The sequence below is a fragment of the Cryptomeria japonica genome, chromosome 6 (genome assembly GCF_030272615.1).
Source record: "Cryptomeria japonica chromosome 6, Sugi_1.0, whole genome shotgun sequence".
NCBI classification, from domain to species: Eukaryota; Viridiplantae; Streptophyta; class Pinopsida; order Cupressales; family Cupressaceae; genus Cryptomeria; species Cryptomeria japonica.
The window spans coordinates 217,011,884-217,083,972 of NC_081410.1; the positions used below are offsets into that span (position 1 = coordinate 217,011,884).

The 72,089-nt window shown below is 35.9% G+C and overlaps 2 protein-coding genes across 2 annotated transcripts; one reads left to right on the plus strand and one right to left on the minus strand.

The window, feature by feature from the left end:
- The first annotated feature begins 8,755 nt into the window (after positions 1-8,755).
- LOC131071401 (cytochrome b6-f complex subunit 4-like) lies at positions 8,756-38,845 on the plus strand. The gene is made up of 3 exons (XM_058007216.2): positions 8,756-8,909; positions 28,301-28,598; positions 38,617-38,845. The coding sequence occupies exons 1-3, from the start codon at positions 8,756-8,758 to the stop codon at positions 38,843-38,845; spliced, it is 681 nt and encodes a 226-aa protein (XP_057863199.2).
- A 198-nt stretch (positions 38,846-39,043) lies between these two features.
- LOC131071402 (DNA-directed RNA polymerase subunit alpha-like) lies at positions 39,044-40,090 on the minus strand. The gene has a single exon (XM_058007218.2). It carries the CDS (start codon positions 40,088-40,090, stop codon positions 39,044-39,046), a length of 1,047 nt encoding a protein of 348 aa, XP_057863201.2.
- Positions 40,091-72,089: the final 31,999 nt, after the last annotated feature.

Below are 72,089 nucleotides of genomic sequence, written 5' to 3' on the forward strand. Positions count from 1 at the left end.
TTCCCCTTACAAGGTTTCCACATACAAATATTGGTGTTATGTGTTGTGGATCTTATTGTCTTTCTATTTCATGCATTAATCTTTACCGGTACTGCAATTAACTGATAAACTGTCTACCGACATAAAGTTTGGTTTACCGGTATTAAGCATTTGGTTTGGATAAGTTATTTTTGGTTTAAATTTATTTAACAACTGATTCACCCTCCCCCCTCTCAGTTGTCTCCGGGACCTAATGAATAGGAGTTCCAACAAGTTTGGAATCATCTAACCCAAACTTCTTCAAAAATTCCTTCACATGCTTAGATTTAGATATGAAAATGTCTTTATTAGTCTGTTAAATTTCCAATCCCAGAAAGAACTTCATCTCACCTATCATGGACGTCTCAATTTTTTTTTGCATATAATTAGATAACCTCTTACTCAAATCATAATCACCTCAAAAAATTATATCATCAACAAAGACTTCAACAATTAAAATATTATCATTAACAACTTTGAAGTACAAATTACTATTAGCAGTACCTTTACAAAATTCCAACTTCATCAAATTCTTGTCCAATATAGCATACCAAGAGCTAGAGGCTTGTTTAAGACCATACAATGCTTTATTCAATCTACAAACCATGTCTTCTTCATTTGTCAATGAAATCCATCTAATTGCTCAATGTAAACTTTCTCTTCCAATTCACCATTCACAAAAGCTGACTTCACATCCATCTGATATACCTTGAATTTATTATGAGCAACATATGCAAGAAACACTCTAATAGCTTCAATTCTAGCTACCAGAGAAAAAGTCTCCTCAAAATCAATACCTTCCATTTGTGAATATCCCTTACATACCAGTCTTGCTTTGTTTCTGATAGTTTCTCCAGCTTCATTCAACTTATTCCGGAACACCCATTTAGTACCAATTACATTCTTGTCCTTAGGTCTCAGAAAAAGTTCCCATGTTTTGTTCTTCTCAATCTGATCTAGCTCTTCTTCCATAGATTTTACCCAATTCTCTTCTTTACAAGCTTCAACAATATCTTTAGGCTCAATTTTAGAAATCAAACATGTCTCTTTATCAACAATTCTTCTCCCAGTCATCACACATTTATTCTTATCACCAATAATTTGATTCTCTGAATGATTTAATCTTACATACCGTGGGGTCTTTTAATTATTCTAATTCTCAGGCTCTTGAACTTCTTCACTAGAAACAACATCAACATTCACTATGTCTACCTCTATCAGATTACTCTTCTTCATGCTCTCAGTCTATACTTTCTTTGTAGTAACATCCTAATCATCAAACTCATATTCGCATGCTTTGATTTGCTTCCCATGATTCTCATCAACCTTCACATTTCAACTCTCCACTATCTTTCTCACTCTCTTGTTGTAATGTCAGTAGGATTTTCTCTTAGTAGAATATCCCAAAAATATTCCTTCATCATATCTTGCATCAAATTTTCCTATACCCTCATCTCTTTTAATATAGCATTTGCTTCAAAAGATTTTGAAATATCCAACTATAGGAACATGACCAAACCATAGATCATAAGGGGTCTTACCGGAATAACCTTTTATATACACCTGATTGAATGTGTATATAGTAGTGCTAACAACTTCTCTCCAGTAGATGCAAAACATTCCCTTCAATCATCATAGTTCTAGCACCATCCAAAACTATTATGTTCTTCCTTTCAACAACTCCATTCTACTAAGGGGTTCTAGTAGTAGATAACTGCCTCTTGATTCCTTGCTCTTCACAAAAGGAATTAAACTCACTGGAGGTGAATTATCCACCTCTGTCAAACCTCAAACACTTCAGCTTCAATCTTGTCTTTGTCTCCACTCTAGCTTTAAATATTTTAAACTTCTCTAATGCTTCAGAATTATACCTTAAAAAGTGACCCACATCATCCTGGAATAGTTATCAATCAGCAACATAAAGTATCTATCTCCCCACAAGCTTGTCACTGTAGACAGTCCACATAAATCAGTATGCACAAGATCTAACAATCCATTAGATGTATACAGTTTGCTCTTGAATAAAAATTTTGTTTGCTTTCCTAATTGACATTCTTTACATATTGGATTAGTAGGCTTCTCTATCTTAGGAAGATCTCTAACAACTTGAGTAGAACTAATCTTAATCATGCAATCAAAGTTAACATGACACATTCTCCTATACCACAACCAACTCTCATCAATCTGTGCAATCAAACAATTTTTCTCACTAGCATTTAGATGAAAGATATTACCTTTAGTTTTAGTACCTAATGCAATCTCTATACCAGAGCTGTTCAAGATCCTACGTTTCCCAATCTTGAATCGCAAATCATATCCCTTATCAACCATCTATCCAACACTCAAAATATTATGCTTCAAACCTTCAACATACAAAACATCATCAGTATTATTATTACTATCAAGGGAAATAGAACCTCTACCATGGATTACACAAGCTTTATTGTCTCCAAATCTTACCAAACCACCATCATACTACTCCATATTCATAAATTTACTTGTATCTCCTATCATATGATGTGAAAAACCATTGACAATCACCCATTCATATTTCTCATCAATCTTAGTAGCCAAAGCTTTCACTTCAACATCACAACTTGTAGAATCAGTAGATACCAGATCATCTTCCTTGATAGAAATAAACACAAATTCATCTTCAGAATTCCCTTTTTCAGACTACTCATCTGTTACACCTTCATCGGTAGCATAATAACACTTATTCTGATATCTATACTTCTGGTTAGGCTTGTAAGTCTTATCATATTTTGACACTTTTTCTTCTCTTTCAGGACAACTAGAAGCAAAATGACCAATCTTATTGCAAGAAAAACATTTCAAAGGTAACTTCCCTTCATACTTATTGGCTCCCTTAGGCAATCTTCTAGCAATAAGTGTTTCAATTTCTTCTATCTCTTTCTCTTGTTTTTCCATCTCTCTGATATCTCTTTCATATATGGACACCCTAGTTGAACTTTCTCTCGAATCATACTTTTGCTTCCTGGATATAGTAGCTTTAAATGCGGTCTCAGTCTTGCCATGTGATTCACCAAGTTTTCTCAATTAAAAAGCAACAAGCTTACCAACCAGCATATCTCTTGTCATAGTTATAATTTAGATCTCATCAATAGATTTATGTTTATAAGCAGGAGGCAAAGATCTCAATAATTTAACCACAATCTAATATTCTTCAAGGACTCCACCAACACATTTGATGTTCGTAAAAAGATCATTTACTTTAGCCATTAAGGATGTAATATTCTCATCTTCTCCCATTCTCAACATCTCCTACTTCCTTTCCAATCTCTACAATTTAGCAACTTTCACATGTTTATCTCCTTCATACAGGGTTTCAAGCTTCTCCCAAATTTCATGTGCAGTTTGCAATCCCATCACATTAGTCATCTCTGCATCAATGAGGGCACTAACAAGGCTTCCTTAGCTCTAATATTATGTTCAATATCTTTGATCTCATCAGCAATAATAGGACCATTCAGAGGAACAATGTATGCATTCTTTTTGATCTTCCAATAGTCTTCTCCAAGGCAATTCAAGTGAACTTCCATCTAGTGCTTCCATATAGAGTAGTTATTTCCATCAAACCTCAGACTCTCTTTGAAAACAAAACCTACCATCCCAAATCTACTCAAGCAGTCAAGCTTCTTCTAGAGGATCTAGCTCTAATACCAATTGTAAGTAGTAGGGAAGCAACAATGCAAGAAAACTAAGAGAGGGGGGGTGAATCTATTTTGACCAAACTCAACACAAATCAATCTTAATTATAGATCTGATCATGAACATCAATAGAAAAGATAATAACCACATAAACAACACACATAACACAAGAATTTTTGACATGGAGAACCCGGTTAAGGAAAAAACCATGATGGGAACCTACCCACAATAATATGATACTCTGCACTAGCATGTGTAAATATAATAGTGGGGAATGCACATGCATTCAAGCACACTACCTAGAGCTCACTGCTCAAAATAACAAAGGGCTACAACAATGGGAAGGTTCATTTCCTTATAAAGATCAAACAACAATCCAAATTACATGAACTAAAATAATAGCATCTCCAAATGCCTGATTACAGTTTTGGTTAAGCGCATTGTCTACACAACAATTCCACTCTGATCTTTCACACTATCAAATGATAAATTCTCTTGTTCTCACATACAATAACCTCTCAAATCATAAACACAACCATAGACACACAACTAACATGATTAAATCACCTATTTATACAATTCATCAACCTTAACCTTACGGTCAGCTCAATGCAAAAGTCCTAATTACAAAATTACACCACATGATGCATAAATCCATAACCGATCCAATACAATGTCATTGTCGACATAGCAAGGACCCAAATAAAATCTTTGAACATGCAAAGCTATCAAATAATTCACCAAGATCATCCGCAACATGCTTCACCACCAAATTGTTAGACAGTTCAAATAATTGGAAGACAACTAAGAGGGGGGGGGAATCAGTTTTCTTAGATTACCAAAACTTTAAGAAATTAAAACTTTAATACCAAAACCCAAAAGATCAATACCGAAATGCATAAACCAAATACTGGAATATCCGATAAACCAATTAAGAATAAACAACAAAAAAAGAATAAATACCATTCACATGACTGGTGCAGGGGCACCTCACCAACACTCAAATCATGACTCTAAGGATGAAGACTAGGAACATGATAGTATCTTAGTATGTCCAATAAACCCCACCATCTAAGCCCATGTCATCAATTAGGCATTTTGATAAGCCAATTGGGACAATGTGGTCCATAGGGGTAGTAGATGGTTTAGTCTTGTGTTTGTTAGGTTTAAGACATTTTTTAGGAGTGTTTGGTTGATCCATGTGTGTGTGGTGCAGGAGCACCCCATAAAACCCTTCAAGATGATAAGTAAAACTTAGAGGAGGGAGGCTAAGGCATCAAATATGTCTTTAGAATGTTTTGTATAGGTTTTCAATCATGCATTGTGTGTTTGTAATAAAGAACCCCATCTTGTGAGCCAAACTCCTATTTTAGCATTTCTATAAGCCAATTAGGACTTTTGGACAATAGGGGATCAAATATGTTGGTTTTAGTGCTTCTAGGATGTTTTAGGAGGGGTTAAACTTGACCCAAGGAATTAGGAGGCGAAAGATGACATTTTGACAACTTTTGCAAAAAATGTCAAAAGTTGTCATGAGCAACTTTTATGCACTTTTTACATTTTTACTTATTTGAAACTCCTCCAAGGGCTCTAACCTCTTGGTTTCAGTTGAGATAAGTTGTGGAGTGGTTTATATACCTTGTGGATCCAATTCCCAAGGAGAGACTGTACAAAGGAGAGTTTTGGAGACAACAAACTAATAGAATTCTGAGTTTTTCCTGCAATTCTGGAGTTTTGGTCCGTGGTACAGTACTGTACGGATTGGGATCCATTCCCAATGACATGAATTGTTTGAAGAGGAGATTTAAATTTTTTTTGTCTTTGGTTTTAATTTATATTTGTGTTTTTTGCTCCTGATATTCAAATTTTACTGTAGGTACCCGGAAAACCAGGGTTTACCTTGGGTTTTTCCCCCTCCATGGCCATATCTTGCACTTTATCAATCTGAGACCCATGGGATTTGGTGAAAGTCAAGTATGGTCAGTTTATTCTAGGATTCCAAAAGAATTTTTTAGGAGGATCAAGGGAGTGGTGTGTTTGGAGCGACCCTAGGTAGACATCTCTATGTGGCTACCTAGGCCTTGAACAACAAAATTACCCTTGTGTGCAAATGGTGATGATTCCAAGTGTGTAACCCTGGAATCCCTTATGGTTTATGGTTCCCCACATTCCCATGGTGTTTTAATTTCTCGGTTCACTCATTTGTATAGAGGTGCTTCACAAATGGAGGCCTAATTAGCCCTTTAGGACAATCAACATCCTACCAGCTCAAACCTTTATTTGTCAAACCCTAAACCTTCCTTTTGGGATTTTGTGTAACTTCCAAAAGGGTACTTGAATCCATAATTTTGTTGCCAGGGTGTTTGGGAAAGTTTGAACTTAAAGTCTCTTTACCCGCTAAAAAGGGCTACAAGCAACTAGGGCTAATTATGTAGGTTTCTTAAGGAGTGCGTATGAATCCTTACAACCGGTGCTTGGTCTGAACTTGGGGAGTCTTGTATGACCCAAAAATGGTATGCAAATGATCAGTAACCCTTGGAGGTATCATAGAGTGTGTTGGAGCAAGGTACCCAAGACTAAGTAGGCATGAGTCTTAAAGATGGTGAGAGGATTGAACTTAAGTTGTAGAGCCTTGTCTTGATAGGATCCCAATCTTGTTTTGAGGGGTCAATGTCATACATTGTGAGGTGTTTCTCAAGTTACAATGAGGGCTCTGCATTAGTCTATATCCCAACCTTAGCAAGTTTGACAACATTTTGTGCAAAATTGAAAAATTGTAACTTTTGTAAAATTCAACTTTTGATTGCAAAAGTGCAACTTTTTGAAATACGGTTGGGGGAAGCCTTTCAAAAGCTCCAACCTACTCCAACTTTAGTTTGAAACCATTGGATAGTTGTATAATACTTGTGGACACGATTCCCAGGGTTGTTGCTATTGTGATTTGAGTTTGTGAAGCAATAAAACACTGAATACTGCAGTTTTCCCTTAAATTTTGAGTTTGCAAGAGTTGTACATGCCTCTATAGATTTATTTGGATAGAGGGGTTAAATAGCTTTGATTTGGTGGTGGTCTGAAGTCCTAATTATTCTAGAGTAGTGAGAACCCTCCATTCTTCTAACTGCACCCTGGAAATTGAGGGTTTGGAGAGGGTTTTGGATAAACATGGCCTTATCTTGCATTCTAGTCCATTATAAGACTCTTCCTTTGGAGGGATGCAGGATAAGAATATATAATTTAAGGTTTTCATGGTTTTTTGTAGGGGAAACTTGGTTGTGTGGAGAAAGGAGCAATATTAGGTAGGCATCTCTATGTGACTACCTAGGACAAGATTTAGGACAGTCATCATAAAATGTCATAGTGGTGGATTTTGGGCATGCAACCCTGTAATTAAAGGTTACTCACCATCCCCCACATGCCCATAGAGTTTGTTTTCTAATTGGAGTTCATTGATTGGTAGTCGCTTTGAAAAATAGCCCTAATTGCCCCTATTAGGTCTCTTGGCCTCTAAAGGGATCAGACCTTGTAATTGAGACCTAATCAAACCATTTTGGGGATAAGTACAACTTCCAAAAGGGTTTTTGAAATGGTAATTTGTTTATATGGGTGTGTGGAACATTTTGGGATTAAGATCCATTTTATCGCCAAATAGGGCTACAAGCTTAGGGGGTAGGTTTCTAAAGGAGGCATAAGGAACTAGAGCCTAATCTCAAAACCAGTGCTTGGACCAGTTTCTAATGGCCATAAATTAACCAATTCCTAAGCCCTTAGGAGAAGGGTGTCATAGGACGATGTAGGGTAGGTATTGAGGCATTTACTCATCTTGAGTAGGCCCAAGCCTAGTGAACTTGTGAGTAGACTCATCTAAGGTGTGGAGTCCTTCTTTGCAGGACCCTTGTGATCATTTAGGGGCTCATAAGTCTAACCTTGTTTGGTCTTGTCTTTAGGTGTTTGGGTAGGGCTCTGCATCAATCAAACCAAGATTCATACGTGGAAAACCACAGTGGGAAACCTACTCACAATCGGATAATACTTCTACAGTAAGTATGTAATTACAATTTAGGATCCTGCACTTGTGGAAAGGCCAACAGCCTAGAGCACACTGCTCATCATAAAAGGAGTCTCACTAACTACATATAAATCCATACTACAATTCGAAAGAAAGAATGAACTGCAAAGATAGCATCTCCTATACCTGAGTACAGTTCTGATTAAGCTCAATACCAAAAGAATAAATCCTCTTACATAAGCCCAACTCGATCACCAATGATCGACCAAATCCTCTGCTTGAATGATTATTACATTGTTCATTCATTACATCCTCACAAATTTCCCCATACGATCTAAAATGAGATCTTACATCATATATATACAAACCCTCGACCATAAACAATAAGGTCGGCCACCAGACAATAAACCAATTACATAATTGCAAAATATGTTGGCCTAATACCAAACAAATAATATCCAACCCATAAGATATCCTAAAAACACATCAAGAATTCCAATCCACATGTTACGTTAAGTCACCATACCGGATCACATAACTCGACCAAATCACCTCATAGAATCATGAAAATCATACTAAATCAACTAGAGATAAGCATTTTAAACCCCAATAAACCACATCAGTACATTTACACTATATTACCAAAACCAACTCTCTACAACATAGGAATATGTTGACATAAATGACAACAACATATCCCAACAACTCTAATATCCAACAGTTGTAATTAATGGAATTATAAAATTTGGACTTTTGAAGAACACAATAAAGCTTTATCTGGGGGTGCATCCCACAAACAAGGCAACCATTGAAAAATATATAATAAAATGCATGCTGAAGTATAATGTGGCACTAAATGAGGTCACTCACAAACTTCTAGAAAACCTTGCTAATGCACTCAATGATAAGAGGAAAGAGACAATAGAAAAGGATGCTAAGTTGAGATAGCAGGCACTCGGCAAGGTCAGATTCTCAATCACACAAGAAGAGAAAGATAAACTATATCAAATACAAGATCAAGAAATTAGAACCAAACAAAGAGTAAATAATTTTATGAGAATGGAGAAGGAGGATAGAGATAAAATAGAAAAGGAATCTGAGGAAAAAATAGCCAAATTTTTGGAGGAACTGAAAAGGGCTAAACTAGTAATTGATGAAGAAACTTCCAAGATCACATCAAAAAATGTTGTACCTGAGAAGAATGATTATCAAGGCAATAAAACTATCCCTCTAAATATCTCTTAGAAAACAAAAATTGAATGCACAAATTGCAAAGGAACAAGAACAACAGAGTCTTCCTCCTATGGTAGACACAATGCAAGTAGGCGATTGCTCCAAGATTGTGTTAGACATTGCTGCTACTAGGATATGTTGTTGTCATTGATGTCAGTATATTCCTGTGTTTTGGTGTTTCAAAGAATTGGTTTCAGTTATCCAAAAGTCTTCTTGATCATATCACTTGATCCAGTGATTGCATTTGAAGTTTTTGTCTTTTTATTCAGTGGTTGGCATGTTGGCAATTTGAAGGAATTGATTATGTGTTGCATTGATGTTTGTCATTGATGACAACACTAGCTTGTTTGGTTGTCTATCGGGTTCCTATAGAGTGGTTGGACTTTGATGATGATCAGGAGATTTGTCTCTGGTATATTCTGATTGGTGGAATTGGATTTGGTCAATCATTCATGTCGTTCAAATGCGTGTCACATTCAGTTGTTTTGGGATTTGGTGATCCAGAAGCTATCATATGTTCTAGTAAGCCTTTTGGTTACCGACAAGGCTTCGACCGGAAGATCTTCATTGAAGATCTTTTGATGGATTTGATAAGTGGTGTTGGTACAGTTTCTAAAATGTTTTCAGGATACCGATGGTTATCATGTTCGTGTTCTAGTTGATCGGTGGTGTTGCATTTGGTTTATGGCAACCTATTTTAGGTGGCTGACCTAATTGTTTAGTTCCCAGGTTGGTATAAATATGATGTAAGATCTCTTTGTAGATCATGGGATGAATAATGATGTGATTATCTATGTGCGAATAAGGTTTTACTCATATGCAGAGGATTTGGTCGATCATAGGTGATCGAATTGGATTTGTGTAAGAGGTTTAAGACCTCCGATATTGAGCTTAAACTGGAACTGTACTCGGGCATAGGAGATGTTATTCTAGCAATTCAATCTTCATTCTGGATTGTAGTCTGAAGTTTTCTGTAGTCAGTGAGACTCCTTTTGTGATGGAAAGTGTGCTCTAGGTTGTTGGTCTTCTTTCATGTATTGGCCCCTTATTGTAATATTTATTCATTGATTAGTTGATAGATATTGTGGGTCTCCAATCCCACTGTGGTGTTATGGCATTCATCTGTGTGGTTGCATTATTACTTATTGTTGTCTGCTTTTATGTATATTGATTGCTGAGTTGTTGTGTTAATAAAGTTAAATTTAATAATTCTAGAAAAACACTTATTTACCCCCCCTCTCAGTGTTCTTAGATCCCAACAATTCCTATCAAATCCTAGTGCCTCGAAGTAAGTCTAACTACTTGAGGAAGATCTTGTATTCGGAATCTATGGAGATGAGTTTGAGGAAGGAAATTCAAGTAGCTCTTCAAGACTATGATGTTGAAAAGTTGAGGAACATGAAGCTACAAGATGAGTTGAGATCTATGAAGGAATTCATTTTTACTCTGCAGGAGAGGTTGTCATCTGCACAAACCAAAAGGAAAGAACTTTGTGATCAATTACAAAATCAAGATGATGAAGAGAAGAATGATTTAAAGGAACTATGTTAGAAGGTGAGTCAGGAAAATGGTGTCATGAAGAATGAAATGCAAGCCCTAACCATGAGGATGTCCAAGGAGATTGAAGACCGGAAGAAGAATGAAGAAAATCTCGCTAAATCTTTGAAAGACAAATCTGATGAATGAATTATGTTAGTGCATGAGAATGATATATTGAGAACTAAATTGGTACAATCCCAGAACAATGAGAAAGAATTGGAAAGAATGATGATAATCCTGAGAGGTGATCTAGATTATGCAAATGAGTACAAAGATAAGTTCAAGTTTAGTTATGCTAAGCTTGATGAATTATTAAAGAAACAAAGGGACAATGGAGACACTAGAGGTCTTGGATTTGAGCATGGAGAAATCTTTGGTATTGCAAATCAAGAGAATTCGCTAGACAGCCAGAATCAGAGGTCATCGGTAAGGCAACCCAATGCATATAAATTTAATGGTAGATGCTTTGTTTACAATAAGTTTGGTCATATGGCAAGTCAATACAGAAATAGAGTCAATTAGAATAATAATTCAGGTATCGGTTAGTGTTTCAATTGCAAAAAGTATGGTCATAGGACAACAGATTGTAGAATGAATGTAAAATGTCATGCATATGGAAAATTTGGGCATATGGCTAATCAATGTAGGTCAAGGAATAATCAAGGTTACAACAAGGCAATTCAAAATAACAATGTCACTTGTTATGCATGCAACAAAGTGGGACATATTGTTAAATTTTGCATAAGAAAGAACCCACTGACATGAAATGACAAATCTAATGAGAAGGGAAAGCAAAAGGTTGATGATATCTGAAAGGAGAATGAGAAGAAATAGTTTAGAAAGTTCGAGGATCAATCGGCTGAAGCAATTACCCCGGTTACTCAACCAGCAGAGCAGAATATTCCTGCACTTGCAGGAAATGCATCTAGTAACTAAGGCATTCACCTTAGGGGGAGGAAAATTGATGATAGATCTTGCATTGCCCCTAGTAGTGGTTTGAAAGCCTATTTCAAATTTTGGAGAAGTCAGTTTGAAGGTTAACCAGCGAAGATTTGTTGGATCTTGGATTTGGTTTACTCGTAAGTCACTTTATGAGTTATGGTTTGGTCATACATCTATAGTTAAGTATTTCAGAATCTTTGGTAGTGAATTGGATAGTTCGATCCTAGATGTGATGAAGGAATATTTCTTGGTTATTCAAATGAAAGCAAAGCATATAGATGTTATAACAAAAGGTTGTAGAGAATTGTGGAGAGTGTTAATGTCAAGGTGGATGAGCAATACATAGGTCTAATCAGAACTTATGTGAGAGAACCGGAAGTGGAAATGATCATAATTGAACCAGTAACACCTGTACTAGAACAAAATGTTGAGCTAGTTACTTCGACAATATCAGAAAATTCAATAGTAACTGAAGATCGGATCATTGGAGATAAGAGAAAAGGAGTGATGACAAGGAGAAGGTTGGCAACTGATGAGGTATGCTTAATATTTCTAATTGAACTGACATCAGTAGTTGAGGCATGTAAGGATAAATATTGGATGAAAGCTATGGAAGAGGAATTGGATCAGATAGAAAAGGACAACACATGTTTTTTTTTGGAATAAATTGAATGAAGATGGAAAAGTTAATGGAACAAGGCTAGATTGGTCTGCAATGAATATTCTCAGAAGGAAGGAATTGATTATGATGAATCCTTGCTCCGGTAGCAAGGATTTTTAGATATTTTCAAGGATTTTTCAGGTATGGTTTATGGTTTATGATGACTTTACACTATGTGTATATTTAGATGCAGATTGGGCTAGAGATATAGGTGACCGGAAAGGCACATCCGATGGAGCTTTTTTTCTTGGAAAGAAACTTGTTTCATGGATCAGCAAGAAACAATCATGTACTTCTTTATCTCTATTGAAGCTAAGTATAATGTTTCTGCTACTAGTTGTACACAAGTTCTATGGATGAAGAAAATGTTGAAGGATATAAGTGTAGATTATAATTGATGCAGGAGCATCCCCAGTTCACAGCAATCTTGCATCAACCAAAAACATTTCCTTTCTGTTTTGTTTGCAGTTTTAGTTTTCCTTTCTGTGTATCCCAGTTTTGGCTCACCCGATCCTATGGAGTTGGATTCTACTTGAAGACTTGATCATCTTTCTTTCTTTCAATCCGCACCTCATTTGGATCACTTACCGGTAGGATATCGCTACTAGTTTCCATTACAGTTTCTTGTTACCAGTTGTTCCTTTGTTACCGGTTGCCTGAGACCTATTCTGGTGATCTGTCAGAACACATTCTGAAGTTTGCAGAGCCTTGGACATTGATCTTGATGTTCCTTGGCATGTGGCCAACCTTCTACATTTCATCCTTTGTATTTTCTGGAGGAATCTCTTGGCGGAGGCCGACCTTGTTCATTTTTCACATTAGGTCTTGTTCTTCGGGTTTTGATCCCTTTTGGGCCAACTAGATCCTTTGGATCGATATATATATTTGTAGTCATGCTTTAGAATGCAATCAAATGGGGAATCAATCAGAGTATCAGATAGATAGACTATGCCTAGAAGATAGATCTTTCGATTCAAGGTGTCGATTGTGACCTATTTTACTAGGTCTATATGCTGGTATGTTGTAACCCAGTTGTTACTGGTTGGATGTAATAAAATTTTATGCAATAAAACTATCTGCTCAACATTTCCTCCATCATATCTATCTGCTTTCGTTGTGTTTACTGTTGCTGACTGATCTAGATTGATCTCTTTTTGGTCCCTCCTCACCAGTGACTGCTCCAAGTTGTATCATGGTGAAGTTTCATTCTAAAGAAGAGGTCGACATATTGAAGATGTAAGCAAAGATGAAGGAGAAGAAGCCTCGGTAGAACAAGTAAACCTACCAGCGGTTGATCTAGATGAAGAAAGGTTTTTGAGGGTTTTAAGTAGGGTGAACACTAAACCTCATTTTACCCCACCAGAATAAGATGGGAAGTTAGATTCAAATGAATTGATGGATTGGATCTCGAAGATGGATAAGTATTTTGATTTTGAAAACACTACAGAAGAGAGGAAGGTGAAATATGTTTGTGCCTAGTTGAAAGGTCATGCATCTCTTTGGTGGGAGAATTTGCAAGTTGATAGACAAAGACGAGGTAAAGAAAAGATTAAGACATGGAATCAGATGATTGTTAAGTTGAAATCAAATTTTGTACCAGCAAATTATCAAGTGGATTTGTTTTGGAAGTTGCAGAACCTGAGACAAAATGAATCTAGTGTGAAGGAGTACACTAAAGCATTTTACAAGTTGAACCAATATAGATTAGAATAAGGATAAGGAAGTGAGCAAAGAAGGTAATTCATACCAAAAGGATGATAGAAATTTATATTGGAGGAAAGAATCAGATGGTTACTAGAATGAGAACTTTGGAAGACAAGAGGACATGTAGAGGAACTTGCTTTAAGTGTGGAGGACAAGGATACTGTGCATTCGAATGTAAGAAGACAAAGGCTACCAAAAGAGCAGCAGTGGTGGAATAAAACCCCACCAAATCAGACAAGAGGACATGTAGAGGAATGAGAACTTTGGAAGACAAGAGGACATGTAGAGGAACTTGCTTTAAGTGTGGAGGACAAGGATACTGTGCATTCGAATGTAAGAAGACAAAGGCTACCAAAAGAGCAGCAGTGGTGGAATAAAACCCCACCAAATCAGACAATAAACTGGAAGATGGATAACTGTTGATGATGAGGAGAACTTTGTGTCATACCAGAGGAGATGAAGAACCCTTACAGAGGAACAATTTGTTCAAGACCAGATATAAGGTATCCGGTAAGTGTTGTAAATTTTTTATTGATAGTGGTAGTTCAGATAATCTTGTTTCAGAAGAGATGGTGAATAAATTGAAATTGGAGAGCTTGAAACACTCTAAGCCTTATCAGATAGCATGGATTCAGGATGAACATAATTTGTTACTAAGTGAACAGTGTTTGGTAAAATTGAAAATTGGGAATTATCATGATGAAGTTTTGTGTGATATTATGCTTATGGATATTTGTCATCTTTTGTTGGGAAGACCTTGGCAGTTTGATAGACAGACAATAGATGATGGGAGGAAGAATACATACACTATTGTCGCCAATGGGATGAAGCAAACCTTGTTACCTTTGGAGGAACCTTTGAAAAATGAAGTTTGTACAAATGTCAGATATTGTTTAGTAGATGGATGAAAATTCATGGATGGACTGAGACATGAGAATGTGTATTATTCCTTAATTCCTAAGAAGACTGAGAGACCAGAACCGGAAGAAGAGCACCCAGAAGAGATAAGAGATTTGCTGACAGAATGTGAGTACATCATTTCAGATAATGTACCTGATGAATTGCCACCTGTTAGAAGTATTAGTCATTGCATGGACTTGGTTTCAGGAGCTAGTTTTCCTAACAAATCTGCACACCAGTTGACACCGGTAGAGAATGAAGAACTAAATAGACAAGTACAGGAGTTGTTCAAGAAAGGTTTGATCAGGGAGAGTCTGAGCCCTTGTGTAGTACTAGTGGTATTAGCACCTAAGCAGAATGGAGAATAGAGGATGTGTACTGATTCAAAAGAAATAAACAAGATCATAGTGAAATATCGGTTTTCTTTGCCTAGTATGGATGACATAATGGACTGCTTGAGTAGAGAAAAATAATTTACAAAGATAGATTTGAAGAGCGAATATCATCAAATTAGGATCATAGATGGTGATGAGTGGAAGACAACATTTTAGACAAATGAAGGACTATATGAATGGTTGGTGTTGTATTTTGGATTGACTAATGCACCGAGTACTTTCATGAGGCTAATGAATGAGGTATTGAAGAAATTCTTGGGTAAGTTTGTTATTGTGTATTTGGATGACATTTTGATTTTCAGTAAAATAAAAGAGGAGCATTTGTTGTAGTTAAGATGAGTATTGCAGAGGTTGAGAGAAGAAATGTTGCTGATCAACATCAACAAGTATACTTTAATGAAGGATGAGTTAGTCTATATAGGATTTGTGATATCTGAGGATGGTTTGAAGATCGACCCTGAGAAAGTGAAAGCCATTATTGAGTGGCCTACACCGAAAAACATTAGAGAGGTAAGATAATTTCATGGATTGGCTAGCTTTTACCGGAAGTTTATCAGAAATTTCAATTCAGTTTGTAACCCTAGGACTAAGACCATGAGGGGAGATCGGAAGGAATTCAAGTGGACCACCGGAGAAAACAAAAGTTTTGAACTGTTTATGCAGAAAGTCACTGATCAGCCTATGTTAGCTTTACCGTATTTCAATAAGGTATTCCAAGTGGATTGTGATGCAAGTGTAACAACAATAGGAGCATTCTTGAGTCAAGAAGGGAGAGCAGTTGCCTATTTCAATGAGAAATTGAATAATGCACAGAAGAGATATTCAGTGTATGATCAGTAATTTTATGCCATAATTCAAGCCTTGAAGAAATGGAAACACTACTTGTTGTCTAAGGAGTTTTTGTTGTATACAGATCATCAAGCTTTGCAATATTTGAATAGTCAGAGTAAGTTGAATCAAAGACATATGAGAAGGGTAGAATTCTTGCAGAGTTACACCTTTGTGTTGAAGCATAGAAGTGGAAAATCTAACAAAGTTGTTGATACATTGAGTAGGAGAAGGAATTTGCTGACAAAGATGAGAGTGATAGTATTAGGTTTTGAATATTTGAAGACCTTAAGACCCAAATTTTGTAGAAACTTTCAAAGCATGTAGAGAACCGGTTATGGTTGATAGGAGCAAATGGTTGGATTATTTCTTTCATGATGGGATGTTATTCAGGGGAGTTCAGTTGTGCATACCTAAGAGTTCCATGAGAGAGAACCTAATAAAAGAGAAGCATACTGGAGATTTAGTTGGACACATTGACATTGGGGAGTGAGCAGTAATTTTGGCCCTAGATTCATAAGGATGTTAAGAGATATGTGTAGAGTTGTAGAGTTTGTCAAGTTGCAAAAGGTAGTAGTCAGAATGTGGGATTGTATAAACCTTTGATAGTAATAGTAAGACCTTGGGAGGATATAAACATGGATTTTGTACTTGGATTGCCTAAGACACCGAGAGGGAATGATTCTATATTTGTGGTAGTGGATAGATTTTCAAAAATGGCACATTTCATACCTTGTAAGAAGACATCATATGCATTACATGTAGTAGACCTATTTTTCAAGGAAGTAGTGAGATTGCATGGATTACCTAAGAGAATAGTTTCAGACAGAGACACTAAGTTTGTTGGCTATTTTTGGAGAACACTTTGGAAGAAGATGAAGGTAGATTTTAAGTTCAGTTCTACTTTTCATCCATAGACTGATGGATAGACAGAAGTTGTTAACTAGAGTTTGGGAAACTTTTTGAGATGTTTAGTGGGAGATAAAACTGGAAGTTGGGATTTTATCCTTGCACAAGTAGAGTTTTCCTACAACAATTTAGTGAATAGAAGTACCAGAAAAACACCTTTTGAGATTGTTACCAAAGTGCATCCTAGAGGAATATCAAAATTGATAGACATTAGTAGTGAAGACTGGAAGAGTTTAGAAGCAGAAGATTTTATAGATCACATGGCAGCATTGCACATTCAGGTTAAACAACATTTGGAAGACATGAACAACAAATATAAGGAGAAGGCAGATGAGAAGAGGAGACATAAGTAATTTGAAGTTGGGGATGAAGTGATGGTATATTTGAGAAAAGAGAGATTTCTAGTTGGAACATTTAATAAGTTGCAGATGAAGAAGTTTGGACCCTGTAAGATTTTGAGGAAGTTCAATTCTGGAAATGCATATAAATTGGAGCTACCCAATAGTCTAAGTATTTCAACTATATTCAACATTGCAGATATTCATGAGTACCATGAGCCAGAATTCAATGAGGACTATGTTGCAGACCTTGAGAAATAATTGCCTCGCAAGGAACTGGATCTGATTGAAAAGATTTTGGATAGTAGGATAGGGTGTAGTACCCGAAACAATCACTACAAAGAATATCTTGTGAAGTGGAAGAGCAGACTGGTTGAAGATTCATCTTGGATTTCTCTAGAAGATGTAGACCGCCTTGGTTTCCCTTTGACCCATGCAAAGTGAGAGGCTCACTTTTTCATTAACCCTAGATATCTGAAGCAGGAGCATCCCCTGTTCATAGCAATCTTGCATCAACCAAAAACATATCCTTTCTATTTTGTTTGCAGTTTCAGTTTTCCTTTCTGTGTGTCCTAGTTTTGTCTCACCAGATCCTGTGGAGTTGGATTCTACTTGAAGACTTGATCATCTTTCTTTCTTTCAATCCATATCTCATTTGGATCACTTACCGACAAGATGTTGATACTAGTTTCCATGACAGTTTCTTCTTACCAGTTGTCCCTTTGCTACCAATTGCCGAAGACCTATTTTGGTGATCTACTGGAACCCATTCCAAATCTTGTAGAGCCTTGGACATTGATCTTGATGTTCCTTGGTGTGTAGTTAACCTTCTATGTTTAATCCTTTGGATTTTCCAGAGGAATCTCTTGGCGGAGGTCGACCTTGTTCATTTTGCATGTTAGGTCTTGTTCTTCGGGTTTTGATCCCTTTTGGGCCGACTCCATCCTTTGGATCGATATATATTTGTAATCATGCTTTAGAATTCAATCGAATGGGGAATCGATCAGAGTATCACATAGATAGATTGTGCCTAGAAGATAGAACTTTCGATTCAAGGTCCCGATTGTGACCTATTCTACTAGGCCTGTGTGTCGATATGTTGTAACTCGGTTGTTACCAAATGGATGTAATCAAATTTCATGCAATAAAACTATCTTCTCTACATTGCCTCCATCATATCCGTGTGTTTTTGTTGTGTTTACTCTTGCTGACTGGTCCGAATTGATCTCTTTGAGGTCCCTCCTCACTAGTGACTGCTTCAAAAATGAACCGGTAATTATTCACTGTGATAACTCTGTTGCTATTGACATATCAAAGAATCCGGTATTTCATTCTAAGACTAAGCACATATCAATCAAGTATAACTTTTTGAAGGAAAAGGTGGAAGAAAATGAAGCCATATTGGTTTATGTGAACACTAAAGTGCATATTGTAGATATCTTCTCTAAAACTTTGCCCAAGGAATCATTTGAGTACTTTAGAGACAGATTGGGGGTCTCTACCTCTCAAGTAAAGACTTGAGTTAGGTCTATGGTTTGGTTGTTTGGTTAAGAACTTCATTGTTATATCATTTGTTGGATGTCTTCCATTGGAGGAGACTTGTTTGGCACTTCTTGGCACTTGGATGTTTTTCACATCTAGTGTTTCCATCAATGCCAAAGGGGGAGATTGTTGGCAGTTTGGAGGAAATGATTATGTTTTGCATTGACGTTTGTCATTGATGATCACACTAGCTTGTTTCCCTATCTATCGGGTTTCGATAGAGTGGTTGGACTTTGATGATGATCAGGACATTTGTCTTCGATATATTCTAATTGGTGGAATTGGTTTTGTTTAGTCATTCATGTTGTTCAAATGTGTTTCACATTCGATTGGTTCGAGATTTGGTGATCTGAAAGCTATCATATGTTCTAGTAAGCCTTTTGGTTTTTGGTAAGGGTTCTACCGGCAGAGCTTCATTGAAGATATTTTGATGGATTCGATAAGTGATGTTGGTGAGGCTTCTAGAAGGTTTTCGGGATGCTGATGGTTATCATGTCTGTGTTCCATTTGATTGGTGGTGTTGCATTTGGTTTATGGCAGCCTATTTTAGATGGCCAACCTAATTGTTTAGGTCTTGGGTTGGTATAAATATGATGTAAGATCTCTTTGTAGATCATGGGATGGATGATGATGTGATTATCTATGTGCGAATAAGGTTGTAATAATATGTAGAGGATTTAGTCGATCATAGGTGATCAAATTGGATTTGTGTAAGAGGTTTAAGACCTTTGATATTGAGCTTAAACTGCAACTATACTTAGGCATGGGAGATGCTATTCTATCAGTTCAATCTTCATTATGGATTGTAGTATGAAGTTTTCTATAGTTAGTGAGACTCCTTTTGTGATAAATAGTGCACTCTAGGATGTTGGCCTTCTTGCATGTGCAGGCCCCTTATTGTAATATTTATTCATCTAATTAGTGGATAGATATTGTGGGTCTCCAATCCCACCGTGGGTTTTCCTCACTGAGGTTTTCCACATATAAATCTATGGTGTTATGGTGTTCATCTATGTGGTTGCATTATTACTTAGTGTTATCTGATTTTATGTATACTAGTTGGTGAGTTGTTGTGTTAATTAGGTTAAATTTAATCATTCTAGCAGAACACAAATTCACCCCCCCTCTCAGTGTTCTTGGATCCCAACATGGCAAAGTCTAGTTTTTGATCCAGTGAGCTTCGTTATGTTCTTGGATGTTAACATGTTGATCAACGAAGATTTGCATAAGTGGTATTGGTGCATCTATTGAGGATGGTTCTAATGTGTTGTTTGATGTTTCCTAATCAGGTTCTATTTGTCTTGGTGATCTACATCGATTATTGTGTGATTTTTTGATGATTTTCATGGTCTGATAACATTCTTTGTGTTATGCGATATTTTGGTGGTCTAACGTGTTGCGGTTGGTCTCGGCATGGTTTCTAGTGGTGATGAGTTTTTGGAGATTTGATTTAGGTCCATGATATGTTATCTATGTTATTGTATAGGTCTCATGGTTGATTTATGTATTATATGATGTAATTTTGTAATTAGGTGTTATGGGTTTAGCCGACCTTGTACTCAAGGTTGATGATCTGTATAAATAGGTGTAATATTCATGTAATTATGTATCATGGTGATGAGTATGTTAGCATATGTGCAGAGTTTGATGACATGATGGGATTGTATTTTGTCATTGATGTCAATATGTTGAAATATGAACTGGTATATTGAAGTAAGCAAACTGGCAAGAGAACCAATATGATGATATGAACGGGTATATGCAAAAAGGTGAACCTGTATGTTGGAATGTGAACCGATATATGCAAAGTTTGTATCAGAGTTTCATTTGATATGAGTATCGGTTGGTAGTCTCAGCTTCAGGGTTTCCGATTGATGCATTCCAAGTCTATGTGATTCGATCGATGACATCCTATGATGAGTTAGCATTGAAATGAAGATTAGATCGTGTTGCCATGTCAGCCTTGTGCGCGCGAAGAATTTCCTTGAGGATTTTGCATGAAGAAGATTGATTCTATCTACCTCAGAAATGTGCAAAATCTTAGTAAACGATAGAGAACACGTGATGGCTTATCAGCTTCTAGAAGTGGAAAAGAACGAACGATGCAGAATGTCCTGATATTTGTTCAAGATTGTTTTACCCTATGTAATATGTTTAAATGGCCAGGATTGGACTCACTGTATTGTTAAACTAGATGCTTAGGGTTTTAGGTTTTTGCCACCGACCTAATTGTTGTCTATAAGGTCGATGATGATTCTCATTTGAAGTTGTTGGCAAATGAATGTGTGTGAAGTGATTCTTGCCATCCCGGAGCAGTGAGTAGAGATCTGCAGAGTGTGATTGCAGATGTAAAGGAATTGAAGTAGATCTGCCTTGGCATTAAGTGTTGTTATCAGATCAGTGTATTACCTGTTGACTTCTAACCATTTCAGCAGATGAAAAATCCCTTTACCGGGTATCTTTAATAGGCTTTTTGTAAATCCTTTAACAGGGTGACTCAAAATCATTGAGTTCTTTAAATCCTCTAACAAGGTAACCTTTAACAGGGTTTTAACCTCTAACCGGGTATTTAGCCATCCCTTAACTGGGTGATCCCTAGTAGGATCGGTTCCTAGCAGAACCTGTTGTGAAGTCTTTAACTAGACTAGGCTCCTAACAAAGTGGACTTCAAAAGAGTTCAAGAACAACTTGTGGGTATTCATCCCCACCATGGTATTTCCCAGTTGGTTTTCCACATGAAAAATCAGTGTGTTATGTGTAATGCTTTTTCATGTGATGTTTTAGTGTTTTCTATTAAGCGGTAAAAGCATGCTGATCCAATGGTCATTATATTTCTGATGCATTACATGCTTAAGCATATGGGTGAAGTTGAGATGAGATATTAGGTTTTGAGAAGATCTAGATGTTACCGATTTATGTCTTTCACAATCATATTGTGTTTTACCAGTAGTGCCTTGATTTAGATCGGTGATATTGTTTACCAATTTGTGCAATCTTTGCAGTTTAAGGTTGTTGGAGAAGTTTTTGTCTATACTGATTCACCCCCCCTCTCCGTATTTGTTGGTTATTTATTATTCATCATTATTCATCAATTGGTATCAGAGAATCCTCCAAGTCCTCTGTGTTATAAGCTTAGCCGCTTGAGGAAAAGATCATATTCTAATGATGAAGAGGGAAGGTCCTAAGTTCAACAAAGATAACTTTAAGATATGGAAGGATAGAATGAAGATATACATGAAAACCATGGGTGCTCAACATTGGAACTATGTTGAGAATACTTATGTTGTCCCTACCGGTACTCTCACCAATGATCAAAGAAGAGAAATTGAGGAGAATGGGCAAGTCATGGAAGCTCTTATCAGTAGTCTATCTGATATTGAGTTTATAGATGTTCAGGATAAAAACAATCCCAAAGATGTATGGGATACTTTGGAGTCTATCTATGGCAATGATGAGCATATGAAGCAAGCTAAGGAAGAAAGCCTTAGAGGAAAATTTGAAGACATGCGGATGGTTGAAGGAGAGACCATTCAACAATATGGGATAAGGATTAAAACTATTGTTGGAGACATCAAGAGTGAAGCAGGTACAATGGATGATTCCACTATTATTAGCAAAGTTTTGAGCTCCTTATTATCGGTCTATGCAATAAAGGTTGCCGCTATTCAAGAGTTGAGATCTATTGACAAGACAAAGGTATCCCTAGATTCCATCATTACTAATTTGACTGCATATGAGCTAAACAGTTATGATGGCAGTGTTCAGAAGATTGATTCAACCTTTAGAGCATCTGTTACACTATCTAGAAAGGGAAAAGAAGCTAGTACTAGCTGTGAACTTAAACAAAGCACGGATATAGATGATGAGGAGATCTTGATGGAATTTGAATCTCTTCTTGCCAAGAGACTTCCTAAGGGAACTAGAAAATACAGAGGTAAGCTCCCTTTGAAATGTTTTTCTTGCAATAGGATAGGACACATTGCTGTCAAATTTCCCTACAGTGATAATAAGAACAAACCGGAGAAGTTTAAAAAGTTCAAAGGAGGAAATAGGAGAAATTGTCTTTTGCATTCGATGAAGGTGTCACTGATGATGAATCAGAAGATGAAGAAAGTGAAGACATAGTATTTGTAGCTATTAAGGAAGATGTGTCAGACAAGAAGGCTCTTGTCTCCCACTTTGATAATTATAATGAGTGGATTATTGATAGTGGATGTTCTCACCACATGACTGGTGACCAAAAAAAGTTTTTGTCTCTGGAAGAGTATGATGGAGGTGTAGTCTAATTTGGTAATGATGCACAATGTATGGTAAAAGGCAAAGGTTCCATCTCTCTAAATGGAAAAAGCAGTGCTGATAATGTGTATTGGGTAGAAGGTCTCAGGTATAACCTTTTGAGTGTTGCTCAGCTGAATGATAAAGGACTCACTCTGGAATTCAAAGATGGAGTGTGCAAAATAAAAGGAAAGAGTGGTGAATTGATGGCCACTGGTATGCAGACCAAAGGTAACTTATTTCAGTTAAATACAAATATCAGTCAATGTCTAATGGCTAAGTTTGATGACAGTTGGATATGGCATAGGAGACTCTGCCATGTAAATTTTGATAATATTGTGAAGGCTAGTAAGATCAAGCCAGTTAGAGGATTGCCTGTGTTGAACAAACTGAAGAATCCTTTGTACAAAGAATGTCAACTGGGGAAAATGTCTTCCTCAACCTTCAAAGGTAAATCTTTCACAACAGATAATTTACTTGATCTTGTGCATCCTGATTTGTGTGGTCCTATGAAAACTAGGAGTGTTTAGGGAGATAGGTACTTTATGATTCTTACTGATGATTGCTCAAGAATTATGTGGGTCACATTCTTGAAAGACAAGTCTGAAGCTTTTGGAAATTTTAAAGCCTTCAGAGCACTAGTCGAAAAGGAAAGCGGTAACAGGATTAAATGCCTTAGAACCGACCAAGGAGGTGAGTTCACTTCTGGTTAATTCAATAAGTATTGTGAAGAGAATGGCATCAAGAGGCAACTGTCTGCCCCCAGGACTCCACAATAGAATGGCCTAGTAGAAAAGAACAATCAAACTATAGTTGAAGCAGCCAGAACGATGTTGATTCAAGGGAAGGTTGCTCACACTTTTTGGAGAGAAGCGGTGAGCACTGCAGTCTACACTATGAACCGGGTACTCATCAAGAAAGGTAAGGATAAAACTCCTTATGAGTATTGGATTGCTAATACTCCAGTAGTAAGATACTTTAGAGTGTTTGGTAGCAAGTGCTATATCAAGAGAAATGAATACCAAAGCAAGTTTGATGCAAAATGTGATGAGGGAATATTCCTAGGGTATTCCACCAAGAGCAAAGCTCTCAAGTGTTTTAACAATAGGACTCATAGAATTGTTGAAAGTATCAATGTTAAAGTTGATGAAACCTCTGAGAAACCTGAGGAAACTAGTAGTGAGTGAGTGGTAGATGAACCGGATGTAACCTTCTGGGAACCGGTTGCAAAACAACCAAGTACAAGTAACAGTGCTCCTACACCAGTAGATGTTAATGAAGATGAGGATGAAGAGGAAAAGAAAGAGGAATCAATTAAGATCATTTCTAGGTATGTAAAGCTTCATCATGATCCAAAGCAGATCATAGGGGATAAGGATGGAGGAATACTTACAAGAAGAAAGGTCAGAGAGAATTCTTGCATGATTTTTGAATTTGAGCCCAAAACATTTAAAGAGGCACACAAAGATGAAGACTGGATTAAGGCTATGGAAGAGAAACTTGACCCAATAGAAAATAATGGTACATGGTCTTTGGTACCTAGACCTGAGCACAAAAATGTTATTGGCACCAAATGGGTTTTTAGAAACAAGCTGAATGAAGATGGCACAGTGGTAAGAAACAAAGCAAGATTGGTATGTAAGGGATATGCTCAAGAAGAAGGAGAAGACTATGGAGAAACCTTTTCTCCAATAGCTAGATTGGAACGAGTTCGAATACTACTTGCATATGCAGCCTTCAAGGGATTCAAAGTGTATCAGATGGATGTGAAATCTGCATTCCTGAATGGAATACTTGAAGAGGAAGTGTATATAGAGCAACCAGATGGGTTTGCCCTATCAGAAGACAGTGATATGGTGTGTAGGCTACATAAATCCTTGTATGGATTGAAGCAAGCACCTAGAGCATGGTATGAATGTTTATACTCCCATCTTGTGAAGATTGGATTTGAAAGAACAAGTGAAGATAAAAATATCTATCTGAAGTCAGAAGGAGATTAGATTCTAATCTGTGAAGTGTTTGTTGATGACATAATTTCTGGTGGAGATGACAAGATGAGCCATGCATTTGCAGATGAAATGAAGAAGGAATTTGAGATGTCACTAATCAAAGAGATTAATTTCTTCATTGGACTATAGATTCAACAAATGAAAGATGGTATCTTTATCACTTAGTCCAAGTATGTCAAAGAGGTGTTGAAGACCTTTGGCATGGAAGACAACAAACCAGTTGGTACACCGATGATGACTGGTTGTAAATTGTCGAAAGAAGATGACTCAGCATTGGTGACTAAGAAGGAATACCGGTCAATGGTTGGTAAGTTGCACTATGTAGTACACAGCAGACCGGACATTGCACATGCAATGGGAATTGTTGCACGTTTTCAAAAAAGTCCAAGAGAATCCCACTTGGTAGTAGTCAAGCGGATTCTTAGATATTTGAAGGGAACTATAGATTATGGATTGTGGTATCCATACAGTAATGATTTCAATCTCAAAGTATTCACAGATGTTGATTGGGTTGGTAATGTGGACGACTAGAAGAACACAACCAGTGGTGCATTATTTCTCGATGGTAGACTAGTCTCGTGGATGAGCAAGAAGAAGAGTTGTATCTCTCAGTCTACAGCAGAAGTAGAATATGTTGCAGCATTATGAACTGCACTCAGACAATTTGGATGAAGCATGTATTAAGTGGTTTCAAAGTCCCTGTATCTAAACCGGTGAGTATATTTTGCGATAACACAAGTGCAATTAATATTTTCAAGAATCCAGTAGTGCATGCTAGAACCAAGCACTTCGAGCTCAAGTATCATTTCTTAAGGGAGAAAGTTCAGAACAAAGAGGTTGTATTGGAACATGTTTCCAGTAAGGAATAGTTAGCAAATATATTCACCAAGCCTCTATCGAAGGCTACATTTACCTATTTAAGAGGTGAATTAGGGGTGTTGCCCCTTCAAGAAGTGAAATAAAGGTATGTGCTCCACATCAGTTAGGTATTGCATTGTCAAATCTTTTTAGGATTGATGTGTTGAAGGATGCTACTCCTCAAGGGGAGTAGCTTAATGGAACATGGATGTTTGTGCCTCCACTTTGGCATTGTTGTCAAAGGGGGAGAAGATGTGAAGTAGAGAAGATATTTGCAGTATTGAAAACATATTATATGGAAGAAGATTTAGAGATATCTTTGTGTATTTCCATCAATGCCAAAGGGGGAGATTGTTGGCATATGTGCAAAGTTTGATGACATGATGGGATTGTATGTTGTCATTGATGTCAATATGCTGAAGTATGAACTGGTATATTGAAGTAAGCAAACTGGCAAGAGAACCGGTATATGTGAAAAGGTGAACCGGTATATGCAAAGTTTGTATTGGGGTTTCATTTGATATGACTACCGGTTGGTAGTCTCAGCTTCAGGGTTTCCGGTTGATGCATTCCAAGTCTGTGTGATTCGACCGACAACATCCTATGATGAGTTAGCATTGAAATGAAGATTAGATCATGTTGCCACGTCAGCCTTGTGTACATGAAGAAGATTGATTCTATCTACCTCGGGAATGTGCAAAATCTTAGTAAACGGTGGAGAACGCGTGATGCGTTATCAGCTTCTAGAAGCAGTAAAGAATGAACGATGCAGAATGTCTTGAGATTTGTTCAAGATTGTTTTATCCTATGTAATGTGTTTAAATGGCCAGGATTGGACCGACTGTATTGTTAACCTAGATGCTTAGGGTTTTAGGTTTTTGCCACTGACCTAATTGTTGTCTATAAGTTCGATGATGATTCTCATTTGAAGTTGTTGGCAAATGAATGTGTGTGAAGTGATTCTTGCCATCCCGGAGCAGTGAGTAGAGATCTACAGATGTAAAGGAACTAAAGTGGATCTGCCTTGGCATTAAGTGTTGTTATCAGATTAGTGTACTACCTATTGACTTCTAACCATTTCAGCAGATGGAAAATCCCTTTACCAGGTAGCTTTAACAAGCTTTTTGTAAATCCTTTAACAGGGTGACTCAAAATCATTGAGTTCTTTAAATCCTCTGACAAGGTAACCTTTAACAAGGTTTTAACCTCTAACTGGGTATTTAGCCATCCCTTAACTGGGTGATCCCTAGCAGGATTAGTTCCTAGCAAAACCTGTTGTAAAGTTTTTAACCAGACTAGGCTCCTAATAGAGGTGACTTCAGAAGAGTTCAAGAACAACTTGTGGGTATTCATCCCCACCGTGTTTTTTTCCAGTTGGGTTTCCACATGAAAAATCAGTGTGTTATGTGTGATGCTTTTTCATGTGATATTTTAGTGTTTTCTGTTAAGCGGTAAAAGCATGCTGATCCAATGGTCATTATATTTCTGATGCGTTACCTGCTTAAGAATATGGGTGAAGTTGAGATGAGATATTAGGTTTTGAGAAGATCTAGATGTTACCGGTTTATGTCTTTCATAGTCATACTGTGTTTTACCGGTAGTGCCTTGATTTAGATCGGTGATATTGTTTACCAATTTGTGCAGTCTTTGTAGTTTAAGGTTGTTGGAAATGTTTTTGTCTATACTGATTCACCCCCCCCCTCTCAGTATTTGTTTTTTATTTATTGTTCATCATTATTCATCAAAGTATGCATTATCAAAGAGTGTCCTATGTGAAAACAAGATAAATCATCCTTCGGTGTGGTGTGTTGAGTAGAGATTGGTGAAGGACAGTCATTTCAGCTTAACTAGAACTGTCATCAAGCATTAGCATATTCTATTTTTGCAGTTCACTTTTTCTAGATTGATGTTTGAATCTTTTTGTAGGGTAGTGAACCTTCCCTGAAGGTTGGAGCCTTCTCAATTATTGTAATTTGAACAGTGAGCTCTAGGCAATGTGTCCAAGAGAGTTATTTCTATGATCGAATCTGAATTATGCTTTGTGAGATCCAGGTAATAGTAATAGCATTACTAAGTAAAATTTATTACTTAAATTATCCTTTCCTTTTCATAGTATGAAAATGCATGCATTTCCCTTGCATTTCAATAGGGTAAAATATCGGAGTAAAAGAAGGGGTCTAAAGAAGGAAAAATACTAGATCAATAACAAGTCAATACCTTGTATGCAAAAAATTGTGAGGGTTGAGATAAACACAGATTACAAGGAATAAGATGATCCAAAAGGCATATTGATCATGATTGAATTTGTGAGCTTACTTGGGTAGTGAGCATACAAAAAAAGAAAGTGATGAATTAACTACAGATCTTCTTAGTTCTTAGTTATACTTATTCTAACGATGCAATGCTCATCATTTTTATTTCAACTAGTGCTTGAGCCAGATGATCAAAATTGACATGTCCGGTTCTTTCAGGGGATAGATTCATTCATAAAAATCTACTTATCTCAATAACAAAGAAACTTGACTTAAATGATCTTGTATTAAGGGCTAAATTAGCTAAAGGCATGGGCCATAATTATTATGGCGAGCCTGCTTGGCCCAATGATCTCTTATATATTTTTCCAATAGTTATTTTTGTTACTATTGCATGTACCATAGGTTTAGTACTTCTAGAACCATCAATGATTGGTGAACCGGCAAATCCATTTGCAACTCCTTTGGAAATATTACCCGAATGGTATTTTTTCCCCGTATTTCAAATACTTCGTACATGGTGCAAGAGCACCTAGTTGAACAAAACTCTCCTTTTTGAGTATTTAATGATTTCATGTTTGTAATGTCTTGTGTCATGTTTATAATTTTGTTTTAGGTTGTTGTGTGTCTTGTCTAGTGGTTTTGATCTCTTTTTGGGCTCAAGAGGTCAAGTTTTGCTTTTCAGGCTTTGAGTTGACAATTTTTGGCAAAAATGTGCAAAATTGTCAAAAAGGTCTTCTAATACTTTCCAAAGCATTGAAACATGTTTTATAAGTGTTTTTAAGAATGTCTAAGGTGTTTAGACAAGTTGATAAGGTTAGATTGTCAAAAATGTCTTTTTGAGAAAGAAATGTTGTCATTTGGCTTGCAAAAGTTGTCAAAGTTGTCATTTTTGGATTTTTCTAGAAAAATATAGTTGTGGAAGCCTCATGTCCATATAGGGCTTGGTAAATAATTAGAAATTATATAAAAAGGCCTCCCTTTTCCTAGAGAAAGGTTGGTGATTGTATGAGCAAGAGATTCCTAATAAAAATCATGAAATTTTGGCTTTATTCACTATTTTTTGCTTCTTTGGAGTAACAGTCCATACTATAGCCTTGCTAGTCCATACTGTACCTTTGGAAAGTGTGCATAGTAGTTGTACAATTCTCTCTAACTGATTGTAGTACTGGTTTCCTTTGGCAATTTGTTTGTACAAAATTATTTTACTTCTGTGTTCTCACTGCCCTGTCAAGGGTTTGACATTCCAAAATGCCACCACTTGACTGATCTAGGTCTGGGATCCCACAAAATGGATTTAGTCAAGTTGGTATGCATGTATATAGTGTACATATGCTTCATCTTGTGCCAGAATGGTGTTTGGAAGAAGGATTTGAGTGAATACTAGGCAAGTATTGACTACTCAGCTAGTAGCATGATCAAAACTCAAAATTTGCACCCAAAAGCAATTTGGAGTGAACAAATGTATGAGGCAGAGGTCTAGACATATGGCCAAGGGTTTTTATGATCACCTTTTTTGGTTAAAGCAGCTTGTTATTATTAAGCATTCTTAGTTTGTAAGCAAAACAGTGAGTTCATTGTTTTTGTGAATTTATTAGTATTGTGTGTAACAAGTTCCTCAAAGTACCTTTCAAGTTGTCAAAACTCTTCAAACTCATTGCTACAAGGAATTTCATGATTCTCTTGATGTTTTTCCATGCCATGAAGTGTTTAGAGTGAAGTATTAATGTTTTAAAAGTGCATACTTAACAGTGAACTAATAGTGACAGGGTTATGACAGTCATATACATGTTTTTCCAGTTGTTTGCCAAGTGTTTGGCATTATGTTTGCAGGGCAGTAAAAGGGGAAGGATTCATTTTGGTGTGGTAGAAGTTTTAAACCAGTTTGGAGGTTTTATTAGTGGAGATGCAATGACTTCCCAATGTGTTTGGGTCTAAACCCTACCAAACCCTAAAAAAGTGCCTCAAATAGTGGGCAGTCCTCAATCTGCATTAACAGTGGTCTAAAACATAAAAATATATGAGCATATAGCCATAAGACACCATCCAAATGAATTTTGAGGGAGGAAATACCCATCATAGAGAAGGATAATCAAAAAAGTGCCAATTAGGCCTCCACGGGCTAGTAGCCCTTTTGACTGCATAACACACATTTGACTATTTTTGTCAAAATACATAAACCCGATTATAAGGAGGAGTTTTGGGGCTTTTGAAACCTTAGGAGATCAATCCAAAATAGTGAGATAAGTATCATATGGAACCTTCGACAGTGCATAGCCTCAGTTGGAGATTTTGACTTTTGGTTAGTGTATTGAGTAAGCCAAAGGCTATGGGCCTAAAACTAAGTTTGGTTGTCAAAATTGAACAAAACCTTGCTGCCCCTACATGACCATGTTGGAACTACCTAATGCACACTGAAAACAATAAGTTGAATGTCCAGTAAGCCAGGGATTGAGAAATGTTTAGATGGGTGAAGTGAGGTGTTGGAGTAAGCTAGAGCAAAGGTATGAATTTCCATCAAGAAGGGAGGTTGATGGTGAAGACTTGTAGGGAGACCTATCAAGTGTAACTAAACTTGTTATTGCAAACATCAGGAGCATACACAAACAATACCTCTTGTTCCCTTTTATGGCCTTTTGAGCACTTACCTAGCAACCTCCCTATCATAGTGGTATCAGAACCAAAAAAAGATTCAGGAGGAAAGGAACATTAGGAAAACATGGTGACTAATGCTGAGTTAGCCAAGAAGGTTGAAGACCAAGAAGAGGAAAATAGGGCACTCAGAGAAATATTAGATCAACTAGCAATGAAACTAGCTGAAGTAGAAGTTAAAGCTAAAGAAGTCCATGATAAGGTTGGAGATCAGGGTAAAATGATGGTAATAGAGGATGAGGTCCCCATGCCTGACCATGTCATTGAGCAAGAACCATTCTTGAAAGCCTTGAGAGCTATGAGTGGTAAAACCTTAGAGGGAGTGGCTCTTTTAAGTGGAAAGATGGATCTAGATGCTCTTATAGAGTGGATTGAAGGTCTAGAAAACCATTTTGAATGTGATGGAGTAACTGAAGCACAAAAGGTTAAGGTAGCAAAATTAAGGTTGAGAGGGGCAGCCTTAACTTGATGGAAGTTCATCCAAGAGGAAAGGGTGAAAGAAGGTAAGAAACCACTAGCCACCTGGAAAGTAATGGTAGCCAAAATAAAAGAAACCTACCTTCCTAAAGACTATGAAGTACAACTTCACAGGAAAAGACAAAATTTGAGACAAAAAGACCTAGATGTTAGTAGCTACACTGAGGAGTTTAAAAAATTGTGTATGAGATCCAGAGTAGTAGAGGATGAGAGTATAAAAGTGGCAAGGTACTTGAATGGGTTAAGATGGAACATCTAGAAAGAGTTGAGCTTGTTATGCCCACAAACAGTACACAAGTGTTATCAACTAGCACTTAAGGTGGAAGAGAAAGGTAGGAGAAAGCAAGAACAAAATAATAGAGGAAGAGGTAGGGGAAGAGATGGTAGAGGCAATAGAGGAAATTTTGGGGGAAGGAGCATAGATCAATGATCCCAGGGAGAGTCTAAACTTACAGAGAAAAGTGGGGATTCTCAGAGAAAACCCAACTATAGGGGTAGGGGATCAAGCAACCCAAGCAGGGGTAGATCTAATGGACCAAGGAGAGGGTCCTACTTCTCAACCATGAAGTGCTATAACTGTCAAAAGTTAGGCCACCCTTCCTATAGATGCCTAGAGAAGCCTAGTTCATCCTATGGTGGTGAAAAGAGGGTAAACTATGTTCAGGAAGATGGAGGTAATACCAAAACTTCGGCATTGAACCACCTAGCTTCAAAAGATGGTGAGAGTTTAATGATCAAGAGAGTGTTAATGAAGAAGCCATATAGTGCAAAGGTCTCACAGAGAAGAGCATTGTTCAGGATTAAGTGTAAAATCATGGGAAAGGTGTGTAAGGTGATCATAGATTCAAGATCCATAGATAACATCATATCAGAGGAAGTAGTAAGTAAATTGAAACTACCTAGGATACAACACAAGGAGCCATACAAAGTCACATGGTTAAATAAGGGACAAAATGTGTTAGTAAATGAGCAAGCCTGAGTAGATTTCCACATAGGTAGATATACGAATAGGATTCTATGTGACATCCTCCCTATGGATGCTTGCCACCTACTGTTGGGTAGACCATGGCAATTTGACCGAAAAGCACACCATGATGGGGAAAGAAACTCCTACTCATTTCAGAAAGATTAATTAACCTATTAGATTCAATCCCTTATTGAAGGAGAGAGAAGAAACAAAGTACCTAACATGTTGTTAGTGAATGAGAAAGAGTTCATAAAAACACTAGAAGAAGGTGAAGGAGTGGGATTTTCACTCATAGTGAAACCCAAAGAAGAAAAGGTAGAAAAGAAAGTCGAGATACCATATGAGGTGCAGAAAATCCTTGATAACTTCAAAGAAATAATCAATGATGGTACACTTGCAGCCTTACCACCTCCTAGAGACATTAGCCACCAGATTTATTTCATACCTGGAGCCTCTTTACCAAATAAGGCAGCCTATAAGATGACCCCTAAACAAAATGAAGAGGTAGCAAGACAAATACAAGAAATCTTAGACCAAGGGCTGATTAGGAAAAGCATTAGTCCTTGTGCAGTACCTACAGTGTTGGCACCTAAGAAGGGTGGAACATGGAGACTTTGCACAGATTCCAGGCCCATAATCAAGATCACCATCAGATACAGATTTCCCATACCCAGGATAGAGGATTTGATGGATTGTTTGGGGGGTGCACAGTATTTCAATAAGATTGACTTGAAGAGTGATTACCATCAGATAAGAATCAAAGAAGGGGATGAATGGAAGCCAACTTTCAAAATGAATGAGGGTCTTTATGAGTGGCTTGTCATGCCATTTGGACTCTCTAATGCTCCCAATACATTCATGAGACTCATGAATGAAGTTTTACATGATTTCATTGGCAAGTTTGTTGTTGTGTATTTAAATGATATTCTTATTTTCAGTAAAACTAAGGAAGAGCATTTGAATCATTTAGCTAGTGTTTTGAGAAAGTTATTTGATGAACAACTGACCATTAATCTTGAAAAGTGTGATTTCTTGAAGCAAGAATTGTTCTATCTTGGTTTTGTTGTATCAGGAGGCAATCTGAAAATGGATCAATCTAAAGTTGCAGCAATAACCAGTGATGTCAGAAGTTTCCATGGTTTGGCACAATTTTACAAAAAATTCATCAAGGTATTTAGTGAGATTTTAGCTCCAATGTTAGACACCATCAAATGGGGTGTAAAGGTAAATTTTCAATGGATAGATGCATCCAATAAGGGGTTTGAATTATTGAAAACTAAAGTAGCTACTCAACCAGTGCTCATTTTACCTAGTTTTGATAAGATTTTTACTATTGAATGTGATGCTAATAATATTGTTGTAGGAGCTGTTTTAAGTCAAGAAAATAGACCAATTACATTCTTTAGTGAGAAGTTGAATGATGCCAAGAAAAAGTACTCTTCATATGATTTAGAACTCTATGCATTAGTATAGGCACTTAGGAAAAGGAGACACTATCTTCTTCCTAAAGAGTTTGTTGTATACACAGATAATCAAGCACTAAGTTTCTTGAACTCACAGGATAAACTGAATCATAGGCATGTTAAATGGGTAGAATACTTGCAAGCTTACACTTTTACTCTTAAGCATAAGAAGGGTCAGTTGAATAAAGTAGTAGATGCTTTGAGTAGAAGGTTGTTAACTATTCATGAGATTCAAGTTCAGAGCATTGGTATTGATATTTTTAAAGATATATATCCTACTAATGATGATTTTGCTGAAGCTTATAAAGTTTGTCAAGATTTTGAGAATAATTTCCATGGTGCATATGTTGATTTCACTTTGTAGGATGGTTTGTTATTCAGGGGTGGATAGTTGTGTGTTCCAAAAGGTTCTATGAGAGAGAACCTCATTCAAGAGAAGCACAATGGGTTCTTAAGTGGACATTTCGGTCTCAACAAGACCTTAGAGTTGGTTCAAAGGTTCTATTATTGGCCTAAGATGCAGAGAGACATCAGGAGGTATGTTGAGCAATGTTTGGTATGTCAGAAGGCAAAATGTAATTCCTCCAATTCTAATTTATATCAGCCTCTTCCCATTCCACACAGGCCTTGGGATTGCATAGTATGGATTTTGTGGTAGGATTACCTAGAACTCAAGCAGGATTTGATAGCATCTTTGTAGTAGTTGACAGATTTAGCAAAATGGCTCATTTTAATCCTTGTAAGACAACACATGATGCAAGTCATATTGCTTACTTATTTTTCAAAGAAGTTGTTCAGATACATGGTTTGCCTACTAGCATTGTTTCAAATAGGGATGTTAAGTTTCTTGGTCATTTCTAGAAAACATTGTGGAAGAGATTGGGTACTAATCTCTCTTTTGGTTCAGCTTATCATCCACAAACTGATGGCCAAACCAAAGTTGTGAATAGGTCTCTTGGAAACATGCTTAGGTGCTTGACAAAGGAATATGGGCAGAGTTGTGATCAACTCATTCATCAAGCAGAATATGCCTACAATGATAGTGTCAACCAGTCTATAGGTAAAGGCCCTTTTAAAGTTGTTTATGGTATGCATCCAAGGGGTTTAATGGAGTTGAGGGATATCACTAACTTCCAGCCTAAGAGTGGAATAGCAGATGACATGGCTCAATCCATGATGGAGGTTCATGAGCAAGTGAGAAAAGCTCTCCAAGAAACCTCCCAAAAGGTCAAGGCAAAAGTGGATGCTACAAAGAGAGATGTTCAATTTTCCATAGGAGATTATGTGATGGTTCATTTGAACAAGGAAAGGCTACAAAAGGGAGTTCCAAGCAAAATTCAGATGAGGAGAATAGGCCCTTGCAAAATCTCAGCTAAGTATGGGTCTAATGCTTACAAAGTTGATTTTCCTACTGATGTTTCTTTGTCTCCCATTTTTAATGTTGCAGATTTGATTGCTTTCAAAGGGTAGCCATCTGAGGAGATTCAAAGAGTTTCAGATGTTGCATAATCCCTTTCTGATCTATCTATCCCTTCTCTTTCTATTCCCCAAGCAGAACAGGTTCTAGACTCTAGGATTCTCAAAAAAACAAGGAATCACACCTACATGGAGCATCTAATCAAATGGAAGGATAAGCCTATCTCAGAGGCCACATGGATACATGAAGCAGACTTTTAGAAGTTTGACATCTCTTCTTCTTTTCTGCCTCAAGGAGTCACATGACTTCTTTGTTTTTGGGGGAGTATGGTGTAGGAGCACCTAGTTGAACAAAACTCTCTTTTTTGAGTATTTAATACTTTCATGTTTGTAATGTCTTGTTGTTAAGTCCCGGAGACAACTGAGAGGGGGGGGGTGAATCAGTTGTCTAATAAATTCAAACCAAAAACTAATTAACCAACTTAATGCTTAATACCAGTAAACAAGTTAAGTATGTCGGTAGACAGTGTTAACAGTAAATTGCTATATCGGTAAGGATTAATGCATGAAACATAAACATAAAGTCATTTGCAACACATAACACCAATATTTGTATGTGGAAACCCTGTAAGGGGAAAAACCATGGTGGGAAACCTTACCCACAATCAGATGATACTACTGCAGATAGTAAGTGTACATAATGGGGTCTGCACATGCAGAAAGGCCAATAGCCTAGAGCTTACTGCTCAATCACAAAATGGGAGTCACACTGACTATAGTTGGATGGTTAAATCCAATAAGAATGTACTGCACAAAATAGCATCTTCATATGCTAGATTCAGTACCGGTGTAATGCTGATATGATTCTACAAAAACCTAGCTTCACCTTCAAATGATGTCTTCATGTATACCTCTGCTTGATCTCACATATACCTTCACTCAATTCTTTTTTGCATTCCACACTTGATCTTACAAATAAGATCTTACATATATACCATACCCTAAGACCAATTTTAGTAGGTCAGCTCTACAAGATATTACAATAAAATCATTTTACATACAATATAATATCTAATGCAATAACTGATTAAACATGTTGGCTTAATGCATTTACATCAATAATAAATCATCTCCATAGCGTGCCATGCTGATCTGGAAAAGATAAACCTGTCGGTGTAACCCTAGATAACCTGGACCTATTTGCCGATAAAAGAAAATATGCAAATATGAATATACCAATGATTAATTCTTCAAAACAAAGTGTCCACATGATGTTTTCGACATTACCAAGTTTCTTCCATATCATTCCAAATACCGGTGAACATTATATCCTACCGATGAACCATATACCAATAACTGTGCAATAGTTACTTGCTTGCTGGTGAATGTTGCTGGATCTCCAAAGTGCTAGTTTTCAGTAGGTGTTGACATCAATGACAAAATCATACCAAAATACCAACACTTGTGTCATGTTTATAATGTTGTTTTAGGTTGTTGTGTGTCTTTTCTAGTGGTTTTGATCTCTTTTGGGCTCAAGAGGTCAAGTTTTGCCTTTCAGGCTTTGAGTTGACAATTTTTGGCAAAAATGTGCAAAATTGCCAAAAAGGTCTTCTAATGCTTTCCAAGGCATTGAAACATGTTTGATAAGTTTTTTTAAGCATGTCTAAGGTGTTTAGACAAGTTGATAAGGTTAGATTGTCAAAAATGTCTTTTGAGCAAGAAATGTTGTCATTTGGCTTGAAAAAGTTGAAAAAGTTATCATTTTTGCGTTTTTCTAGCAAAATACAGTTGTGGAAGCCTCATGTCCATACAGGGCTTGGTAACTAATTAGAAATTCTATAAAAAGGCCTCCCTTTTCCTAGAGAAAGGTTGGTGATTGTATGAGCAAGAGATTCCTAATAAAAATCATGAAATTTTGGCTTTATTCACTATTTTTTGCTTCTTTGGAGTAATAGTCTGTACTATAGCTTTGCTAGTCTGTACTGTACCTTTAGAGAGTGTGCATAGTATTTTTACAATTCTCTCCAAGTGATTGTAGTACTACTTTCCTTTGGCAATTTTTTTGTACAAAATTATTTTACTTCTGTGTGCTCACTGCCCTGTCAAGGGTTTGAGGTTCAAAAATGCCACCACTTGACTAATCCAGGTCTGGGATCCCACAAAATGGATTTAGTCAAGTTGGTATGCATGTATATAGTGTACATATGCTTCATCTTGTGCGATAATGGTGTTTGGAAGAAGGATTTGAGTGAATACTAGGCAAGTATTGACTAATCGGCTAGTAGAATGATCAAAACTCAAAATTTGCACCCAAAAGCAATTTGGAGTGAAAAAATGTATGAGGCAGACGTCTAGACATATGGCCAAGGGTGTTGATGATCACCTTGGTTGGTTAAATCAGCTTGTTCTTATTAAGCATTCTCATTTTGTAAGCAAAATAGTGAGTTCACTATTTTTGTGAATTTATTAGTATTGTGTGTAACAAGTTCCTCAAAGTACCTTTCAAGTTGTGAAAACTCTTCAAACTCATTGCTACAGGGAAGTTCCTAAGTGTCTTGATTTTTTTCCATGCCATGAAGTGTTTGGAGTGAAGTATTAATGTTTTAAAAGTGCAGACTTAACAGTAAACTAACAGTGATAGGGTTATGACAGTCATATACATGTTTTTCTAGTTGTTTGCCAAGTGATTGGCATTATGTTTGTAGGGCACTAGCAGGGGAAGGATTCATTTTGGTGTGGCAAAAGTTCTAAGCCAGTTTGGAGGCTTGATTAGTGGATATGTAATGACTTCCCAATGTGTTTGGGTCTAAACCCTACCAAACCCTGCAAAAGTGTCTCAAATAGTGGACAGTCCTCAATCTGCATTAACAGTGGTCTAAAACATAAAAAACTATGAGCATATACCCCTAAGACACCATCCAAATCAATTTTGAGGGATGAAATACCCATCGTAGGATAGGATAAGCAAAAAAGTGCCAATTAGGCCTCCACGGGCTCATAGCCCTTTTGATTGCATAACACACATTTGACTGTTTTTGTCAAAATACATAAACCCGATTATAAGGAGGAGTTTTGGGGCTTATGAAACCTTAGGAGATCAATCCAAAATAGTGAGATAAGTATCATATGGAACCTTGGACAGTGCATAGCCTCAGTCAGAGATTTTGACTTTTGGTTAGTGCATTGAGTAAGCCAAAGGCTATGGGCCTAAAACTAAGTTTGGTTGTCAAACTTGAACAAAACCTTGCTGCCCCTACATGACCATGTTGGAATTGCCTAATGCACACTAAAAACAATAAGTTGAATGTCCAGTAAGCTAGGGATTGAGAAATGTGTAGATGGGTGAAGTGAGGAATTGGATTAAGCTAGAGCAAGGGTATGAATTTCCACTAAGAAGGGAGGTTGATGGTGAAGACTTGTAGAGAGACCTATCTAGTGTAACTAAACTTGTTATTGCAAACATCAAGAGCAGACACAACCAATACCTCTTGTTCCCTTTTATGGCCTTTTGACTCAAATTGGCCTTTTGAGCACTTACCTAGCAACCTCCCTATCAGTACAGTACCTAATAAATTATTAGGTGTCCTTTTAATGGATTCAGTACCTGCAGGACTATTGACAGTCCCTTTCTTGGAGAATGTGAATCAATTTCAAAATCCATTTCATCTTCCAGTAGCTACAACAATATTCTTATTCGGTACCGTAGTAGCTCTTTGGTTAGGTATTGGGGCAACGTTACCTATCAATGAATCTTTAACTCTAGCTCTTTTCCAATTTGATCTAATTTAGAATATCTTAATATAAGAGAGGAGGGAAATCTTTTGTTTATATATCTAGGGAGTCATTTCTTTAAGATAAAGGGTCTCTCCCTAGATATATTTTTTTATCGAATATTTTCTAATATTGTTACAGAATGGTCAAAGATTTATTCCAGAAGAACTTATAAGAAGGGAATGAATGGGGAGATTGAATAGAACTCTTAGAAATCTAAATCGGATTCCCTAGTGAATCAATTTGAATATTTCGCATAAATTCCAAGATTTCTTGGACAGATTGTTTCCCAAGATGTTTTGTTTTCATTAAATCTTCTCGACTGTAATTCAAAAGGTCTGATACTGTATTTATATTTGCCTTTTTGAGGCAATTATATATCCTAGTAGAGAAGTTTAATTGGACAATATACATTTGATCAAAATTTATTCTCTTTGTATCATTCAATATATGCAAAATAGGTAAGGAAGGAGTAATATCGATGCTTAGACTATTTGTTCCATCGTTGTTCTCTTCCTTTGCATTTAGAAAGGGAAGGAAAAAGTCAATTAAATTCCGAGAAGCTTCATAAAGTGCTTCTTTAGGAGCTTCATTCATCCATATTTCAATAAATAGAATTTCTTGTGTCTCATTTTTGCTCCAATAGGAGTGAATACTGTAATTTACATTTTGAACAGGGGCAAAGGAAACATCTATAGGAAAGACAAAGGCAGCATCTATAGGAAAGACAAAGGCAACATCTATAGGAAAAATTTCATCCTTAGGATTGTAATTATTTGGATTTTGGATAATATATCTGTGGCATTTTTCAATTTGTAATGATATATCTAAGGTAATTGATTTGTTTATGTTAGCTATATGTTGTGTAGCATCAATTATTCCCACAGAAGGTGGTAACATGATATCTTGAGCGGTTACTTTTTTTGGTCCAACAACATTGATAGATCCTTCTCGAATTCTATACGCATCAATACGAAGTACAATTTCTTTCAGATTCATCAAAATTTCATGTATTGATTCTTCAATACCTATTATTACGGAATATTCGTTTGATATATTGTGAAATTTAACATGTGTGATACATGTTCCTTCTACTTCTCTGAGTAAAACTCTTCTTATTGTGCTGCCTATTGTATTAGCTTGACCTTTGCAAAGCAGAGATAGAGTGAAACGACTATAATGAAAATGCTTATTCTTTGTTCTGAATTCAATGCACTTCCATTCTGGTATCTTCATTGAGACTGCTATTTCATTCTGATTCATAATATTATTTCAAATAAATAATTTAATCATTTCTTTCACTTTCAATTTATTCAATTCTTACACACATCTCCTTTTGGGAGGTCTACATCTGTTATGTGGCATAGGAGTTACATCACGTAGATAACTAAATTGTATACCACTTTGAGCAATGGCTCGTAATGGTGTATCTCTCCCCGGACCAGGGCCACTTATCATAACTTCTGCTTCTTTAAGAAGACCTTGATTTACTAAGGTATCAACAACATTTGTTGTTGTAGTCTTAGCAGCAAATGGTGAACGTATTTTTATACCTTTGAATCCATGTGCATTCCCCATTGTAATATTTTTGCATACTACTGCATATTATCATCTTATTGTGGGTAGGTTCCCACTGTGGTTTTTCCCTTAACCGGTTTTTCACGTCAAAAATATTGGTGTTAGGTGTGTTGTTTTTATTGTTGTTATCTTTCTTTTTATTGCAGTTGATCAGATCTGAGATTGTTCTTAATTGTCTTAATTTGGTGAAAACTGATTCACCCCCCCTTTCATTTTTCCTTCTTGTTGTTGTCAACAAGTGGTATCACATCTAGATCATTTGAAAGAAGCTTAACTGCTTGAGGAGATCTAGAAGGACCAGATGGAAGTGCATTTTCAGTGTCTAGGTGAAGACTATTGGAAGATTACGGAGGAATGTTTACAAGTTTCCTCCGAATGGACTGGTTACTATTGATGAGATCAAGGAAGTTGAACATAACATAAGGGCTAAGGAAGCATTGATGAGTGCTTTGATAGATTCAGAGATGACTAATGTGATGGGACTTCAGACTACACATTAGATATGGAATAATCTTGAGGTCTTGTATGAAGGAGATGCACGAGTTAAAGTTGCTAATTTGTAGAGTTTGAAGGGAAAATATGAAACATTAAAGATGGGAGAAGATGAAAGCATAACTACCTTTATGACTAATGTGAATGAGCTTGTTATGAACATCAGATGTGCAGGTGGAACTCTTGAGGAAGATGAGATTGTTGCTAAGATATTGAGATCTTTTCTTTCTGCTCATATTAAAGATAAATTTGCTACTATTGATGAGATCCAGAGTGTGACTACTATGACAAGAGATATGTTGGTTGGTAAGCTGGCTGCATTTGAGTTGAGCAAGTTTGGAGAATCACATGGTAAAACTAAGACTCCATTTAAAGCCTTTGTATCTGGGAAGCAACTGTATGATCCAGGAGAGGGTTCACCAAGGGTTTCAAGATATGAAAGAGAGTTAAGAGAGATGGAAGAGAAAGGGAGAGAGTTGGATGAGCTTGAAGAATTTATTTCTCGGAGATTGTCTAAGGGAGCTGGTAAGTATGATGGAAAGTTACATTTGAAATGTTTCTCTTGTAATAAGATAGGACATTTTGGATCTAGGTATCCTGAAAGAATTTCTAGGTATGTTAAGCATGAAAAACATGGTATATTTGATAAGCATGATAGATATGAGAAGAATGATAAGCCCTACTGGAAGTACAAAAATCAGAAGAGATTCTATTATGTTGTTGATGAAGCTATGACAGATGAAGAATCGGATAATGGTAACTCAAGAGATGAGTTTGTGTTTATTGCTATCAAAGAAGATGATCCAGTACTAGTGAATCCTACAAGCTACATTGTTGAGGAGAAATCTTTGGCTGCTAAAATTGAAGAGAGAGATGAATGGGTAATTGACAGTGGTTGTTCACATTATATGACAGGTGATAAAAGAAATTGTGAGTATGAAAAAGTATGATGCTGGCATAGTAAGATTTGGAGATGATAAAGCTTGTGTGATTCATGGTAAAGGTTCTATATCTTTTGATGGTAAGAATAACTCTGATGATGTCTTATATGTTGAAAGATTAAAGCATACTCTTCTGAGTGTTGGACAAATGGTTGACAAGGGATAAAATTTGCAATTCAAGAATGGTGAATGCGAGATTCTGAATTCCTCCGGTGTAGAGATTGCAATAGGGACTAAAACTAAATGTAATATCTTTCACTTGAATGATGATGAAAACAGTTGTTTGATTGCTCAGATAGATGAAAGTTGGTTGTGGCATAGGAGGATGTGTCATGTTAACTTTGACTATATGATAAGGATAAGGTCTACTCAAGCTGTTAGAGATCCTGTTAGAATCACGGATCACTGAAAGGGGGGGAATCAGTGATCTTTCGGAAATAAAATTCACAAACTTATTCTTTATCCACTAGTTAGCAATGTTAAACAGTAAAGAACATAAACAAGCAATAAATAAACCACAGATCCACAACACTGAAATTTTTACGTGGAAACCTAGAAAGGGAAAAACCACGATGGGGCTGGAAACCACAATATTTATATACTATGGCTAGGAGTACATAAATATTACATAGAAGGGGAATGCAATCGCATTCAGGCTCATTTCCTAGAGCTCACTACTCAATTACAATGACCCGGAAGGCTACAAGCTTCAAGAAAGTCTCACTAACTTACAATTTTATTACAATGAGGAAATACAGTGAAATGAACTTTGAAGTAGCATCTAACAATGCATGAATGAGTTTTCGTTAAGCACTAGATCTTTGACTCTACTCGCTCTACAAATACTCTGTTTCTGCCTCAATAAACTATTGGATTATCTATGAATCAAATGCACATGTGAAACTGTTCTCAATCGCACCAAAATTGATTGCCACAATAATAATACACCGAAAGCTAATTGCCAATTCAATCTTATATATATGGTCTTATAAAAAATAATCTCCTCCAAGTCGGCTTCAAGAAGTGTAACGTGTAGCTTCAAGTTGGCTTCAATCTCTAACAAAGCATAGCACCAGACAAAAAGAGTGTAATCACACACTTCCTAAGGATATTCCCATTCACCGAGATCACAAAATCAATCACCAAATTCACCGCAATCATCAAAAATATTTTTGGACCAAAAAATCACTGATATAGCCTTGAATTACTAGTTAACTGCCTACTAGTTAACTCCTACTTTTGGATAAGAGAAATCACGACAACTAGATCAAATCTCCAAGAAGAGTTTTCATTAATGATAACCCTAAACCATAAATCAAGCATAAAAAATCACCAGATGAGTGTCAATTGCCAACAATATCCCCCTTTGGCATTGATGGCAACACTTGTGAAAAATGTAAGTGTTGAAACCTACGAAACTTGTACACTGGATCAAGAATGAAACAATTCTAAGGCTCCCCCTTAGGTCAACAACCCAAAAACTTGCATCGCTGAACTGTATAGTTCATACACAATCAGCCTGTACATTTTTCACCTTATCTCTCCCCCTTTGACAACAATGTCAAAGATACGGTGTGCAACAAAATTTCTTGTACATTAATACACACCAGATGATCAAATCTATACATACTTAAGTACTTGTGCATATGCAACCTTAAGGAGCCCAAAATAGGTGTCCCACCATGCCCGCAATTTCTCCAACATAGAAATAAAACCATTCAAAACATAAGCATGGACTTCTATAGCTGCCAACTCAGTTGGTATCTATTGAGACATATTCTGCATGTAATCCATCTTAAGGTACACTAAGGTGTCTAACCGAGGACCAAATAGGTTCTAGAGTTCACCTACTCTCCTTACCATTTTCTCCTTCTCCTTCTCAAAGTTCCTAAACTTCTCCATAATATTCAAAATTTGGCCTTCAATATTGTTGGTTAAGTTAGCCGTAGGGTCATAATCTTAAGAAATATGAGATAACTAACCTCTACAATCATCTATCTGCTTGTCTATTTCAGGAGAAACATTTGTCAAAACTAGACAAGACTTATAAATATTACCACCTTCCATTAAGGCCTCATCAATTAGTTTTAATTCCTTTTCAAGTTGGCCTTATCACTATCAATCATTTGCAAAAATATTTGTACTTTGGCATCTTTGAATTTATCCATAGCCTAATGGGTTGCTGCCTTGGTCAAAGAATCAAATTGAGAAGATACGAGATTTATTAAGTGTTGAAGCTTACTGGATGAATTGGTATCAGTATCAAGTTGCAGTTCTGGTACCACTTATTCTAAAACTTTAACATATTTCTCAATAAGCTTCTTCTCTTCTGACTCAAATTGTGCTAACTCTTGACTAGCTTGAGCTTGGAGAGAAACAACATCAATCATCCTTCCAGCCAGAGACATTTGATTGAATGGCTTGTCAAAACTGATGTTAAACTGAGGAAAATTCCCTTGGCTTTGTATTTTTGAAGTGTCAATTGTCATAAGGATTGGAGTTTCTGTTATTTTTACTTTCCCTTTTATCTGTTCCTCTTGTTTTTCCTCTTCCTTTTTCTTGGTCTCCTGCTCTGCATTACCTTTATCCTCTATGGGTGCCTCCTATGCATCGGTGTCATCACTTGGTGCACCAACCTCTGCCTCAACTAACTTTTCATTTTCCTTAATTGCCTCAACCTCTACTGAATCCAAAACTTTTTGCTCTACAACATCCTTGGTGTCGTGCACTTTATTTACTTCATGCATCAGAGGATTCTCTTCCTGAGTGGCTACACCTTATGAGTCGGATTCAACTAGCCAGTTCTCAATGAGAAACTTCTTCCATATCCCAATAGTTTCTCTCCTTATTTCTTCTACTCTGTCAAACATAAGGCTATTTACCCTGTGTTTTCTCCTTAATTCCTTTTTATTTGCTAACAAAATCAATCTATCAATTTCTTCAACTGTGATATTGGTGCACTGATTGACCAGTTCACTTTCCTTTATTTCCTTATCCATCCGACTTGTAGATTTTCTTCTAGCATCAATCAAACTGTACAGATCTTTCAAAAGATATTTTTCCAATTCAATTAACACTTTACTAAATACATCCATATACAAAACTACAACTTCCTCAATCTACCTTTTATCCTTATCATCTAAATTCACATAATATACAGAAATATTCTTCAAATTTCCATCTTTAATGATTTCATCAATTAATTATTGAATAGATAAGGGAGGAATAATATGATACTTGGTTTTAGCAGACTCCATCTTATTGGATTCAATTGCCTCATCCAAGTCTGATTTTTTTCTCCCTCCTCTCTTAGGTCCGCTAGCCAAAACAGGGTCATATTTTCCTTTCTTTTCCTTCTGCCCTTTCTTCTCTTCACTAGATTAAGACTTCTGGATCACCCTTGCAAACTCTCCTTTCATAGGGGCTTTTCAAATTTCCACATCTGACTCTTTTCAAATGCCACCAAGGAAATTACCACATATTCCCTCTAAGGTTTTTGCTTCTTCCTTAAAACACCTTTCCACTTTGCACATGAACAGGAGGGTTCAAACTGAGTCGAAGATGTCTTCACTGGAGCGGGAGAAGACCCTATCACCTTAGGCTTTGTTGGAGCTAAAGAAGTCTTTTGTTTCTTTTCCTTTTCTCTTGCATCTCTTGCAACTCTGACTTTCTCTCTTGTGTGACCTTCTTCAACAATAATTTCCTCTACTATCTTAGCAACCTTTATTTTCCTTTCTGGTTCAATGAACTTGGTGTGAAGTTCCATGGATTTTTCTTTGCAAGTTTCAAACCTTTCTTCTTTTGTGTCTAACAAAGAATTCAGTAGATGTTGTGCATAAGCATCTAGAGTTCTTATATCGACCTCATAGCACATAGGCAAGATCTATTGGCAATATTGATTGTGGTGTCATTGATGTCAACACGGTGCTCAGGTTGGATATGGTTCTTTCCCGGTTGGACTTGGTTTTGGCTGATTTCAATCTAGTATGATCAGATCCTTGGATTCGGCTTTGGATGGTTATATGCTTGTCATATGTAGTTGGTTCATGATTTGGTGCTCCAAAAGCTATCGCTTATGTTCTGGTTTACCAGTTGATATTTCTTAGTACCGGTTAGCTTTATCAGTTGGTGATATTCAACGATATGGTTAAGAGATCTTGGTCCAGCTTACAGAATTGGTTCCTAACATGTTGAACGTGCCTCTTGATCATGTCCTAATTATTTGGTGGATTCGTATTGGCTGGCTGATGATTTTCTGGTCCTATTTGGATCCGGTTGGTTATTCTATGCTATTGCATTGAGGGTTTCTACCGATTGATGAAACGTGTGCATATAATTATTTGGGAATTTGAATTAGGTTCATGCTATGTAATGTAAATAATAATATTGGTCTGGTGGTATCGTGTGATGTAATTTTTATAATTATGGGTTATGGGCTTAAGGTTTAGCTGACCTTGTTATCAAGGTTGATGATCTGTATTTATAGGTGACTTATTCATGTAATTTGGGTGTTGATGATTATGTCTGCATTATCAAAGAAAGGTTTATGTGTGAAGAAGGTTAGATCATTCAACAAAGGGTGTGAAGAATTTTGTGCTGCAGGGGAAACATTTGTGCTTAATCGGAACTATATCAAGCATTAGAAGATGTTATCTTCACCGTTCATTTTCTCCGGATTGTAGTCTGATGTTTATGTAAGTCAATGAGACTTCTTTTTGTGATGAGCAATGAGCTCTAGGCAATTGGCCTGATTGCAAGTGCAATCCCCATTGTAATTATTTTGCATAGTGTTGCAGAAGTATTTTCTAACTATGGGTAGGGTTTCCCACCGTGGTTTTTCCCTTTATCGGGTTTTCCACGTCAAAAATATTGGAGTTGTGTGATATGTGCTTTCATGCTTTATCTTTTATTGTGTTGTTTATATTGTGATTTGGTAAATGGTTTACAATTTGCATAAACTATTTAACTTGTGGAAAACTAATTCACCCCCCCCCCCCTCTCAATTTTCCTCTGGTATCAAAATTGTCTAACAATTGGTATCACAGTGAGGTCCTCTCTGTAGAAGCTTAACCAATTGAGGAGATCTGATGGCATCAACTTCTACATTTGATCCCTACCAGAAGGAGAGTCTAATATTTGATGGTACAAATTACAAATTATGGAAGGAATTAATGAAGATTCATCTAAGATGTCTTGGAGCTGAAGTTTGGGAGATAGTAGAAAAAGGGTATACACTTCATGATCCTAATTCTAGAACACTGGCACCTCCTAATGAGCAAAAAAGAGTTGATAATGATTTCAGAGAAAAAGAAGCATTATTAAATGTTGTATCAGATGAGAAACTATTGAATGTCATAGAATTGGAAAATTCAAAATAGATCTGGTTGAAGCTTGAAACTCTTTATGAGGGTGACCAAGCAGTAAACATTGCAAAACTGGAAGGTTTCCAAGTGAGATATGAAACTTTGAAGATGGAAGAAGATGAGAAGATAAGTTCTTTTATGGATAGAGTGAATGAGATTGTCATGGGAATCAAATGTTGTCATAGAAATGTCACTGATGATGAGGTTGAGTAATTAATGAACTTTGGACAATGTCAAGTACCCCTATTACCAGAGATACATTACTTGGAAAATTAACTGCTTTTGAACTTTAAGAAATTGGAGATCAAAGTGCTACTAAAACAAAGACTGCATTTAAAGCATCTAGCTCTGGTAAGTATAAGATAGACTGGAAGGAGTTATATGCTAAAGATTTGGAAGATAGAGAACTTGAAGAGTTAGAAGCCCTAATTGCTAGAAGAATCCCTAAAGGACCAGCTAGAAGTAAGTATGAAGGAAAATTTCCTTTTAAATGTTTTTCATGCAATAAGATTAGTCATTTTTCTTTTAGATGTCCTAAAAGAGCTGCTAGGAATCAAGAAATATTTATGAGGAGTTATAAGCCTAATCCGGAATATCAGAGCAAACCTAGATTTAGAAGGAATAAGGATAAATCATGTTACTATGCTAGTGATGATGATTTTGGTATTAGTAATGATGATGATGATGATGATGATGATGATGAACTTGTGAGTGGATCCAATAATAGAAGCTCCAGTAAAGATTGGGTCTTTATTGCTATTAAGGATAATTTTCCAGAACCTGTCATTGATATAATTCATACTACGGAGAAGGTTCTAGCTGCTAAAATCAAAGAGAAGGATGAATGGGTTATAGATAGTGGTTTCTCACATCACATGACTAACAACAAGAGGAAATTCTTGAGTCTGCAAGAATTTGATGGTGGACTAGTCAGATTTGGAGACAACAAAGCATGCAAGATCAAAGGCAAAGGAACAATATCCTTGGATGGTAAGACTAATAATAACAATGTTTATTATGTTGAAGGTTTGAAGTAATCTTTTGAGTGTAGGTCAAATGGTGGATAGAGGATTTCATTTTCAATTCAAATATGTAAAGTGCAAGATTATCAATATATCTAGATTGGAAATTGCATCTTGAACTCAGTCCAAAGGAAATATCTTTCATTTGAACTCCAGTGAGAAGGCTTGCTTGATTGCTTATATTGATGAAAGTTGTTTATGGCATAAGAGGATATTGGCATTCTACACTCTTATGAGAATAGTCGATGTTGTCATAGATGGAAACCAACTAGAAACCAACTGGAAATTATTTGGATACCCACTAGTAGTTACCGGCACCCGCAATAGACTTCTACATACACCGGTAGACACTTCACCGGCAGCGGAAATAATGCATATCGGCACTCAAGCCGACATGGAATAAAATTTGTTTATTGTTTTATATTGTAATTATCTTTTGTAAAAGCCGATATGGCATATTATAAAAGACTCATATATATGTGTGAGACCTTATAGGTCATTTGAGAAGAGATAAGAAGATATGATATAGATGAGATTTTTGTATAAGGTGATATAGTTGACAGCGAAGGTTTTGGTAATAGACTGAGCTTAAACCAGTACTAAACCTAGCATAGTTGATGTTGATCTGAAGCAGTACATTGTATTGGATTTTGATAATCTATTTGTAAGTCAGTGAGACTTTTGTTTTGTAATTGAGCGGTGAGCTCTAGGCTGCTAGCCTTCCTGCATGTACAGGCCCCTCATTGTAAGTAATATTTATTCATTTTCCAGTGAGTGAATATTGTGGTTCATAAATCCCACTGAGGTTTTTCCCACACCAAGTTTCCTCATTAAATATCTTGTGTTATGGTGTGTTCTCTATGTTGTCTCTTTTATTCTTATTTACTGCATTAATTCTTATTTACCAGTACACTATTTTGGGATACAAAGTTCTAAATAAGTTTAAATATTCTGCTAACATGTTCGACACTGATTTACCCCCCCTCTCTCAGTGTCTTTGGGACTGTCATTGATTCTAACAATTGGTATCAGATCTTGGTCCTCTATTTTCAAAAGCCTAATAGCTTGAGGAAGATTCTAACACCTGTACAGATGGAGAACTTAAGAAAACAATTGGAAGGAGCTCTTGTAGATTATGAAGTAGAGAAATTGAAGAATATCAAACTTGAAGATGATCTAAGGACTGCATAGAAATTCATTAAAGGACTTCAGGAGTACCTTGCTAAAGCACAAAATAAAAGAAAATAACTTCATGAGAAGATGCAGAAAGATGATGAGGAAAAAGAAACTCTTAATGAACTTGCAAACAAGTTGAGATAGGAAAATAGTAATATGAAGAATTAAATGCAAGATATGACTATGAGGTTATGTAAAGACATTGAAGTCAAGAAAAAGAATGAAGAAGACTTGACTAGAAGACTCAGTGATACTGGAAATGAAAAATCTAAGACTTAGTCATGAAAATGATATGTTAAAGACAGATCTGATTCACATGCAACATGATAAAACTAAGCTTATGAGACAAAAGGGAATTATGGAAAATGAGTTGGCTACTGTAAATCAACACAAAGAGAAATTCAAGAAAAGTTCAGAGGAGCTTGATGAAATACTGAAAAATCAAAAACCTAATGAAGATACTAATGGATTTGGATTTGAAGTTGGAGTAAGTTCTAGTACTGCAAACAATCTAGATGAGAACAAACTGGTAAGACAACCTAATGCTTATAAGTTTAATGGCAAATGTTTTAATTGCAACAAATATGGTCATAGAACAAATCAGTGTAGATTTAGAAACAATTAGAATATTAATGCACCCACCGGTCAACGTTCCAAATGCAACAAAGTTGGTCATAATTCAAAAAATTGTAGAATGAATGTAAAATGCTATATTTGTGGAAGATATGAACACCTATCTAATCAATGCAGAACACAAACTGCCATATGATATGGAAAGATTATTCAGAGGAATAATGTGACTTCTTATGCTTGTAACAAAATTGGACATATTGCTAAAATTTTATAGAAGAAAGACTTCACCGGAAAACAATAAAGGATCCAGTTTGAAAGGCAAAGAAAAGGTAGATGAGGTAAAGCAAAAAATTTCAAAACAATGGATTAGGAAGAGAGATCAGAATGTTGATGAAACTATCTCTATACCGATAGAACAGAGTAATCCTTCACCGGCAGGAGATTCTTCATCCAACTGAGAAGCAACCCTTTGGGGCTATTGCAGTAAGTTGAAAATCATGCAGATTACCCTCGATCGATGGTTAGAAGATAGATTTTTTCCTTATCGGCAGATGTGTTAAGTTTTCACTTAACCGATGAGCATTTAATGTAGTTGGTGAGAGATGTCATTATAAATCAGCTAATTTCCCTCATTTTTGATTCACCGAGCATTCAAATTAGAAGAGAGCGCAAAAACGAGCGAAGGCATTCAAGGCGAAGGTACGGTGTGATTTCTTCAGGCATTCAGAATATTTTCAAGCAGCTAAAGGTATTTTTAAATGGCTTCTTCTTCTGCTCCCAAGTTTATTCAGAACCCTACTACTGTGGAAAATGTGAAATGCCCTAGGCCCGTATTTAAGATAATTCCCGAAGTAGCTAAGAAAGATGACTCTATAGGGGCATTTTTGAAAATTCCTAAAGGTGTACCTTTTGCATAAGACCCTAGGATTTATATACATTGTAATATAGAAGAACTAGGTTCCAAAGAATTGATGAAAATGTTTACTAGAGTGATTTGTGATGAAAATGGAGTTGTCAAACCCGAACACAAGATTATAGAAACTCTAGGTTTTGTGGAGGTATTTAACATTCCCTTCTAGAGGAAATAGTAAGAATTGTTTTGAGTAGAGCACATTGAGAATTCTTATGGTTGTATTTTGTCTACAAAATAACCTAGCAAGAAATTAGGGCAGTAACTGGTTTACCCTCAATTGGCAACAGACCTAATAACACAAAGAAGATTCCCAACAACAAAGTGATAACCCTAACAGGAGCAACATCTGACAATATATCACTGAGCCTGAATGATATCAAAGACATCAATGTAAGTTTTGTAAGTATGGTGTTAGGATACAAGACTACACATGCAAACAGGCTAAATTTAGTTTCTAGTCTTTGTATTAACAGTGCTTATGAGATGGTTAACAACAATGTAATGATAGATGTGTGTGAATGGCTGAAAGATGAACTCATTGACAATTTGAAAAAGATTAAAGGAGATAAGAAAGGGAGATTCCGCTTTGGAAATCTTTTGGTATGTTTAATGTTGTATTTCACTAAGGAAATCCCCGGTACAGGACCTAAAGACTTTGGATATGATATACCGGTAGGAAAGAAATTACAGGAAGCTTTTATTGACATGGGAACTACAAAGGACAACAACATAATTGAATACTTCAAAACCTTCCAAGCTAAAATGAAAACTAGAGAAAGGCTACCATAGAGTGTAGTGGACAAATATAACAAAGAAATTTGTTTTGTTATGAAGAAAGATGAGACATGGATGGAAGTTGTACTCCCTAGGACTGTATGGGTGACTGAAATGGGATATGAGATAGATCTTAACATTCTTCAGACATATGCTAAAGCTTGACTAGATGCACCGAGAGAACCATCAGAAAAAGTTTTTGGTAGTGTTGAGACTATTGAAAGTGATGTAAAAACATTGAAGAAAAGGAAGAAAAGAGAAAAATTTATTAGAGATTCTTCTAAGAAAGTGAAGGAAATCAAGTAAAATGTAATGAACATCAGTGGAATATCAGCTAGTGAACTTGAAGGACTGCAACCGGAGGCACACATTTCACCAGTTGGCACATCTTCTGGAACCGACAGTGACAAGACAACAGAGTTTAAAAGAGTTGAAAGGAGGAAGAGAAAACCTTCATTGGTACCCTCTCCTTCACCTAAGAGAACAAGGACTTTGAGGAAGAAACAACAAGTAGTAAGGGGACCACCAAAGAAACTGACACCAAAGAAGAAACAACAACCTGTTACCCCTTCTTTGAATGACTTATTGAATGAGATAACTAATGATGGAAATTTGGCCAATGTACACCAACTGTATAACACATTTAATGATTCTTATAGGGAAAGCATTGAGAACAGTATAATTTTACATCTGGACATATACAAAAAGGTTTTAATTGAAGTTGTGGATGACTTACCCAATGATTTGTATAGGAGATTGGAAGAAAAAAGGATTGCAGTGATGGAATTAGATAAGAAACTGAAAGTTGAAAAACTTCTAGCTGTACATCCTGTAAATTCAAAAGAGGAAATTGATGAATTAATTTATGAGGCTAACCGATATGTTTTGCTAGTAGACACCAGCAAGTAAGTTTAATGGTCAGAAGAGTAAAAGAAATTGCAGATGAAACTGTTGATAACTGGGATATATTTTTTGTGGAGAAGGAAAAACAAGAGGAAATGAACCGACCAAAGAAGACATTTAAAGTATATTAGAAGGATAAGGACAAGGGCAAAGGTAAAATTGGTGGTACTCCAAATAGCAAGATCATTGACAATTTGCCGCCACCTTTGGATACTGTACCGGTACATATAGATGATCCACCAGTTATTAACACTGAAGGTATTACACATGATGACACAAATCTTTAATCTGAGATACTCTTCACCATGATTGTGGATACTCAGGAAGTGAATATTTTTGTAGATAAGGATAGTGCAGAGGTTAAGGAAGACAATGTTGATAGTGGCAACATGGCTAAAAAATCAGTAGAGACTGATGAGGTTGAGATCCCAACCCAAACAGAGCAACCATTAGAAACAGAGAAACCTACTGAAGGAATAGATGTTGGCACAGGGCCACTAGAGACTGAGATACCGACAATTGAACTTACTGAGCTACATGCTGAGGTAGAGGTACACACTGAGGCAAAGGTACATACTAAGGCAGAGAAACTGGCAATCACTGTGACATCAAAGCAGTCTGAGAAACCCTTGCTAGTTAAGATACAAACACAGACTAATCCACCGGAGGTAAACACAAGTAAAATGGTTACAACTAACGGAAGCACAGAGGTAATTAAGGCAATTGGTTAGACATCTGGCACATCAACAAGTGAATTCAGACCTACCAATGTTATAGAGGTACTTTTGGATTCAATCAAAAAGATAACAAATTGCAATGCTTTGGCCTACAAGGCAATTGATCACACTGTACCAATTCTTAAATTGATTGCATAGATCATATTAAATATTCTTTAAGTAAATTGGACACATTGTCCAAATTTATTGCTGACAATGTAAATAACAGTTGATAAAGTGAACGAGGATACAATAAAGGAGAGAGTTGAAAAAGAGAAGAACAAATTCTTTGATGACACCATAAAGAAGTGCACTAAACATCTGAATACATTACTACCAGCACTGAACTCTACTATTCTCTTGTACAAATAGCTATACAGGGAAACACACAGACCTCACCTTCTGACAGTGAACATAAACAAGGAGATCAGCAAAATACAAAAAGAAATTGATGGCATAGCTGATAACATAATAGGTTCATCTGGTCACATATCAATTTTTGAGCAAGGGATGATAGGATTTGAGGAAAACTTAGAGAAACTTGAGAAAGAAAAGACAAGGATAAGGTCTAATGTCAAATAGCTTAAGCATAAACTTGGTCCTAAGTTGGAAAATCTTATTTCTCAGAGAATTGAAATAACTAAGGCATTACTTTGGGAAGAACGATCACCGAAAGATCACATGCATCATCTCACCAGCACGATCCAATAGACTGAGGAAACCTTGAATGACAGCAAAAGGTTTATGCAGAGTCTAAATTTGGTTTTAGCAGATATCTTTCAGATTGTAACCAATCGGTTACAGGCTTTGAGGTGAAACTTTTGCACTCATTTGACAATTTTTGACAACCTTTTTCATTGATGTCAAAGGAAGAGTAGTGGAAAGAAAAATGCTTATTTAGAGGAGATCATTTGCTCAGGGGGAGCACATCTTTTTGGAAACTTTTTGGACTTCATTTTTTTGAACAGTTTTTGGATTTTTCTCGTGAGTGTTGCCATCAATGTCAAAGGGGGAGATTGTTGGAATTTTACACTCTTATGAGAATAGTTTATGTTGTCATTGAAGGCAACCAATTGGCAACCAACTGGAAATCATCTGGCTACCCACCGATAGTTACCGACACCGGCAATAGACTTCTACATACATTGGCATGAACTTCACCAACAATGGCAATAATGCATATCGACACTCAAGACGACATGGAATAAACTTTGTTTATTGTTTTATATTGTAATTATCTTTTGTAAAATCCGACATGGCATATTGTAAAAGACTCATATATATGTGTGAGATCTTATAGGTCATTTGAGAAGAGATAAGAAGATATGATATAGGTGAGATTTTTGTATAAGGTGATATAGTTGACAGTGATGGTTTTGGTAATACACTGAACTTAAACTGGTACTGAACCTGGCATAGTTGATGTTGATCTGAAACAGTACATTGTATTGGATTTTGATAATCCATTTGTAAGTTAGTTCGACTTCTATTTTGTAATTGAGCAATGAGCTCTAGGCTGCTAGCCTTCCTGCATGTGCAGGCCCCTCATTGTAAGTAATATTTATTCATTGGCCAATGAGTGAATATTGTGGGTCACAAATCCCACCAACATTTTTCCCACACCAGGTTTCCTCATTAAATATCTTGTGTTATGGTGTGTTCTCTATGTTGTCTCTTTTATTCTTATTTACTGCATTAATTATTATTTACCGATACACTATTCTTGGATACAAAGTTCTAAATAAGTTTAAATATTTTGCTAACCGGTTAGACACTGATTCACCCCCCCCCCCTCTCAGTGTCTTTGGGACTGTCATTTATTCTAATAGAGGATATGTCACATGAATTTTTATTGCATAGTGAAGATCAGTTCAACACAACACCGGTTGTCATAGATTTGCCCTATTATCAAGCCTCATAATCTTGTATGTAGAGAATATCAAATGGGTAAGAAAGTTAGAACTTATTTCAGAAGCATACATGATAAATCTAATGAAATTCTTAATCTTAATCATACTGATCTACGTGGACCAACAAGGACTAAAAGTTTTCAAGGTGATAGATACTTTATGTTACTTATTGATGATTATTCTAGAATAATGTGGGTTGCATTTTTTAAAGAAAAAATAGAAGCTCTTGAGAAATTCAAAATTTTCAAAGCTATCGTTGAGACAAAAATAGGATTGATGATAAAATGTTTAAGATCATATCAAGGTGGTGAATTTACATCTGGTGAGTTTAACAACTTTTGTGAGAAGCATGGTATCAGAAGACAATTTTCTTCACCTAGAAATCTACAACAGAATGGAATAGTGGAAAGAAAGAATAAAACTATCTTAGATGTTGCAAGGTCAATGATGATGGAAGCCAAATTTCCTGATATCTATTGGAGAGAAGCTGTCAATACTACGACATACACTTTCAACAGAGTACATATAAAAGGTGATATTGGTAAGACTCCTTATGAATTATGGTTTGGTCATACTCCTACTGTCAAATATTTCAGAATTTTTGGAAGTAAATGCTATATTAGAAGAGATGATGCATTAGGGAAATTTGATCCTAGATGTGATGAAGGAATATTTTTGGGTTATTCTACTAAGAGTAAAGCATATAGATGTTATAACAGAAGATTGAATAAGATAATGGAAAGCATAAATTTCAAGGTGGATGAGCAAGGTAATAATCAAATCAGATCATATGATTATGGACCGAAAGATGAATTTGTTAGATCAGAACTAGTAGTGCAAGAATTCATTCAGAGCATTGATCTAGTTGCTTTGGTAACATAAGAAAATTCCATAGTGACTCTTGATGAACAAAAAGAGTCAAAAAATCAAGATAATTCAAAGACTCCCAGGTATGTAAAGTTGAATCATTCTAAAGATCAAATCATTGGAGATAAAAGGAAAGGTGTGATGACAAGAAGAAGGTTAGTTGTTGAAGAGGTATGTTTAATTTCTCAAATTGAACTAAAATCTTTTATTGAATTAAGTAAAGATGAAAATTGGATGAGTTATGGAAGAGGAAATGAATCAGATAGAAAAGAATAAAACATGGGAATCGGTTCCTAGGTCTAAAAATAAAAATGTTATTGGAGCTAAATGGGTTTTCAAGAATAAATTAAATGAGGAAGGTCAAGTTGTAAAGAACAAGGCTAGATTGGTTTGCAAAGGATATTCACAAGAAGGAGTTGATTATGATGAGACTTATGCTCCGATTGCTAGAATTGAAGCAGTAAAACTATTTCTTGCCTATGTTGCACACAAGAACTATAAGGTATATTTCATGGATGTTAAATGTGCATTTCTGAGTGGATATCTTTAGAAGGAAGTCTACATTGAGCAGCCTGGTAGATTTTCATTATCAGAGCACAGGGACATGGTTTGCAAATTGAAAAAATCTTTATATAGACTGAAACAAGCCCCTAGAGCATGGTATGCTAGATTAGATAAATATCTTTCAAAGCTTAGTTTTAGCAAAGGTAATGCTGATAGTAACTTATATTATAATATTGAGCATGATGACATATTGATCATTGAAGTCTTTGTTAATGATATTAGTTTTGGAGGAGAAGAAAATTTATACATGAAATTTGTTGATGATATGAAGAATGAATTTGAAATGTCCATGATTGGAGCGATAAAAAAAAAATTAGGTTTGCAGATTACTTAGATTGATAAAGGTATTTTCATTTGTCTAAGTATGTGAAGGAATTGTTAAAGAAATTTGGTCCTGAAAATTCAAAACATGTTGGTACTCCTATGATAACCAGTTGCAAGCTGACTAAGGAATATGAATCCCCTAGAGTGAATCCATCTAGATACAAATCAATGATTGGTGGATTATTGTACTTAACATAGCCCAGACCGGATATAATGGATGTTGTCTATATTGCTTCTATAATTCAATATGATTCGAGAGGAATTCATGATATTGTTGTTAAAAAATATTCAAATAATTGGCAGGAACAACAGACTATGGGTTATGGTATCCAAAGGATGATGATTTCAGATTATGTGCCTATACAGATTCAGATTGGGCAGGTGATGTTGATGACAGGAAGAGAACTACAGGTGGTTCATTCTTTCTTGGGAAGAAATTGGTCTTATGGATTAGAAAGAAACAATCATGCACTTTATTATCTACTGTTGAAGCTAAATATGTAGTTGTTGCAACAAATTATACTCAGATCTTATGGATGAAGCATATGTTGAAGGATATAAGGGTAAGTTATGATGAGCCTATTTTTATTCACTGTGATAATATTGTTGCTATTGATATATCAAAGAATCTGGTATTTCATTCAAAGTCAAAACACATTTCTATAAGGTATAATTTCATGAAGGAAACGGTTGAAGCAAAGGAAGCCAAAATGGTTTATGTGCCTACTAAGGAACATATTGTAGATATTTTAACAAAACCATTGCCTAAAGATACTTTTGAATATCTCAGAGATTAGTTGGGGGTTGCCACCACTCCGACAGAGACTTAGATATGTAAGGATGCATCAATTCGGTAAGTTTATCACACATATATTCTGATTCGGGTTGATGGGATGATGTTGCTACTCAGGGGGAGTAGTCAATTATTTGGTTCAATATTTTGGTTTGGCATCAGCCCTTTGTCATTAATGTCAAAGGGGGATATAGTGTTCATGTGAAAAACTGATAATCTTAGGGGAAGAGATATATTGTTGTTTTTTATTGTTTTGAGGAGATATTCTTGGCATTCCTTGGCACTTGGATGTTTTTCACATTCAGTGTTGCCATCAATACCAAAGGGAAAGATTGTTGGCAAGATTGTTGTCAATATTAATTATGTGTTGTCATTGATGTCAACACAGTGCTCAGGTTGGATATGGTTCTTTCTCGGTTGGTTGTTGCTTTTTCGGTTGGTTGTTGCTTTCCCGATTGGACTTGGTTTTGGCTGATTTCGATTCGGTATGATCAAATCCTTGGATTTAGTTTTGGATGGTTATTCAGGATGGTTATATGCTTGTCATATGTAGTTTGTTTATGATTTGGTGCTCTATAAGCTATCACTTATGTTCTTGTTTACCGGTTGATATTTCTTGGTACCGATTCGCTTTACCCGCTGATGATATTCGATGGTATGGTTAAGAGATCTTGGTCCAGCTTACAAAATTGGTTCCTAATGTGCAGAAGGTGCCTCTTGTTCATGTCCTAATTTTTTGGTGGCTTCTCATTGGATGGCGTGATGATTTGGTGGTCCTATTTAGATCTAGCTGGTTATTTTGTGTTATTGCACTAAGGGTTTCTATCAATTGGTGAAACGTGTGGATATTGGTCTTAGTTTGATTTTCGGTGAATATAATTGTTTGGGAATTTGAATTAGATCCATGCTATATAATGTAAATTATAATATTGGTCTGGTGGCATCGTGTGATGTAACTTTTGTAATTATGGGTTTATGGGTTTAGGGTTTAGCCGACCTTGTTATCAAGGTTGATGATTTGTATTTATAGGTGACTTATTCATGTAATTTGGGTGTCGATGGTTATGTCTACATTATTAGAGAAATATTTATGTGCGAACAAGGTTAGATCATTTAGTGAAGGGTGTGAAGGATTTTGTGTTGCAGGGCAGAAATATGTGCTTAACCAGAATTGTATCAAGCATTGAAAGATGTTATCTTCACAGTTCATTGTCTCCAGATTGTAGTCTAATGTTTATGTAAGTCAGTGAGACTTCTTTTTGTGATGAGCAGTGACCTCTAGCTGGTTGGCATGATTGCAAGTGCAATCCCCATTGCAATGATTTCACATACTTTTGCAAAAGTATTATCTGACTTTGGGTAGGGTTTCCCACCGTGGTTTTTCCATTTACCAAGTTTTCCAAGTCAAAAATATTGGTGTTGTTTGATCTATGCTTTCATGGTTTATCTTTTACTATTCTGTTTATATTGTGCTCCAGTAAATGGTTTGCAATTTGCATTAACTGTTTAACTTGTGGAAAATTGATTTACCCCTCCTCTCAGTTTTCCTCTGGTATCAAAATTGTCTAACAAGATCCACACCATTTGAGGTTCAATTGCCTCCATGAGACATTCATCCTTATTCACCATGTAATAGATTGTGCCTTCATATTTCTTGACAATTTCCTTAGGGATTTTAACCCTCTGCTTCATTTTATCTTGAAATGTCTTGAAAAATACCCACAAAGTAGCATTTTGGCTATCTCTGTTTCCAAGCCTGTCAAGACCCTATTTAATCTATTGGGCCATCGGTCTGTCAAATTCCCACTATACTCTACTAATTTCGGGGATCTAATTCAAAAAAAAAAGTGCTAAACATATAGTCAGCAAACCAAATTTGAAAACATGTTCTTTGTTCTACTTAATCTTCTTCAATTGATCATTAACTCCTCCAACATGACACTGCACAGATCATAATGTGCATCTTCCTTAACCATCTTATAGGCTACATGGATGGTTGTGTTGGATACTGAATTCAGTCGGTTAGACTGATACACCTCATATCCAATGACCACTGCAGCAAACTTCACATCATTTTCTCTAATTCTATTGATCCTCATCAATATGCCATCAAATTCTGCATTGGTTAACTTGTTGATCATAGGGTATGTAACTTTTCACAGTCCTAGCTTCTCACCGGTTTGATTCAAGCATGTAACCGCCCTAATTGCCTCTGGAGTGATCTTGTAGGGTTGATCTAGCCATATAAACTACATGAATTCATCTCATCACATATCTACCCCATTCATTTTCATCAAGTGATGGAAAATTTACAAACTGGGTGAAACCCTTTCTCTGTAATTGCATGAATTTCAGCTTAGGGTTACCCATTTCATCCATGATGTTGTCAATATAGATATCCAAAATATATTTTGTGTCGGTTTCTTTGATCTCATAGTGAATATATACCCTCATATCGTCAACATGCAGAACTCTGTGTGGAATAGAAAATAAAGCTCCAATCGGGTCGTCCGCCATGGATTTGTAAGGATGCTTCTTGAATACAGGATGGGTTCTATATTTGACCTCAAAAACTAATGGTGTAGCAATGGAATAAGAGGATGCCATTTCAAATTTTCAGAAATTCAAACTCAGAAATGCTCTTCAAGAAATACCTCAACTGACTATCGAATGCCCTAGCTCGCTTCTAGCTCTATGATCGCTTGGAAGTCTTCACCACCTTATTCTGTAGCTCGAAAACACTACTCATAAAGTGAAGAATAAATCTTGTATTTTCCCATTTAAATTTGCAAGCCCTAACTTTACTTTGAAATAAATGCACCTCAGATATCCAACTAGATGCCCTATTTAATTACCGGATGCCGAAATCAGCCATCTAAATCCTAGATATCAATTGAAATTTAATTCCTTCTTTAACTAAAGATCTCATCAAGGGGTACTGCAAGATTTGCATGAATTTTCCTCCCCCTAAGGCCAAAAGCCCTAGATACCAGATAAGGGTTCTGCACCGGATTTAGGTACGGATCCACCATACGCCTTAGATTCATCTTTCTTTATCCACATCTTCTTATGTTGATCTCTGATCTCTTCTACTTTCACTTTTCCCTTTTCATCTGATTTGTTCTTGTCTACCACATCACTGTTCTTGCTTTTGTAGTACTTAGCAATGTGACCAGTTTTATTGCATGCTCAACAAACAACATTATTCTACATAGGTCTGAAGTTCATCCGATTTGGTCTTGTCCTGCATTGATTAGAGATATGTCCAAACATTCCACAAGCATAGCATCTCTTATTTTGGAAGTTATTTGTTACTGCTTGATTAATAATGATGAACAACAAATACCCTAATCGGTACTAAGAGGGGGGGTGAATCAGTACATACAAAAACTTCTCAACAACTTTTCAAGTTAAAACAATGCTAACCGATTGTCTTCATCATTGAACTTAACCATGGCAATACTGGTTAAACACAGTAAGACTTCAAACAACTAAACCAGTAAAACTGAACACTTCAAATAACATTCAACACTTGATAACTACTTCACCAATATACTCATGCATGTGTTGTATCAGTAATACCATAACCATTAGCTTTGCATGCATATTCACCTAAACAAAGACCGTTTAATCATCACATGAAAAATGCACAACTCATGACACAGATTTTTCACGTGGAAACCCAAATGGGAAAAACCACGGTGGGGATGAATACCCACAAACTTGTTTTTGAACTCTTTTGAAGCTCGCTATGTTAGGAGCCTAGTCTGGTTAAAGACTTTACAAAAAGGTTCTGTTAGGAACTGATCCTGTTAAAAATCACCCGGTTAAGGGATGGCTATATACCCTATTAAAGGTTGAAACCCCGTTAAAGGTTACCTCACTAGAGGATTTGAAGAACTCAATGATCTTGAGTCACCTAGTTAGAGGATTTGCAATAAGCATGTTAAAGCTACCCAATAAAGGGATTTTCCTACTGTTGAAATGACTAGAAGACAACAGGTAAAGCTTTGATCTGATAACAGCACTACATGCTAAGGTGGATCCTTTTCAACTCCTCTACTCTGCAATCACACTCTACAGTTTTCCATTCATTGGTCTAGCAAGTATCTCATCACTTGGATACGAACACAACATTCACCAACACAAACAATAATAAACATCATCGACCTTATAGACAATAATTAGGTCGGTAGAATAAACCCTAAACATTTTAAGTTTACAATTTCAAGTGGTCCAATCCTAACCATTCAAACACTTTGCATAGAATAAAACAATCTCAAATAGATCACAAGTCATTCTGCATCGCCCATTCTTCACCGCATATGGAAATCAGTAACCCATCATGCTCTCTTCACATTCCATTAAGAAGAATGTTCATTCCCGAGGTAGACATTTAATGCAATCAATCTTCACATGCAAGATCCTCAAGGAAATCCTTCACATGCACAAAACTGAAGTGGCATCTCGATCTCATCCTTATCTCTTAGCTAACTCATCACATAATGTCACATGTTGCATTGCACAAGCTAGATTGCCAAACCAGAAACCCTAGAGCTGAGACTACCAACCGGTAGTTACACTTAGTGAAACCCTGACACCGGTCCACTTCATCCCTTCATACTGGTTCTCCTACTTAAACATCAATAACAACCTCTTCAAATCTTCATACTGATTCACCTGCACTTATTAACATCAATGACAACATACATTGTCACCGCTTCATCATATGCCAACACTGCTCTACACATATTTGACTTGTGTCCAAAATTATTGCATATGAAACACTGACCGATAAAGGTAGGAACATTATTCATCCTACTTTTGCACTGACTCGCAATAGACCAAATTTATTGCAAGTAAAGCATCTACCATTGAATTTATGAGCATTAGGTTGTCTTACAGGAGGATTCTTTCTTTTCTTCTCATCAGGTTTTGCATTGCCTTGTCCAGATACATGTCTCTGACTTTCCATCATCTCCTCAAGCCTTGTTGAGCTAGCCTTAAACTATTCTTTGTATTCATTGGCAGTAGCAATTTCATCCCTCAAGCTAGCAATTTCTCTTTCAAGTTCTTGACCATTATTCCTTGATTGTGTCAACTCAAGATTCAATTGATCATTCTCATAGGTAAGCCTGAAAAATTCATCATCTCTTTCCTTCAATGATTGTATCAGATTCTCTTCATTCTTCTTTCGGTCCTCAATTTCCTTAGTCATCCTCATCACAATGGATTACATCTCATTCTTCAAAGCAGCATTCACTCTCAAGCTTGTTAACTTCATCAGCTTTATCCTGGTATTCCATGATCTGATATTCTTTCTCCTTCAACTCGTCCATCAATTCCTTCCTCTTCTCTCTACAGACGCTTCCTCGATCCTTCAAGTCATTAATGCAATCATCATCAGCATTTAGGTTCTTTTTTAAGGTACATATCTCATTTCTAGCTGCATCAAGATCCTCAAGTGCCACATTGAGTTGTCTCTGCAAACCAAAATCCATTGAATCACTCTCCCAGATCTTCCTCGAGCAATTAAGATTCTTCAAAGGAACTTGGCTCTGATACCAATTGCTAGAATCAAGGATCACTAAGAGGGGGGGGATTAGTGATTTGCCAAAAAAAAAACTCACAAACTTAGTCTTTATCCACCGGTTAGCAATGTGTACTAGTAAAGAACATAAACAAGCAATAAATAAACCACAGATCCACAACATCGGAATTTTTACATGGAAACTCGAAAAGGGAAAAAACATGGTGGAGCTGGAACCCACAATATTCATATACTATGGCCAGGAGTACATAAATATTACATATATGGGGAATGCACTTGCATTCAGGCTCACTACCTAGAGCTCACTTCTCAATTACAAATACCCAGAAGGCTACAACCTTTAGGAAAGTTTCACTGACATACAATTTAATTACAATGAGGAAATACAGTGAAATAACTCTACAGTAGCATCTGCCAATGCATGAATGAGTTCTGGTTAAGCACTAGATCTTTGACTTTACTCACTCTGAAAATACTTTGTTTCTACCTCAGTCAGCTACCAGATTATCTCTGAATCAAATGTGCACGTGAAATTGCACTCAATCGCAACAAAGTTGATTGCCACAATAGTAATACAATAAAAACTAATTACCAATTCAATATTATATATATGATCTTATAAAAAATAATCTCCTCCAAGTCGGCTTCAATAAGTATAACGTCTAGCTTCAAGTCGACTTCAATCTCTAACAAAACATAGAATCGTACCAAAAGAGTGTAGAGTGTAATCACAGGCTTCCTAAGGATCTTCTTATTCACCGAGATCACAAAATCACTGCAATCATTGGAAATCTTTCTGGACCAAAAAATCATTGAGATGGCCTTGAATTACCGGTTAACATCTACTTTCGGATCAGAGAAACCATGACCACCAGATCAAAACACCAAGAAGATCTGTCGTCAATGAAAACCCTAAACCATAAATCAATCATCGGAAATCACCGGATGAGTATCAATTGCCAACAGATCTGCCTAAGATTATGAAGCCCTCTAATCCAATATGTAAAGAATGTCAATTGGGGAAGCCAACAAGAACATCATTTAAAATAAAATTGTATACATCTAATGGATTGTTATATCTGGTGCATACTAACTTGTGTGGTCCTACTAGAGTGAGAAGCATGTGGGGTGACAGGTATTTCATGTTGCTAATTGATGATTACTCTAGAATGATGTGGGTCACATTTCTAAGGGAGAAATCAGAAGCATTGGAGAAATTCAAGATACTCAAAGCAAAGCTAGAGATTGGGATAAGATTGAAGTTGAAGTGTCTGAGATCTAACTATCATGCCCAAACTTTTGGGCAAAAACCCAAACAACAAATTTTTTTTGAACCACTTAATTATATGGAACCTATGCTTAATTAGATTTGACATCTTAACAGGTTGTTCCAAGCGGAATCTTAAATTATAATAAAATGTTTTTCTAACGTGAACGATGAATAGAACAAATTTATCTAGAAGCCTTAGGTTTCTATAAAACTCCTAGACGACAACGTTAGGATATTCCTAACATATCAAATGATGATAACTCCTATAATCAAATGGAACAAAATGATTTTATAAGGACAATAATAAATTCACATCGAATGTCCCTTTTATTAGAGTTGCAAATTATAATTCTTAATTAAATCGACTTCTACTAAATAGGCATTAATATAATTACTTGATTCAATAATAATTATTTATCTCCTAGCAAGTTTCCTCCATCCGTGATAATACATCCTTCCTTTATACTTGATTAAATCTTGCGTCTATAAATTAATTATTAATATGATTTTAACGTTATAATATTAATTAATCGAGCAATTGAAAATTGAAGTGTCAAACGTTAAAATGTTAATTGCTTTATTTAGTATAAGATTCCATCTAGGCTGAATGAGTTCGCAAGATCAAGGTCTTGGACTTATTTTCGAATATATATAATTTCACTACGATATCCTCTTCCAAAGAAATTATTATTATCCCACCATTTAATAAATAAATAAATTCATTTACGCAAAAATCTCTAAATTAATTAACAAAGATAATATTAATCTCAATTAATCTTTCAATTGCCATAGGAATTAATTACATTAACTCTAGCACTATTTTATCTAGGTTTATTTTCTGCAATATTTGTAAGGAATAAAATGACAGGTTTAGATAATTTGCAATAGCATTAATACAACTTAAAATTTCATGTAAAACTATTTTACTAAGATGAATACCACATTAATATCCATACTAAACTCTAATTTACTATATTTGCACTTGAAATTAAATAAATAGGATTAAGAGATCATTTCTAGCTTAATAACTTACATGCTATTCTAGTTTATGTATCTACACTATTTTCATTATGCATAAAAGATGAAATGGACTTTTATTTTCAGAATAAACATAAATACAACAAACAACAAATATAAACATTTCATTTTTGCAATAATAAATTAATAGAAGAATGTCCTTTTTTTTTTATATAACAAGAAATAGAAAACTGTTATCATTCCCAAACTACTAATTTTTACAAAGGGGAAGAAAATCCCACTTAGCCTCTCTTTACTATCAAAGAAGGCTCAAACAAATAAATACATTTATTTTCAAAATAAATACATGTAACTTTTTACATACATTGCTGCAACTAAATATAGTATCCCATTTCCTAATCTTTTTTTGCAAATCAAGTAAACCAGCAACTCCTAGCTTGTCTTCTTCTTTTCTTTCCAAGCCATCTTGCAAATAAATCGTAAGGTTTTGACCATGGAGAGCTCACCTCCCAGCCTAGGTTTACTAGAAGCCACCTCGAGCTTGAAGAACCAAGCCCTAGATAGGTTACACACATGAAAACACAACAAGCAAGGGAAAAACATTCAACAAACACTTTCCCAACCAAGGCTACACTTCATCCCAAAATGTGATGTTTTTACATGGGTGGTAGTGGACCAAATACCCTGAGGAGACTGCAAGAATAGTAGATCACAAAGCCACCTCATAGCAAACAAAGATATATCATAAGTTCATTAACCCCACATCCTTATGCCCCCCAAGGCATTCATGCCATACTTTCTCCCCTTATGACCCCCAAAGTTTTGCTAGAACTAGTTTGAGGATGAGTAGCCTAATTCCACAATCCTACCTTCTACACTTAGCTAAAATTTCATCCCAAAAACTATCTTTATTCAAAATTACATGATCTCCAAAAATGGAGAGTGGGTGATTGCCCACAAAGTCTCTCATTCTTGCCTAAAAAGACCTCAGTGAGAGTTCTCACAGGTTTCTAAAACTGAAAAAGGAAAAAGTAAGAGAAAGTGGGAAAAAGGATCTCACATCAAAAGGGAGGGTTATCTAACCTAGATGGCACCTTCTAATTTGAATTTTCGCTCCCCTTAGGAAACCCACTTTTTGAGGTGATTAAACAGTCACATGGCAGTAGATACATGCCTAAAAATACTCCTAACCCATAGGTATACCTTATGGACTTTAGGAAACACCTTTAAACTACCCCTAGGAGTCCATTTGACCCCTTATAAACCCATCTGAAGTTAACTTTCTGGTCAAACCTTAGTTGACCACTCCAAAGACTCTCTACCCAAGGAAAATTTAGATCCACATTCAAATGTTTGAAAAAGCTATGGTTGAAACTACTCCCTCCAAGAGACAATTCAAAAATCAAGACATAAATCAACACGTGTCAAATGACACAATAAAATATATTACCAAATTACACATGAAATTTGTCTCTTGTTGGATTTACACAAATTAATAAATTTATTTAAACACACACGCAACATTTACTTTCACAAATAAAATATGATACATACGGGGTGTTGTCTCTCCAAATAGACAACCCCTGGCTTTACGAACGTACATAGGTCTAGGTTTGGTTCTCCATAATGTTTCCATGGTCACATGGATAATTTTCCTATGCATCTCAATTACACATTAGTAATTCCAAATAACCTCATATAATATTAAACACATGAATAAGAATACACATCAAACACTCTGCATACAATTTACATTTAGACAAATGGATATATCTTATATCCAAATAAATCCACATAAGCAATTATCATAATCCTCATAATTTTGATCCATACATAAGACATGCATCCTATTTCTATCATCATAGTAAAGTCCTGCAAATCCAATAATGACATACATAGTCTGAAAGTTATCCTATTCTAGAATCATATAAAGTTATGTATCCATAACACATCAAAATGTACACCTCAAGGTGAAATGATTCTGTAACCTGGTTCAATTACTTTTCTCACCAATCTATCCATCTAACATAGCCCATCCTATTGAACTATAGCATTTATTAGTAAGGTCAACCATGGTCAACTGAATTAACCAGAGCTTGATCAGGGAGGGGCTCTACATCCTCCTCCCCTAGAGATTGACTTACTCCTGGAAGTCGCATGAGCAAAATATGAAATAGGGACATAACATTTCCCACAATTCCAATAGGTTACTCTAAATCTTATCTTGCCTACTAGAAAGATGCATTACCAAAACCAACTTATTATTGTAATTAGCTTACTATCTTCATAAGGTTAAATTTTTACATTTCCCTTTCATCTCAGGTAGGTGTTTACAAAATTCTATCTTTCAACAACTTATGTTAATGCACCATCCAAATTACATCAATAACACACATCAACTCTCATAATCAAGGTTACACATGATAGTTTACTTATTAATTTCTAGGAGTCATACTTATTAAGGGTTCATGTAAAATATGTTTATCCCACTGCAATTGTCATCCATGCTCGCCACTAAAGAGAATTGACATCACAGTTCATCCTTAATGAATCTACTTATTTTACATCAAGGTGCCTCATAAGGGGGTTAATTACATATTTGGTAAACCACCCTAAGTGCATGATTTCTTCCAACATCCTTAGGCAACAAGGAATAATCAAGTTTAAGTTCTTTGAATCTACCCATAACTAGGGAAATTTTCTACTCCTAGGGCCCACAATGCTTGGTATTTCTAGGCACCAAGGTTTTAGTTTCATAGGTACATTATTCGCAAAACCCAAACATTAAGGTACATAACCATCCCATTCTAAGGGAGTGATGAAAATTAATAATTATTATTTCTTTTTGATCTCATCCACACAATCATCTCCATACACTTGCCAAATTTACCAGTCTGCAATTATCATCACTTTCGCAATTCATTAGGTCTAGATCACACACACACACACACACACACACACACACACATATTATTTTTTAATTTTTTTGTTATAAATTTCCTCTCTTAGATTAATCGCAAATAATTTTATTTAGGAGGATATTCCTTTCTTTACCTTGTTTCAAAATAACATTCTTTGTTTATTCTGTGTGCCTAATTTCACTCCTTGCAGTATTCTCCCTTGACACACTATCAGTGGTTCAACAAACATGATAGACATTACACAAATCACATCACTAAGGCTAGCTATATGAATGTCAAAATGACCACTTGACACTTTAAAAGATCAAAATAAAAATTACTTTTACCAAGTCCAATCAAAGAAGAAAAGTGTCGGCAATTGAAAGATATTAAAATTAGCAACATGGCAAGTGTCATAGCTCCAATATAAAGAAACATAAATTTAGTGGTCCTTTCACCATAAAAATAAAAAATATAAAAAGAAAGTACTAGCCCCTAGTTCGCAAAATACTATTCAAAGAAAGTCAAAAATACTGTCGAATCAAACTCGAAACAAGATGACCATTCTAGCCATGCTATAGGGAGTAACCGTAGCACATCACCCAAGATCACACGTCTTGAGTGTGTTAGGAAGTGATTATTAGACTCTTGAGATTCTTAGATTATCTATATTCCTTTATTATTTACGAAATATCTTATACACATGAGATTGCAATTGTTTTATAAATCATGTTCAATTTTAACCTTCACGTGATTGCTATCACAAGCCACACTTTCTGACATAATCTGTTATCTATTTAGGGTTAATAACATCCATTATTATATCTAACAGGTGATTGCACTAACTCTACCATTCTCTGTCCATTCTTCTAGGACTTCCATTAAATTTCTTGATATGCTAAACCTTGGTTCAATATTACGTGGTAACTCATGCATTGACACTTTCATGTCTTACTCACATGCGGTGGATAGTTCGACACAAAATTGTCACTTGTATACTTAGAAACACTTAGAATTTGAAAAAAAATAATCATATATTTCTATTAGGGACATCATTTGTTTTCTTCGCACCTTTGCTAGCTCCTTGAATTTTCACCTCTAATCATCCTTTCATTCTCGTCAATAAGGAGCGTGTTGCCAAATTACTAACACTTATGGTTAAGAACCATTTGGGGTGGAATAATTGTCAAGTAAAATCAATAATGCTTGACAACTAATTCCTTCCCACACATTTCATGACATATTTCAACAACATGGAGAGTTGACCTATTCCCTCCTACTTCCCTTATGCAACTTATGATATCAAGGGGGTGTGCACTCGAGAAGTGACCAACACTCACCTTATTAATTAAAATTTGGTAAAAAAAAAGAAGTTATCTCTTTCCATATTACTTATTTATATTTACTTACTAGCCAATTTCGGCATATCACAAATTTCAATTTCCTTCAAACCACGTAAACCACCTTATCATCATAATATCATGTTACCCAATTACGGTATAACATAAGGATGTCCAATAATTACCAATCTCTTAAGACTCCCATAATTTCCAAGTTCTCTCTTGGCTAACCACATAATTCGGCTCCTTATCCATGTTCTCATAAAATATCCTATACTACCAACTAATCATCATTAAAACCTTCGTATTATAATATTGCTATACTATCTTTCCATAAGTCATTTCCATCTGCATGTTGTTTCATCCATACTTAATGTTTTTGCATACCTTCACACTTGAGTGCCATAAATTTACAAACCTACTTCGGTTGTGTCAAGTAGTTTAATTGTGTTACATATTGTCTTGTAACTAGCGACTAGCCATGATTGGGTTGCACTTTTCTTCTTAGGTTTTGAACGAATATTAGTTACTCATTCCTAGAGTATAAGATCCTAATACTTTTACACTCCTTGCACTTCAATAGGGATTTTTTTTTTTGTATGATTCCCAAATCATCCCTACTCTCCTTGCCATTAGTTTCTCCAAGATTGTCTTCCCATAAGGGAACTAGTTGTGGCTTTGCTTGTTTTCCCCAATTATATAACTACGGATGAACTTAGGGTTTATTGAAATTATGTGCTTTAACCCAAGAAGTTCATGTATCCTTTATCCTTAGTTAATTCATCTATAATATTGCTAGGGTCCACTTATCAAGGAGATTGTCATTCATCATTTTAGTCCTTATCTTCAGGGTTATACAGCTCTAGCTTCTGTACGTTGCTACAAGGATTGTCTAACGAATAAGCAACCTAGCCTGACCACACGCTTAAGGCACCTATTCATTAGGATAGGTTAATGCTTCTTTCTAATATTCACAAGAGTGCCTCTTAAATCTTCTTCATTGTTGTCCCAAATGGCGGTCGTGGTCCTCGAACCACCAAAATTTTCGCATAGCTAAAAAAAAATTTAACTTGAGTTGTCGCTATCTCAATTATCTTGGTTATTGAGCCTTCATCTTATGTCTAACTAGCTTGCTTGACTTTCCAAGTCAATTTCATACCTCGATGGATGGTATTCTCTTAGTTACCATCAGAGGTATTTTATTGTAGAATTAACTCCTCATACTTGATTTGATTAGGGCAATAATTGTATTTGGGTTCCAATTGAATGGTAATCTTATAAGTACTAATGATCTAAATTTCGTTTATTGAATACCGAGAATATTTATAATTTTAAAAAATTTGTAGCCTTTGGGGCCTTATTATGCCATAAACATTATGACTAATTAGTTTCAAATTTCAGGGCTTTTAGTGACCCTTGAAACCCCTTGAATTGATATATGTTGATCTGTTGATTTAGAAGAATTTTCACTTATGTTTCACTTTGTTATTTCGCAAGTTTTCCACCTAGGTGTTATACTTCGAAGCCATAGATTAGTTCAACTAAGTTATGAATGTAGCCCATGTTCACCAGTGTATGAACCTAGGGCTCTGATACCAAAATGTCATACCCAAACTTTTGTGCAAAAACCCAAACAACAAAAAAAATTTGAAGCACTTAATTATATGTAACCTATGCTTAAATAGATGTGACATCTTAACAGGTTGTTCCAAGTGGAATCTTAAATTATAATAAAATATTTTTCTAACGTGAACAATGAATAGAACAAATTTATCTAGAAGCCTTAGGTTTCTATAAAACTCCTAGACGACAACGTTAGGATATTCCTAACATATCAAATGACGATAACTCCTATAATCAAACGGAACAAAATGATTTTATAAGGACAATAATAAATTCACATTGAATATCCCTTTTATTACAGTTGCAAATTATAATTCTTAATTAGATTGACTTCTACTAAATAGGCATTACTATAATTATTTATCTCCTAGCAAGTTTCCTCCATCCATGATAATACATCCTTCCTTTATACTTGATTAAATCTTGCATCTATAAATTAATTATTAATATGATTTTAACGTAATAATATTAATTAATCGAGCAATTGAAAATTGAAGTGTTAAACGTTAAAATGTTAATTACTTTATTTAGTATAAGATTCCATCTAGGCTAAATGAGTTCGCAAGATCAAGGTCTTGGACTTATTTTCGAATATATATAATTCCACCATGATATCCTCTTCCAAAGAAATTATTATTATCCCACCATTTAATAAATACATTTACGCAAAAATCTCTAAATTAATTAACAA

Bases quoted from the DNA above. Each gene is read 5' to 3' on its own strand.
- LOC131071402 (XM_058007218.2), bottom strand. From the start codon at position 40,090: ATGAATCAGAATGAAATAGCAGTCTCAATGAAGATACCAGAATGGAAG.
- LOC131071401 (XM_058007216.2), top strand. From the start codon at position 8,756: ATGGAGAAGGAGGATAGAGATAAAATAGAAAAGGAATCTGAGGAAAAA. The intron at 8,910-28,300 runs GCAATAAAACTA...CGGTTCTTTCAG, and splicing joins TGAGAAGAATGATTATCAAG to GGGATAGATTCATTCATAAA. The intron at 28,599-38,616 runs ATGGTGCAAGAG...CCCTATCAGTAC, and splicing joins GTATTTCAAATACTTCGTAC to AGTACCTAATAAATTATTAG.